This window comes from Lathyrus oleraceus, chromosome 1 (assembly GCF_024323335.1).
Source record: "Lathyrus oleraceus cultivar Zhongwan6 chromosome 1, CAAS_Psat_ZW6_1.0, whole genome shotgun sequence".
NCBI lineage: Eukaryota > Viridiplantae > Streptophyta > Magnoliopsida > Fabales > Fabaceae > Lathyrus > Lathyrus oleraceus.
The window spans coordinates 171,405,730-171,477,818 of record NC_066579.1 but is presented as its reverse complement, the minus strand read 5'-3'; the positions used below and the strand labels follow the sequence as shown (position 1 = coordinate 171,477,818).

At 36.8% G+C, this 72,089-nt stretch overlaps 2 protein-coding genes across 3 annotated transcripts; one reads left to right on the top strand and one right to left on the bottom strand.

Annotated features, from left to right (window-relative positions):
• The first annotated feature begins 48,230 nt into the window (after positions 1 to 48,230).
• Positions 48,231 to 64,604, top strand: LOC127125391 (valine--tRNA ligase, chloroplastic/mitochondrial 2). 2 transcript variants are annotated; one of them, XM_051054211.1, is made up of 27 exons: positions 48,231 to 48,600; positions 49,665 to 49,755; positions 50,299 to 50,425; positions 50,969 to 51,052; positions 51,979 to 52,073; positions 52,589 to 52,680; positions 52,936 to 52,989; positions 54,413 to 54,465; positions 54,559 to 54,626; positions 55,060 to 55,135; positions 55,825 to 55,908; positions 56,799 to 56,947; positions 57,032 to 57,149; positions 57,278 to 57,394; positions 57,898 to 58,118; positions 59,392 to 59,481; positions 60,043 to 60,154; positions 60,289 to 60,399; positions 60,506 to 60,643; positions 60,967 to 61,017; positions 61,094 to 61,206; positions 61,363 to 61,516; positions 62,521 to 62,625; positions 62,745 to 62,846; positions 63,171 to 63,243; positions 63,377 to 63,543; positions 63,912 to 64,604. In XM_051054211.1, the coding sequence occupies exons 1-27, from the start codon at positions 48,441 to 48,443 to the stop codon at positions 64,038 to 64,040; spliced, it is 2,934 nt and encodes a 977-aa protein (XP_050910168.1). In that variant the 5' UTR covers positions 48,231 to 48,440; the 3' UTR covers positions 64,041 to 64,604. The 2 variants fall into 2 exon arrangements, with proteins under 2 accessions (XP_050910168.1, XP_050910169.1); XM_051054212.1 differs by lacking the exons at positions 48,231 to 48,600; positions 49,665 to 49,755 and having other exon boundaries at positions 52,589 to 52,672.
• Positions 64,605 to 64,768: 164 nt separating this feature from the next.
• On the bottom strand, positions 64,769 to 65,983 carry LOC127125417 (uncharacterized). The gene is made up of 3 exons (XM_051054213.1): positions 65,589 to 65,983; positions 65,166 to 65,218; positions 64,769 to 65,018 (listed from the first exon to the last, which is right to left on the bottom strand). The coding sequence occupies exons 1-3, from the start codon at positions 65,860 to 65,862 to the stop codon at positions 64,851 to 64,853; spliced, it is 495 nt and encodes a 164-aa protein (XP_050910170.1). The 5' UTR covers positions 65,863 to 65,983; the 3' UTR covers positions 64,769 to 64,850.
• Between the last annotated feature and the right edge of the window lie 6,106 nt (positions 65,984 to 72,089).

Genomic DNA, 72,089 nt, shown 5'->3' with positions numbered 1-72,089 from the left:
ATGGTCAAAATTGCATTTTCTTTGTAATTTATTTGTAAATGGACATTGAATTAATGGTTAGGGTGAAATTTAGGGTTTTTGGATTTTGGGTTGACTTTGGCCAAAGTTGGCCAAAAAGTCAAATGTTGACCAAAGTCAACAATTGGTCAAAAATGCCAAGACTTGTACTTTTTGTGTAGAATCAAATGTGATGGTTTAGAATGATGTGAAATGGATTGACATGGTTTGAAAAATGATTTGAAATTGCTTTTACAAAAGATTTTTTTATGACTTGAATGCTTGACTTTGAAAAAGAACATAACTTGACTGATAATATATGTTAATAAGGCCATGAAATGAGGGTATAAGATTAGGGTTTGAATGGGATATCCATGAATCAAATGGCATGATTAGCATTTGGCTTGTGACACAAGAAGACTGGTTGTTTGGATGACCAAGGCCATAGGTGTATCAACAATCACCTGAGCAATGCCATGACTTTAGGCCAAGACTCATGCCGAAAGAAGACCAAAGTAGGGTTAGGCCAAACATATTGGTAAAGGGTGAAGATTGAGGGGTCATGGATGCACAGTTAGGCCACCAGGTTTATCTGATTCACCATCTCCCAGATTAGAGTTTCCCTGAGGCTTACCCCTCAAACAAGTCTTTTGAATCAAGCCATAAGCCCCAACCATCAGTCCTCTAGTGTGTTAACTTGCATTAGGGTTTTGAAGACCAAGACAAGGCCTAGGGAAGCTTCATGAGATCATGCCTTGAGGAATTAGGGTTTTGAAGACCCTAGAGGATTGCCTCGTGAAGCTCCATGAAGTCATGCCTTGAGGAATTAGGGCTCTGAAGACCCTAGGCTGACTGGCCACACCTTTGTTGAAATCACCTTTACCACTATCATTAGGGTTTCACATCCCCTATGTTGATGATGTGATCAAACCATGCCTTTGGACTTTGATATCTGTGTGAACTCTAGCTTTATGGGCCCAAGTTTCTTCTGAATCCATGAGGAATGATGCATGTGGATGAATTATGAATGTATGCAAGTCATCTCCTGATCCAGTGATTGGATGCATAGGTGAGAAATGGGAGGGCAAATTTAGGGGTACAACAATAGGGTCTAAGGAACCCCAGTTTTGACTAGTTGACTTTCTCTGGTCAACCTTTTTGAACCAACTTGCAAACTTGAAGTTATCTTGATCTTTGGGACTCATGGAGGATCATATATGCATAAGATGATGTATATTAAAGTATCCTTTGAAATATTTTACCAATTGTTAAAGAAACTTGTTGAGGAAGTCACACAAGATAACCAGATGAATAAGGGCTTCTAGGGAAAACAAGCTTCAAACTCTGTATGAATTCTTGATCAAAATGACAAATGAAGAATATGGGGATCCATATATGATGTCTAGAACCAATGTGAACCTTTCCTTGATTGATCTCCTTACACTCAGAGTCTTAAACCCTAGTTGTGAGCTTGATGAGGCATAGGTGGATGCACACACTTTCTGTAGCGTTAAATTCATGACCATCAAGCTATGGATAAGATTAATATCAATAAAACCAGAGTCGCCACCGCACCTTTATTGTTTCCAAAGGAAATGGGAAAAGTACAAACAAAACCCAAAGATAAGAAGTTTTCAAATCAAAACTAATAAAATGCCTGAGATTACAGGTAAGGGGGTTGGTTACACAGAGGGAATGTGTTAGCATCCAAAGTGTCCTAGGTACTCATAGGGAGCCCTTTTTTATGTGTGCATGTGTGTTTTTGGTATAAAAGATATTTGAGAAAAATAGAGTGTGGGGATGAGAAAAGAATTCATTGATTATATTTTTGTGTTTGACAAGACCTTCAGACTTGTGCCTACGTACCAACATAAAAATGAGGGATCAAAACCTCGTAGTTCGTGGTAATAATTTCAAAGTTGGTGAACTGATTTTAACAAAATGTTAAATGAAAAGGGCCCAAAGGGAAAAAAATTTGAATGAAGTTATTAGTTCTTTTTATCTTTTGGAATTTAAAGTCAATATGATTAAGTTTATTTACAAATTTGATTTAAGAAAAAGTTTGAAAATTCAATGGCATAAGGCCAAAGTTTCTAAGTATCAAAACAAAGTCTAAGTTTGAAATCACAAGCAAAGAAGGTTTTCTGAAAAGGGGGAGAGATTTTGAAATTTAAGAAGTGGGAGAAGATGAAGAGGCCACCCTAAGCATAAAATTTAAAGTTAAGAGTTGAAAAGATCTGACCAATGGGATGCAATCCAACAGACAAGAATGTCATATAGAAAACCCAATTTCCCTTTGGACTTTGAATAAAGCAATAATCAAGGAGCAATTAGCAATAATCATATATTATGAAGATCAGGGCATCAAATAAAGATAGCCACACCCAAGCAAGTAATCCCCATAACTAACAGTCTTCTTTGTCTTCTCATGTATCAGATGAAATATGCCTTGATCAACTTAGAGCAAAGCATTAGACATAAGATCAAAATAACAATTAGCACCAAGATAAAGTAGTAGATGAATTTAGATAGAGTTCAATACTTGCACCAGATGAAGGCTTTAGTTCATAATAACTTGGTGTGATACGGTGAACTGACTTTGTGTTTTTGCTTTAAAAAGCAATGTTGCGGATAGCAAGAGTCGCCACCGACTTTTCTTTTGTCCAATAAGGAAAGGCGAAAAAGAACAGGAAAGGCCTTGATTAGATTTTGAGTTCGGGAGGTACATTATACAAAGGGAAGGTGTTAGCACCCTTTGTATCCATGGTTATCCATGGGCTCTTAATTGCTTAACTCACTTATGTTCTCCTTGTTTGAGAAAGTGTTTGAGAAATGTGGTGTGTTTAGAAAATATTTTGAAAGGAGAGTTTAACTTTGTAATGATTCTTGTACGAATGTATACAAAGTGTTTATCTCGTTTGATTTTGAAAGATGTTTAGAAAAATATAACTCGGCGATGATTCTGGTGCGAATGTATACCAAGTGGTGATTTTCTAAAAGATGTTTTGAAAAGTGTGAGGTGTGAAAAGTATTTTAAGCTGTGAGCAAGCATTTAAGAGTTATACCTAACCAAGGTCTTTATGGGTATTTCCTATCCTTAGGAGGGTAAAACTGTCCTTACTATTGAGAAGTAAGTAGTCTTATCCTTTGGATGTAAAGGGACATCGTGGGGTCGTCGATTGGCCATTGAAGGCAACATTTGTAAGGATACCTTAGCATTCGAAGGGACGATCATCATTTAATCGTAGGCTACAACGAAGGGTCATCGAGGGACAAAGTCATATATTCGAAGGCAACGTTCGAGGGACAAGGTCATATATTCGAAGGCAACGTTCGAGGGACTATGATTTATCTTGTAGGAACATTGACCTTTTGATCGAAGTGACTATGACTTATCTGTTTAGGGATGATAATGATTTAATTGAAAGGGTCTTTGCTAAGGGTATCCCCACATTCGCGGGACATGACCGTAATATCGTAAGGCAACAAAGAGAGGGTTACCCTAGAGGTGCAAGTGTGGAAATGATTGGATTCAGATATATTATCTTGAATTAATTTATCTAAGTTCGATTATTTATCTTTCCATGCAATCCTATTAGCATACATCTAGACAGTTATATTCACAGTACGGAAAAATTAAAGTGCGAAAAATAAGACTACGCTATTACATGGCTTCGGGATGGGGGTACATAATTTAAAAGGGGATATAAAATATCTAAATCTTAATTAACGAGTACAAAATAAAAAGGGCATACAAAATAATAAAACCTAATTAAACTAAAAAGAAAGAAATAAAAAAAAATTAAGAATGAATTAAGAATATTTTTAGTCTATAATAATAGAAACTTTTTTTTTAATGAATTTATGGGAAAACTTAGACTAAATTGATAGAAATTTTAAAAGAAAAGAGAAAAAATATATAATTAGATTTTTATTATTCAAAATAGCCCATTTTAATTAATTAAGTGATATATGAAAATTTAATTAATAAACTAGAATAAATTATATCCTAGTTTAAATAACTAATATAATATATTAATTAGAAAATTAATTAATGGGTTTTATTTTAATAATAGAAAAATAGTGGTGAATTAATTATAGTGGAAAGGGAGTAAACATAGTAACAGGACCTCTACGTTGCAGTGAGGGGGAGCTACCAACGAGCCATGTTGGTCCATTCGTTATTTATTCGCCTTCATTAAAATATATATTAATTCTACATGGATTTTTCCATTTTGACACAACACCACCATGCATGTTACAACTTTCTCTCTTACGGCAAGCTACTTTATTTTTTCTCATGCTGTTTCTTTCATGTGAATACAACAAACCTGTAACTTCATCTTATATCAAACCACACACATAAAATAAGATCATATGTAATCATCATGCAATAATAAAAATAGCCATGCACAAATCAAGAAGCTTATATTATTTTACTCATGTATTAGTTCTTTTTGCTGCAAGTGATAATGATAAAACAAACCTTACACATACATGTTAAAGACAACCAACGATTTATATTATCACCATTATATCATCATCATCATTATTATGTAATAACAGCATGTGAAATAAACATAATCATGCTAGAAACAACACTCATATAATAATAATTAAATTGCAGATATAATTCTTTAATCATGCAAACATAATTTCTCCAACATGCTATGACATATCAAGAACAAATGCATACTTGAATAAAGCAATATCAACATCCACCAAACCATGAATACATCATCTCAATATATATATATTAAACCAATATTATTCATGCATGAATTAAGGAGTATTGCAAGGTAATCATGCTGGATGCAAATTCCATAATGAACACTTACTGGGGATTTGATTCTTCTAGCTTGCTCACTATATGTGTTGTTCTTACTCAGGCTATGAGTGTTTTATGGTTGCTTCTCTTTTCCCTGCCCGTGAATCTTCTTGCTTCTACCTTGCCTTGTGTATCTTCTTCTCCTGTATCTCTCCTCTTTTTTCTCTTTTTCCTTTGCTGCAGCCATATGAAGTATTTATAATGGTGTGGATTAGGGTTTAACCTTGCTAAATATTTGGATCCCTTCCTATACTTTAGGAGAGTTAGGGTTTAACCTTGCTAAATATTTATTAAATACAAATATTATTATAAATAATGAATAAATGGAAATTAGTCACTAAATTATAAAAAATAGTTATTATAATTTAATGAGCTTTAACAAATAAAATTAATTTAAAATTTTAATTATACAATTAAAATTCAAATCTATTTTCATTTATCATTAAATTAAAACTATTTTATTTATATATATAAAATTTATTTATATCATACAGATAACCAAAATCATTATTATTTTTTATATCTGTATCACATAATAAATAAATTAAAATTTATAATTTATATGAGAATGTATGCTAATGAATGAATGCAAATGTGAAATGAATGTCATGCATGAATCAATTTATCATAAAAATTAACAGGCAAATTTTGGGGTATGACACTTGGTTTCAAAATGTTGGCATTGACCAAGTCCTTTTGCATAGGGAATGTTTCATAATCCTAAGTCCAATAGTTCAGATCAAGATCAATAGTCCACCAGACATTTTTTTAGGGTTTTTGTTACTATTAGTATTTTAAGGTCCTAAGACCACAAACAAAAATCAAAATGTACAAACAAATGTATACAATCACAAGAAATGGCTCAAATGAGCAAAGTGAAAATGGCATAAACATAAACAAGTTAAATGAAATGTAAATGGCAATGAATGATAAATGACTGAAATTTTAATTGCATAAAGTAAATGACTTGAAAGTAAAACAATATTAATAAGAGTTAGTCAAATGTTAGTCAATGGTTAGTGGTATTAGAGGTGATTTTTAATTGATTAAGTCATTCTTTGGAGAACATTCAACCATCCATTCACAAGTATGAATCCTTAAACCAAGACATCTTCCATGAGAAGGGCTCCAACTTCGATAATTCAACAAGTATGCCACTATCTCTCATGAAAGGAAAAAAGGTCAAGTCTCCATACAATACCATGAAGAATGGGAGAATTACAATCTCACTTACTAGAATGGTATGCCATTAGGGTCAAATTTAGCTCCACGTTAAGCAATCGTAATTGGAATTATGTAGAAGTCACAACTATCTGAGGTCGGGCAATAAAAATTTAGGTGTTAATGCATGTTAGAGATTTGGTATGATGAACCAACCTTCTAAAACATACCACACACTAAAAGCAAAGATCAAGAGGGGTGGACCTATCTCAGTCATACTTGTATTGGTTCATCTGACACAAGGTCATTGATAGACCGATTAGCCTTAAGACATTATAGATTTCATTGGTCAAATGAGGGAATGAGAAAGAATAGGGATGAAGATGAAGAGGGGGGGGGAAGATAGAAACACAAATTGGTCATGGGAGGATTTTATCACATCAAAACCATTCATTCAATTTGGGAGATGAAATGTCCATTTTATCAATCCCCTAAATCCAATGGTTTTGATCCAACAAAAGTCAAATCAACCTTGACCAAGGCCCAAACAAATAGTCAAACATCACAAGACCATAAAAGTGGCTCAATATAATTTTTACACATTTAATCAATTAAAAATTAATTTAAAATGAATTAAAATACAGTTTAATTTGGTCAAAACCTAAAATCTCTTCAAAACACCAAATAAATGACCAAGAGATTTATCCTAGGTCAAACAAGGTCAAAGGACCTTAGACAAAAAATTTCATGATTTTTGAAAAGTCAGAAGTATGTTTAAACAATAAAAAATATGCAAAAAAACAATTAATTCATGAAAAATATCAAAATTAATCCAAAAAATAATTTTAATTCAGAATATGAAAGAGAAAAATATTTAAAGATTTTTGGTGAAAGTTCCATATTTTTTGGATAAAAAATGAAATTAATATGAACTAAACAAAATAAAGGGATTAAACATAAAATCAGAAATTAAAAGAAAAATAGAAAAAACAAGGGCCATCAGATCTCCCTCATTAATTGAGGTGGCAGATCTGATGGCTACACGTACGCGTTCCATGGTGGACTTGAGTCAAACAAATGTACACGTGGTAATCAAATGCAACGGTATAGATTATAATATCCAATCATGATCAGATGGCCAGGAGGTGTGCCAACACACCACCAGAGCTAGGGCTCCGGTCATCTTCTCCGGTGACATCCATCGGACTGGTCTAACTTCATCTCAATGGAAAATAAAAAACAAGGATACTATTTCAAAGAGAAAATGCCCAGGATCACAAATCTAGCCTCAATTTTCTCCAATTCCAAGTATATAGAAAGATACAGGGATTTGAATTTTGAGGATCATGAACTGAGTTGCTTCGATTTGACCTCAAAGTAACTCAATCTTGTTGCCTACATTGGTAGGACTTCATCCAACCAAAAATCACAAAGAATAGTGAAGAATTAAGAGGGAATTGAAGAGATGAAAATTCTGGAAAATCACCTTTGAGTGAGCTTCAAACTTGCTCGATCTTGCTTCCAATTGGCCTTGGCTTGACTTCAGAAGCTTGTAGAAGTTGAATCGGATCAATGAAAGGCCTGAACTCTTGGAGTTTCAATCTCAAAATAGAAGGAGAATTGAAACTCGATTTTCAAAAGAAAACCTTCAAGATTATCCTCTAATGGTGAGGGTTTGGTTTGCAGGTTCAAAGCTTGGGTCGGGTGTCCTTAATTCTGAGCCATGAGGGTCTTATTTATAGGCTATGCATTTGATTTCCACACACTTCCAAAATTGGCCAAAAGTAACAATTCTCTTGCACGCTTGCATGGGCGCGTGATGGGCCCATGAAATGATGTTATCAGGTCCAAAATTCTTTATGTGCAATGCTGAAATCATGTCATATGATCATTCAATGGAGTTTGAAATGTGAATGTGAATTTCATCCAAATGAATCCTTGAAAAGAACCCATGCGCAAATCCTTAAATTCCTGACCAAATGAGATAATCTTGGGCTTTTTGGAAAGGTGAGATCAAGGGGAACGGATTTCATGTTGAACACTTTTCCATTTGAAGCTTGGATCATGATGAAGTTTGAGGTGGAAGTTAGGAAAATCAAACATATTTGAAAATTTTCTAAGTATCAAGTCAAATGTTCACTTCTTCCACCTTGAATAATTTTTGCTATGGGTTTCAAATGGAAAAAGTCCCTTCATAAAAGTTGTAGCTATATTAAACCTTTTCAATTTAGTCACAAATTTGAACTAATTTGGATTTGGCATAAAGTAGTTATGCATTTTAGAAGTTGAGGAAAATCACTTGTCCAATGGTAGTGGCCCAAAATGACCTATAATGTTTCCTCTTGGAATATGCCCTTGCAAGTTGAATTTGAACTTATTTCAAGAATAAAAGTTGGAGAGGACATCTTGAATTTGATCATGAAACTTTAATGGCTTTAATCTCATAAAAATTAAGCAAGTCATGGTCCTTGTAAGTTCACCACCTAACAAGGGTTCAGACAAAATGACATATAATCTTTCACCATAAAAAATGACTTTCCAAGCAAAAATGGATCTTGACTTCAACATGAAAGTTGTTTGGAATGTAATAAATAGTAACTTTTAACTTGTAATAATTTTCATATGACAAGCATTGTAGGATATAGGGTCTAGGGAACCCCAGTTTTGACCAGTTGACTTTCTCTGGTCAATCACCATGAACCAACTTGCAAACTTGAAATTCTCTTGACCTTTGGGATTCATAGAGGATAATATATTCATAATATGATGTAATATGAAGTATCCCTTGAAATATTTGATCAAATGATGAAGAAACTTGTTGAGGAAGCCACACAAGATACCAAGGTGTGATCCCAAAGCCAATGCATATGATGAGGACGCATGAGGGATATTAGGGTCAAAATTGGGGTCTTACAACTGCCCCTATTTAAGGACATTCTAACTGAGGATGTGAAGGTTAAAATCTTCGTATCAACTCAGTAGAATGGACTTAAATAACAACATATATAAACAAATTTTAGTCTCTAAGAGACCTCATGATGCATATGATATGAAATGTTAAAAACAATCTTCGTGGGGAATATATATTGCCACAAAGGAAAAGAATCCGGAGAAACTAAAAGTCCACAGGAGCATAATGCATTCCATAAGGAAAACTCGCTGGGGATACAGAGACTCTAGGGGGATAAGAGTTGTCTGTAGGCCAGGCTACGACTTGAAAACTGTTGGAGACACGAGGGGAATTTCCATGAAAATAAATCAATGGAAGGACTCAGTTGGGGATAAGGAGAAAAATCTGCAGAGAAAACGGGTAAATCAGAACAAAGTTGAAATACCTGAATCAGACTCAACTGGGGAAAAATGAACTTCAACACAAGAGTACCAGAAATATATTATCTATTACAGGTTACTGGGTAGGAAGATAATATACTCTAACAGAGGGACACCCGTTACCGATTAGGGTAAACATATCAAGGATGACTCGCTGAGGAAAAAGAGGTGTATTCGTTACCGGTTACTGGGTAAGAATAGTCTGATGGGGAAAAATGATCAAATAGGATTTATAACTACTAGTTACTGGGCAGAAGATCAAAGAGAGAATATTCGTCATTGGTTAGGATGAACATATCAAGGATAGACTCAGAGGAAGAATATATGTCATCGGTTAGGATGAACATATCAAGGATAGACTTCCGGGGAAAAATAGGAATTATATCTATCAGTTACTGGATAGAATACCAAAGAGAGAATATTCGTCATCGGTTAGGATAAACATATCAAGGAGAGACTTATAGGGGAAAGTAGGATTTACAACTACAGGTTACTGGGCAGAAGACCGCAAAGAGGAGAAAATCTGTCATCGGCTAAGATGAACATATCAAGGATTAACTCTTTGGGGAATGAAATAGGGATTATAACTACCTCTTTACTGGGTAGAAAACCTCAAAGGAAGAATATCCGTCATTGGTTAGGATGAACATATCAAGGACAGACTGCTTGGGGAAACGTGAAAACGAATCCGCTGGGGAAAGCAAAGGAAGTAGATTACTTTTACCGGGTATTGGGTAAAAGTAAAGTACTCAAAAATCGAGAAGAACATTACCAGTTACTGGGTAATAGACTCTCAGGGGACCAAAAATATATATTTAGGTAGTGTAGCAGTAAATTCATGACCATTAAGCTATGGATAAACTTAACGTCAATAAAACCAGAGTCACCGTCGCGCTTTTATTGTTTCCAAGAGAAAAGGGAAAAGTACGAACAAAACCCAAAGATAATAAGTTTTCAAATCAAACTAATAAAATTCCAGAGATTACAGGTAAGGGGGTTGGTTACACAGAGGGAAGGTGTTAGCACCCAAAGTGTCCTAGGTACTCTTAGGAAGCCCTTTTTTGTATGTACATGTGTTTTGGTATGAAAGTATGTTTGCAATAAATAGAATGTGGGGATGATAAAAGAATTCATTAATGATATTTTTGTGTTTGAAAAGACCTTCGGACTTGTGCCTACGTACCAACATAAAAATGAGGGATCAAAACCCTGTAGTTCGTGGTAACAATTTCAAAGTGAGTGAGTTGCTTTTAACAAAATTTTAAGTTTAAAAGAGGCACCAAAGGCCTAAAAGAGTTTGAATGGGTGTTAGTTCTTTTTGTCTTTTGAAATTTTAAGTAAATATGGTTAGATTCATTTACAAATTTGATTAAGAAAAAGAGTTTAAAAATGCAATGGCATAAGGCCAAAGTTTCTAATTTGCAATAAAGATTATAAGTTTAGAAATCACAAGCAAAGAAGATTTTAAAAGGAGGGAGAGATTTGAAATTAAAGAAGTGGGAGGAGATGAAGAGACAAATCCTAAGCAAAAATTTAAAAGTTAAGAGTTGAAAAGATCTGACCAATGTGATGCAATCCAATAGACAAGAATGTCATATAGAAACCATTGCTTGAAGAAGGGCCAGAACCTGGTTCCCGTTGGGGCATGGTATTTGATGGAGCTATTAATCAATATGGAAATGGCATTGGGGAAGTGATTATTACTCCTCAAGGCACACATCTACCATTTATAGCTAGATTAACTTTCAAGTGTACAAACAATATGGCAGAATATAAAGCTTGCATTATGGGGCTTGAAGAGGCCATGAATCTCAGAATCAAGTATTTGGATGTCTTCGATGATTCAGCTTTGGTTGTGAATCAAATCAAAGGAGAATGGGAGACAAATCAACCCAGTTTGGTGCCATATAGAGATTATGCGAGGAGGATTTCAACTTTCTTTATAAAGGTTGAGTTTCATCATATCCCTCAAGATGAAAACCGGATGGCAGATGCTCTTGCAACGTTGGCATCAATGATTATAGTGAAGTATTGGAATGAGGTTCCCAATTTGTCTGTGATGTGTCTTGATAGGCCAGCTCATGTGTTTGCTGTGGAAGAGATTAAAGACGAGAAGCCATGGTATTACGACATCAAATGTTTCCTCCAAAGTCAGATTTACCCGCCTGGGGCATCTTTGAAAGATAAGAAGACTTTGAGAAGATTAACTGGTAATTTCTACTTGAATGGTGATGTACTATACAAGAGAAACTTCAACATGGTTTTGCTCAGATGCGTGGATAGACACGAAACAGACTTGTTGATTACTGAAGTGCATGAAGGTTCCTTTGGTACCCATTCCAATGGATATGCAATGGCGAAGAAGATGTTGCGAGCAGGTTACTATTGGCTGACAATGGAATCTGACTGTTGCAAATTTGTGAAGAAGTGCCACAAGTGTCAAATTTATGCTGATAAGATTCATGTTCCTCTGACACTATTAAATGTTATCTCTTCCCCATGGCTCTTCTCCATGTGGGTAATTGATATGATTGAGATAATTGAACCCAAAGCTTCGAATGGACATCGTTTCATTTTGGTGGCAATTGACTACTTCACAAAATGGGTTGAAGCGGCATCGTATACAAATGTAACCAAGCAAGTTGTTGTAAGGTTTATCAAGAATCAAATCATATGTCGTTATGGTGTGCCAAGCAAGATCATTACTGACAATGGATCGAACTGGAATAACAATATGGTGGAAGCTCTTTGTAAAGACTTCAAGATTGCACATCATAATTCCTCTCCCTACAGACCCAAGATGAATGGGGTTGTTGAAGCTGCAAACAAGAACATTAAGAAGATTATCCAGAAGATGGTTGTCACATACAAGGATTGGCATGAGATGCTCCCGTTTGCTTTGCATGGGTATCGTACATTCATCCACACTTCAACAGGGGAAACCCTTTTTTCTCTTGTGTATGGTATGGAAGCAGTACTCCCCGTAGAGGTTGAGATTCCTTCATTGCGTGTGCTCATGGAAGCCAAGTTGACTAAGGCTGAATGGTGTCAGACCAGGTATGATCAGCTGAATTTGATTGAAGAGAAGAGATTAACTGCCATGTGTCATGGTCAGTTGTATCAGCAAAGGATGAAGAAAGTTTTTGATAAGAAGGCCAAACCTCGTGTGTTTAGAGAAGGTGACCTTGTGCTCAAGAAGATTTTATCGTTCAAGCCATATTCTAGAGGAAAATGGACTCCTAATTATGAATGCCCATATATTGTTAAGAGAGCCTTTTCAGGCGGTGCATTGATACTTACAACTATGGATGGTGAAGAGTTCACCCGTCCTGTGAATGCAGATGCAGTCAAGAAATACTTCGTCTAAAAAGAAAAGAACAGCTCGCTAAGTTGAAAACCCGAAAGGGCGGCTTAGGCAAAAATGAGCGTCTCGGTGGATTGAAAACCCGAAAGGGCGATCCAGGCAAAAATTAGAGACATAAAACATAAATAATTTCCTGATAAGTTGAGTACCCCGCCCTGGGGCAACTTATACAAAAAGTTAGGGATTATGGCAAGTAACTGCATTCTGCTGATCTTCAGTGTTTTGAAAATTTGATTGAGCACAAGGGCTGACATCAATTCGTCACCCCGGTAGCGGTCTAGAGCACAATGGATATCAAGAGTTGGTAGAAGGATTAAGGATCATTTGTATTCAATGTAACCCTTTTCCATGTAAATTACCATTTTAAACTTTGTAAAAATCTATGGAGTCTTGTCATTTACAGACTACCATTCTATCAAATAAAGTTGAGCTTTTATCCAATTGTTTTTACTCTTATTTATTTCAGCCAATAGTTTAAATTTTATTATGATCATTTTTTGAAAATTTAAATTTTTTAAAGCTCTTTTTCTTAAAACATATAAAAAGCAAGAATTTTCCAAAGCAATTGAAAGAAATATCAACAACATTCCGATGGATAACAAGTCCTTGAGTGCGAAACATCAGAGGTTCCCCAAGCAGTTAAACCTTCGGGTATCCCTGGACATTTGTGTCGATTCAGTTCCGCGGCGGAGTTTTGGATTCCCCAGTGGAGCTCCGTTCCTGTTCCCTAGCTGAGTTGGTTGATTCAAGTACCCCACGGCTTGTCTCCCCCGACAGAGTTTCTGCCCTCCCCAACGGAGTTTGGTTTCCTTCAGCAGAAGTGGTTGATCTCCCCATTAGATCGCATTGGTTTCCCCGCTAATCACCATTCGACTTGCTCCCCAGTCAGAGTTTCCTCCTGGTTTCTGAGCAGTTTGTTTTCCCTGTAGGGTTGTCTCCCATGTTTATGGTGTTGACCTAAAATTCCCCACAGGTTCGATGATATTTCTCTTTCCTCAGCAGATCTCCTCCTTCCCCAGTTAGGGTTGAACCTTTTTGGATTGTTGATCTCTCTGTTCTCCAGTAGCTGTCTCCATATTTTGTGGATTGACCGAGGATTGTATCGATGATTCAATTTCTTTGTGACACCTTCGTATCCTTTATGATCATTCTTGTCAGCATAATCATCATATTATCGCGGTGAAGAATCGGAGACCAAGCTATTGATTAGACTTTACTCATGAATTAAAATATCACCACCAAACTTTAATTTATCCAAGGGAAGGGGAAAAGATTCAAAAATAAACCCAATATGTATATGCAAAGCTAGAAGATTAAACTTAAGCTAAGCAAAAGAGGGGGAGATTCTAAAGGTACGGGGGTGTGTTATGAAAAGGGAAGGTATTAGCATCCTAATAATTTGTAGTACTCTACAGGAACCTTTTAAATATATGTGTGTCATACCCCAAAATTTGCCCACTAATCTTGCAAAACATTTCTCGAAGCACTCCAACCTGTTCTGCAAGACACTGACCTTAAAGGAACAAAAGCCCAGCTCACAACAGGCCCAATCCAGAAAATGGCCCAAACTGGCCTGCTCGCTACACGCTCGCCTAGCGAACCTTCGCTACACGCTCGCCTAGCGAAGCCTGCGAACATCAGAATTTTTGGGCTTCATTCTGAGCCCATTAGGTCACAACAAGAGCATTATAAATAGCCAAGCTTCAGTCAGAAAGAGGGAGGGGGAAAAACGAAAACGGAGAGAGGAGAGCCCTGGCAAGCAAACCCTGATACTCACTGGAGACAAACCCTGAAGGAACTCGGCGGCGCCAAGGTCTACCTCTGCCCATTCAATCCGATTTGCCGATTCGAAGTCACAATTCAGCTGCCAACAGGTTTACACTGCTATTACTGCATTATGTTCTTAATTTGCATATGAAATTATGATCAAATTTATGAAAATATCTTAAGTTTGGCATGTGAACTTTAGTATGTATCTGAATACCTTAAATGATTAACCATATAATTGCTGTAATGAAAGCCATAAGGCATAAAATTGGTTGAAATTGTACTGATATCAAAACCAGAATCCGCAGCAGCTCGCTAGCACATCGCTAAGCGAGCATGCAACGAGTATTCGCTAAGCCTTCGCTAGGCGAGGCAGGAGCGAACGTGACAGCAGCTGACTTTTCTGTTCTGATTTTTTTTTCACTCATGTTTTACCATGCATCATTTATCCGACCTTATTTACTGTTGTGATCTCTTTCCTTGTGGTGCAATCCTCGATTATACCCTGATTTGGTGTTCTGACATGTTTTGTTGAGTTTTGTAAAGGTTCACATCCCCCAGGAAAGGATTGCTTGTTAGGTATCCCACTTTATTTGTGGGGGTACCCTTGTGGAGATTCACCCAGAATTACTCAATTGGTTTTAATGTATTAATTTCATGGCGAAGATCCACCCTAATGGCTTAATCGATCTTAATGTATTAATTTTAATGTGGACCTAATTACCTACTTGATTACGGTTACCCAATTAATTGTAAAACTTTGTCTTTAAATAAGTGATCTTGGACCTCTCTTTGTTACCCTCCGATTACGGTATTATGGTCGTGCCCCGCGAATATGGGGATACAATTAGCAAAGACCCTTCGGTTAAATCATCATAGTCCCTCGAATGTTGCCTTTGTCCCTCGATGACCCTTCGGTATAGCCTACGATTAAATGATGATAGTCCCTTCGAATGCTAAGGTATCCTCACAACTGTTGCCTTCAATGACCAATTGATGACCCTACGATGACCCTTTTACATCCAAAGGATAAAACTACTTACTTCTCAATAGTAAGGACAGTTTTACCCTCATAAGGATAGGAAATGTCTGTAAAGGCCTCGGATAGGTATAACCCTTAATTGCTCATTCATAACCTAAAATACTCTTCACACCTCACACATTTCCAAACATCTTTCTTAGAAAATCACCACTTGGCATACATTCGTACTAGAATCATTGCCGAGTTATATTTTTCTAAACGATTTTCAAAACTAAATGAGATAACCACTTTGTATACATTCATGCAAGAATCATTACAAAGTTAAATTCTCCTTTTTCAAAACATTTCCTACACATTTCTCAACCACTTTTTCAAACTAGAAAAACATAAATGATTGAGCAATTAAGAGCCCATGGATAACCATGGATACAAAGGGTGCTAACACCTTCCCTTTGTATAATGTACCTCCCGAACCTAAGAATCTAAATTAAGGTCTTTCCTGTTCTTTTCCACCTTTCCTTATGGGATAAAAGAAAAGTCAGTGGCGACTCTTGCTAACCGCGATATTGCGATTAAAAAACACATTAAAGTCAGTTCACCGTATGACAGAACTGGCGACTCTGCTGGGGAATACAAAGAGAGGTCACCTTAAAAAATTGTTTATGTTTTAAACTGTTCCTTCTTTTAAGGGTATTTTTGAGTGAAAGATCCTACACCCGGATCTAGTGTACCTTAGGTAAGTAGCAATAGATCATCGCGACTATCCGGCGTATACTGGAATGGTTAAAATGATGGCTACGGTTAATGTGACACTTTGGATGTCCTGATGTTCCTCATGTTTACTTGAGGAAAAATTTGGCATTCGCGTGGTGTCATCAAAGCATTAACCAGACCTTTAGAACCCTAATTGACTCATCCTAGCCATTAGAAAGTAGTGAGATAACTGACTTCGGTTCCGACTGGGGTTGGTTGATACTCGATACTACACTCTTTGAGATTGGACTTTAGGGAAGCTTTGGTCAACCACTTGGTGTTGCACTGAAGTGGACTTAAAGAAAGATCAATGATTTGAGATCCTTCTAGAACCCGTTTACTATTCTAGGACAGGTTAAACCAACCAAACTTCAGTGGGGAGGGTACTTACCTATGGAACTCGTGCAAGCCTTAAAACCTAGGAATGATTGTTGCGTGACTTGCTTGTGCTTGTTATTTACATAACATCATAACATCATAACATCATGGCATTATACTAACCATTTCAAGGACTTAGGGATTTAGCTTTGCTCTGTTAAACAGGTTATGGCTTCCAGGAAGACCATCCGGATCAATTTTGTAGCAATCTCTCCTCAGCTGAAGGATTTAGTGTCAGAACTTCCCGATCATGCTCAGTTCATCAAGAAACATGGTTCTCTCCTCAATTTGATTACCACCGGTTTCAAGGAAGATATGATGAGAGTTTTATTCCAGTTCTTCGACCCTAAACATCATTGCTTCACCTTCACAGATTATCAATTGGTGCCCACGTTAGAAGAATTCTCCAGGCTGTTGGGGATACCTATCCTTGATCAAACACCTTTCAGTGGTTTAGAAAGGATTCCGAAGTCTGAAGAAGTTGCCAGGGCTTTACACTTGACAAAATCCGACATTGAAACTAATTGGGTAACAAGAAGTGGAGTTAAGGGTTTACTTGCCAAATTTCTGATGAATAAAGCCCGAGAATTCTTAAAGGTTGTGAATGTCCGTGCTTTCGAGGATGTTCTAGCATTACTAATCTATGGTCTGGTGTTATTCCCTAATCCGGACCAATTCATAGACATGAATGCTATTAAGATATTTCTCACTCATAACCCTGTGCCTACCTTGCTTGGAGACGTTCTGCATTCCCTTCACACTCGTACTATGAAAAGGCAAGGGACTCTCATGTGCTGCATACCTCTATTGTCTAGGTGGTTTATTTCGCACCTTCCTCAATCAGCCTTGAAGAATGAGCAAAATCTGAAATGGTCTCAAAGGATAATGTCGCTCTCCCATTCAGACATCCGTTGGTGTCCTCATCTCAAAGAAAATGTTATCATCATTGACCGTTGTGGAGAATTCCCTAACGTACCACTCCTGGGGATAAGAGGAGGTATTACTTATAACCCAGCTTTAGCCCTACGCCAGTTTGGTTATGCTCGAAGAGATGGTCCACATGAAGTAATTATTCAAGGCACTGTGTTTGACTATGACAACGACTCTCAAGGTCTCCGTCAAAGGTTTGTACGAGCTTGGGGCATGGTGAAAAGAAGCACTTTAGGACAGAAAAATTCTATTCCTATGGAGCCTTATCTCAGATGGGTACGCGCCAGAGCTCGTGAACTCGTCATGCCATATCTTGCAGTCGGGCCATTGATTGTTGAACCAGGGGTCGAGGGAGGTACTGCTCAGATCATTCCTTATCCAGATATGCCTACCGATGTTGAGGAATTGAAGAGATCCTGGACCCAGTTGAGAGAGGAAAGGGATACTTTCGAGGCTCAGTTCAATGCAGAAAAGAAGAAAGTACTAGAGCTCACCAGCCAACTTAATGAGGAACGAAGACTCAATGCGTATCTTCGCCCAAAAAGAAGCCGTCCTTGGGAGACTTGAGCTTTCATTGTATTTTTATTATTATTTCTTGTAATGAACAATGATTAAAGAAACTAGTAATAAAAATTTCTCTCTTTTCGGTGGTTTGCGCAAAGTTAAATTCCAAAAGTCCTTGAAAACATTTCATGCATTGCCTAGCATAACATAACATTGCATAACAGGTATTCTAAAGGACCATATTCTCACGGTCTGCCTCTTAAACAGAAAAATGGCTCTTGAACAAACTGTCAAAGATCTCCAGGCTCAGAATGCTCAGTTCCAGGAGATGATGCTGAGTTTGTCCAAGGGGCAGGAAGAACTGAAGGCTCTCTTGCTCGAAAAGAAGAAAGACAAGAAAGCTGTGAGTTACATCAACACGGGAAGAAGGCTTAAAAGACAGGCCGCGGGAGTCAAGTTTGGAATTCCAAATGGTCCAGAAGAGGAGACGGAGAATGATTCAGAGGAGGAGAATGTTGATTTCTCCAACCCTGAGGACGACGATAAAGATTATGAAGGTGAACAGTACTCTCCAAGAGATGATAAGTACAAGTTGCTGGAAGAACGTATGCTAGCCATGGAGGGTCAGAAGGCGCCCGGTCTGGATTTCGAAAGTTTGGGTCTGGTCTCCGATGTGACCATTCCTCGCAAATTCAAGATCCCCACTTTCACTAAGTACGATGGTGCGTCCTGTCCTCAGATGCATCTGAGAGCTTATGTGAGAAAGATTCAGCCGCATACCACTGATAGGAAGCTATGGATCCATTTCTTCCAAGAGAGTCTGTCTGGCACACAGTTGGAATGGTATTATCAGCTCGAGACCTCTGACATCCGCACCTGGACTGATTTAGCAACAGCTTTCTATAAACAGTACCAGTATAACTCTGAACTAGCGCCTACTCGGCTACAGTTGCAGAATATGACTATGGGATCCAAAGAAAGCTTCAAAGAATATGCTCAGAAATGGAGAGATTTGGCTGGCAGAGTCAAACCCCCTATGACTGACCGAGAATTAGTAGACACATTCATGGGCACACTGACTGGCCCATTCTACAGCCATCTACTGGGAAGTTCTTCATCAGGTTTCACTGAACTTATATTGACAGGTGAGCGTGTTGAAAGCGGCATACGAAGTGGAAAGATACAGGCGACTACTTCTGCAAGTACCAAAAGGTCCTATCAGGGGAGGAACGAATCAAATGCTGTGTACGGTCAAAAGGGTCGTAGCAAGAAAAATCGTGACCATACCATTGGAGCGGTTACGATTGTAGCACCGCCAGCTCAAAACTTCCAGCACAGACAAGACAGGCCAAGAAGGCAGTTTACCAAGATCAATATGACTTTAGCACAGGCACTGCAGGGTATGCTAAAGGCAAATCTGATCACCCTCAGAGATCCTCCTACGAAACCCAACACTGCTTCTTCTCATTATAATCCCAATGCCAGGTGTGCATATCACTCCGATAGCCCCGGGCATGATACAAATGATTGCTGGTCATTGAAGAATAAGGTTCAGGATATGATCGAAGCTGGAGAAATTGAATTTGAGCCTCCGGAGACTCCTAACGTCATCACTGCACCTATGCCTAATCATGACAAGGCTGTTAATGCTATGGATGACAATTCTCACATTTCTAATGTAGCTGATTTAACATCTCCTCTCCTGATCATCAAGAAGAATTTATTGCAAGCTGGTTTATTTCCAGGTTGTGCTGAAAATTGCGATCGCTGTATACTCCGACCCAATGAGTGCTTGAAGTTGAGGAATGGTATTCAACGGCTGATGGATGATTGCACAATTCTCTTCGAAAAGGTTCCTAAGGTGGAAAACCCTACTGAAGAAATATCTGTGATTGCTAGGTCCAAAGTTCCAGTGAAGATTACCGCTACTAGAGCGCCTGTGAAGATTACTGCTGAGCCCAAGGTGGCTCCCCTAATCATTACTGCACCTGGCCCAGTACCGTATTCCTCCAGCAAAGCCATTCTGTGGAATTATGGAGGTGATGTTTACATCCATGGCGTAAAGCAAGTTGGTAATTCTGTTAATCCTAATGACATTGTTAGGACTAGTAAAGTTACTCGAAGTGGAAGGATCTTCTCTCCAGAAATCTCACCTCCCGTCCCTGAAACTCGAGGCGAGGAACCAGTCAACCCTTCTCAGTCGAAGACACCGGTCGAAGTTACTACTGAAGATGTTGCCAAGCAGGAAGTGGAAGAAATGCTGAAAATCATCCGTAAAAGTGATTTTGATGTGGTAGAACAGCTGGGGCATACTCCGTCTAAGATCTCGATGTTATCCTTGTTGTTATCTTCTGAATCTCACGCTAATGCCTTGATAAAATTCTTGAAGACCGCTCATGTACCTCAGGAGACATCTGTCGATCAGTTCGAAAACTATGTTGCTAACCTGACTGTTGACAATGGCCTAGGCTTTTCCGATGCTGATCTGACACCAGCAGGAAAGAGTCATAACAAAGCTCTGCACATCTCCATTGAGTGTAAGGGGATCACCTTGGCTCATGTGTTGATCGATAATGGCTCTTCTTTGAATGTGCTACCGAAAGCTGTACTCGATAAGCTTGATTGTCGGAGCATCGAATTGAAACCTAGTGATACTGTGGTGCGTGCGTACGACGGTGCAAAAAGCGTCGTTCACGGTGAAGTGGTTCTCCCTATCAAGATAGGACCTCAAATCTTCAGCACTACCTTTCACGTGATGAACATCCGTCCTGCCTATTCCTGCTTGTTGGGACGCCCTTGGATTCATAGGGCAAGTGCTGTAGCTTCATCTCTCCATCAAAAGCTGAGATATCCAATAGAGGGTAAGATTGTCACCGTGTGTGGAGAAGAAGAGTACATTGTCAGTAGTGTGCAGGCCTTCAGATACGTTGAGATGGATGGCGAATTCTTGGAGACTCCTTCTCAGTCATTTGAAGTAGTTCCTCCGACCAGTCCTGTCCTTAAGCCGACTTCCTGTGTGCCCAAGGTTATCCGTACTCCTCCTGCCATGATTTCTCTGAAAGACGCTCAAGCCGTGGTTGAAAATGGTGGTCGTACTGGTTGGGGTCAACTGATCAACGTACCATACAAGTCTGACAAGTCTGGTCTGGGATTTAACTCTGAAAGGATGGTTAAAGGTCAAATTAATGCTGTAGAAGATGCTGATAGCGATTGCGATCTGGATAGCTGGATTTTCCCAACAATTGGTGACGGACTCAATAATTGGAAGGCTGAAGACACTATCCCGATTTCCTTTAGTCAGGAGTAATTGCTATTGTCTGTTTTAGTGTTGCAATTTTTAAACTTTATAGTTGAACTTCTTAAAGCATTGTGTCTATGCCTGGGGCACAATAGCTAATTTGTTAAGGGTTTTGTCATTTTCATAAGCATATTCATATTCAATAAATCAATGGACTTTTTGCATTCAAATATTGCGCTCTTTATCTTTCCCGTCATTTTCCAAAAAAAAGCTATGTTTTCTTACACCCACTCACGTAACGAATTGCAGATCCATACCCCCTCTGGATCCTGTTGATAATAGTTCTACTACTGTTCATTATGACTTTGAAAATCCGATCTACCAAGCCGAGGATGGAAGTGAGGAAGATTGTGAAGTACCTGGAGAACTTGCCAGACTGGTACTGCAAGAAGAGAAGGCTATACAGCCGCATGAAGAGTCAATCGAAATTGTAAACCTGGGTACTGAAGTGGACAAGAAAGAAGTCAAAATAGGAGCAGGCTTGGAAAGCAGTATTAAAGAAAGATTGATTCAGATGTTACATGACTATGTAGAGATTTTTGCTTGGTCTTATGAAGACATGCCAGGATTGGATACTGATATAGTAGTGCATCGTTTGCCAACGAAGGAAGGTTGTCGTCCTGTTAAGCAAAAGGTTCGCCGCATGCGTCCTGAAATGTCTGAGAAAATCAAAGCCGAAGTTATGAAACAGTTCAATGCCGGTTTTCTAGCTGTTACTTCGTACCCCCAATGGGTTGCTAATGTGGTACCGGTACCGAAGAAGGATGGTAAGGTGCGAATGTGCATCGATTACAGAGATCTGAATAAAGCGAGTCCCAAAGATGACTTTCCACTTCCGCACATTGATGTTCTGGTGGACAATACCGCTCAACACAAAGTATTATCCTTCATGGATGGATTCTCGGGTTATAACCAGATCAAGATGGCACCTGAAGACATGGAGAAAACTACGTTTGTGACGCAATGGGGCACTTTCTGTTACAAAGTAATGCCATTCGGTTTAAAGAACGCCGGGGCAACATACCAGCGTGCTATGGTGGTTTTGTTCCATGATATGATTCATCATGAAATAGAAGTATATGTGGATGACATGATAGCCAGATCTCATACTGAAGAAGAACATCTCGATCATTTGTACAAATTGTTTGAGAGGTTGAAGAAATACAAGTTGAGATTGAACCCGAACAAATGCATATTTGGGGTAAGATCCGGTAAACTCTTGGGATTTATTGTCAGTGGTAAAGGAATTGAGGTTGACCCGGCTAAGGTGGGAGCTATCCAAGAAATGCCAGTGCCCCGTACAGATAAGGAAGTCAGAGGTTTCTTGGGACGTTTGAATTACATTGCCCGGTTTATCTCCCATTTAACTGCTACCTGCAAACCCATCTTCAAACTACTAAGGAAGAATCAAGAGATGATATGGAATGACAAATGTCAAGAAGCTTTCGACAAAATCAAGAAGTATCTCCAGGAACCTCCGATCCTGATACCACCAGTTGAAGGAAGACCTCTAATCATGTATTTGACCGTGTTAGAAAATTCAATGGGATGTGTGTTGGGGCAACATGACGAGTCTGGTCGAAAAGAGCATGCCATATACTACCTTAGCAAAAAGTTTACCGACTGTGAAACAAGATACTCACTGCTCGAGAGAACTTGCTGTGCTTTGGCTTGGGCTGCTCGCCGACTAAGACAGTATATGTTGAATCATACCACTTTGTTGATTTCTAAGATGGATCCCATCAAATACATATTTGAGAAACCTGCCATCTCCGGAAGAATAGCGAGATGGCAGATGAGTTTAACAGAGTATGATATCCAGTATACTACCCAAAAAGCAATCAAAGGAAGCGTGCTAGCTGATCATTTGGCTCATCAAGCGGTGGACGATTACCAATCTATGAATTTTGAGTTCCCGGATGAGGATGTCATGCTTGTTACTGATTATGAAGAACCTGGACCGGATGAAGGACCCAAACTGGGATCCCGATGGACTATGGTTTTTGATGGATCTTCTAATGCATTGGGTAATGGTGTTGGTGTTGTAATCATTTCCCCCGAGGGGGGCCATACTCCTTTCACTGCTAGACTATGTTTTCAGTGTACCAATAATATGGCTGAGTATGAAGCATGCATTTTGGGACTCAAGGCTGCTATAGACCTGCGAATCAAGTTTTTGAGAGTGTACGGAGACTCAGCGTTAGTAATCAGTCAGATCAAAGGAGAATGGGACACTAAACATCCGAATCTCATCCCTTATCGAGAGCGGGTGTTGACATTAATCACATACTTTGAAGGGATTACATTCGAACATATCCCACGAGAAGAGAATCAGTTGGCAGACGCCTTGGCCACCATGTCATCTATGTTCAGAGTCAGATGGGACAATGAAGCTCCCAGGATCACCATTGAACGACTAGATGAACCAGCATATTGTTATGAACTTAACGCTGATGAAGTAGAAGAGAAACCGTGGTTCCACGAAGTAAAAAGGTATTTAGAAGCTCGGGAATACCCTGAAGGGGCGTCCATCAATGACAGAAAATTCCTGAGGAGGTTCTCCGCTAAATTCTTTTTGAGTAATGGAGTATTATACAAACGTAATCATGATTCGACTTTGCTTCGCTGTGTGGATAAAAAGGAAGCAGAAAAGATCATGGAAGACATGCATGACGGTATTTTTGGGACTCACTCTAGTGGACATACAATGGCCAAGAAGATTCTGAGATCAGGGTATTATTGGTCTACCATGGAAGCTGATTGCCACCATCATGCCAGAACTTGTCACAAGTGCCAGATCTATGCGGATAAAATACATGTACCTCCTGCTCCATTAAACGTGTTGACGGCCCCTTGGCCCTTTGCAATGTGGGGCATTGATATGATTGGAGAGATTAAACCTACTGCTTCTAATGGACATCGTTTCATTCTTGTTGCTATTGATTATTTTACGAAGTGGGTAGAGGCAGCCTCATTTGCTTCTGTTACCAAGAATGTGGTGGCCCGGTTCATCAGGAATAATCTTATTTGTCGATATGGCATCCCTGAAAAAGTTATCACTGATAATGGCACTAATTTGAACAACAAGATGATTACTGAACTTTGCACACAGTTCAAGATAAAACACCATAACTCTTCTCCGTACCGGCCAAAGATGAACGGCGCCGTGGAGGCTGCTAATAAGAATATCAAGAAGATCATACAAAAGATGACAATAACGTACAAAGACTGGCATGAGATGTTACCGTTTGCTCTTCATGGTTATCGCACTTCAGTACGCACTTCGACCGGGGCAACTCCTTTCTCTTTAGTCTACGGAATGGAAGCCGTCTTACCGGTGGAAGTTCAGATTCCCTCTCTAAGAATCATGAAAGAGACAAGCTTAGATGAGGATGAATGGATTCAGACTCGACTCGATCAGATAAATTTGATTGATGAAAAAAGACTCGCGGCTGTTTGTCATGGGCAGATATATCAGAAGCGCATGACCCAGGCATTCAACAAAAAGGTCAAGAGACGAGTGTACCAAATCGGCGACTTAGTTATCAAGCGTATCATTCTATCACAAGGTGATCCCAGGGGCAAATGGACTCCCACATACGAAGGGCCATTTGTAGTTAAGAAGGTATTCTCCGGTGGAGCCATGATACTGGCTACGATGGATGGTGAAGATTTCCCGCATCCTGTGAACGCGGACATAGTCAAAAAATACTACGCATAAAAGAGACCCGCTAGGTCGACGTACCTAGGCAAAAGTAAGGGCATCCCGGCGAACCAAAAGGGTTCGGGCAGAAATTAGGGATAAACATATAAAAATGTACACCCGGCAAGTCGAAAACCTGAAAAGGCGGCTTGGGCAAAAATGGGTATCCTGGTGGACTGAAAACCTGAAAAGGCGGTCCAGGCAAAAATTAGGGGATTAAAGCGTAAAACTATGTCCCGTTCTCAGTCAGCTTCAACCCAGTTCAAAGGGCCGAACAAGCTAATCACTTCCGTCCGACAGCAAGGGATGAGATACTTGAAGACATAATGACAGTAGCAGAATTAAAATCAACAGGGCTTTTCCTTCATAGTTTTCTCTTTGTTTTCTTGACAATTTCCTCTTACTAGGATTTTTGTCTCCGTGTATTCAAAGTGCCTGTGTATAGGCCCTCTTTCAAAATCAATACAATTTTATTTCCTAAAAGATGATTTTGTTTTTACTTTGTCTGCTTTGTTTGCGTAAACGTCCATTGATTTAATTTGAATTAATATATGCATTTGAATATGATCAATGTTTACCAAAAAAACATACATAAAATAGCAATAGCAATTACTAAAAGACTTCCGGATCGAGAAAAAGGTCTAACCATGCTTTCCAACAAGTCCGATTGCTAATTCTATTCCCCAACAAAAACCAGCTATTTCCCAGAAGAGGTCGACATCACCAGACAGACAGATCATCTCTTCCATCCCCAGTAGATATTCCCAGCATCAGACAAGAATCAAGTATCCCCAGCTAAGAAAGGATCACCGATACCAGTATCTTCAACCAGAAGACTGAGATTTATTTCCCCAGTGGAGTCCTCGGGAAGAACTTTTCAGATGCATAATTCATTCATTACATCATTTCACAGCATACGCATGCATACATTGTTCGCATTTATTGTCAAAAGCATAAAACATCTCATGCATCATGACACGGCATAAAGCTAACTTTATTTTTCAGGTTAATTATCCTCCTGATGCAGTCAAAGTAAAGATCCATTCAGACGGATATCTTCATCGATTACATTCGAGATTCAGAGACATCTTTCAGATATAATCCATGTGAAAATCCAGTCTGGCTAGCTCTGACATCCTCCTGACGAGGGCATCTTTAAACTCATCCCAGACATTTACTGCAAACACAACAAATATCATCGGATATAACCTAGCTTACGGTTCACTCTGATTCAGCCCAACATATGATTCCTTCAACTATTTCAAGACGGTCTAGCGTACGGCCCATTCGAATGTTCATTCCCTCAGATACTACCTAGCGTACGGTACATTTCTGAAGTGTAGTCTAGCGTATGACTACCCCCTTTTCGTAATCAGATTCAGCCTAACGGACAACTCATTCTGCAACTCCAACACGGTTTGACGTACGACCCATTTGAATCTTCAACTCAGATACGATCTAGCATACGATCCATTCTGACTCTACCTTCGTCAGATACAGCCTAACGAACGGCTCATTCCGCAACTTAGATACGATCTAGCGTACGATCCATTCTGATCTTTCCACCCCAGCGAAGTCATCCGCCTGATGAACAACTCACTCTGGTATTCAGATACGGTCTAGCGTATGATCCATTCTGATCCCTTATCCCTAGCAGCGTATAACACACTCTGACTCCCCAGCGAAGTCGACAGCATAATGGAGGACTCACTATGCGGTCTAGCGTATGACCCGGTATGACACCCATGTCTTCAGATATCGTCTAACGTACGACACAATCTAAAGCTCTCATCATCAAACTTCCCGGATGGCATCTTTAAGCCCATCTCCATCAAGACTAATTGACAAGTGTAAATTTTTGGGGCATTCTAGTGTTCAATAATCTTCCACCTCCAGAACACGAATGGCATACATGCCATCCTAACTCTCTTGGTTCAAGAATATTGAACAGGGGCAGCTGTCATACCCCAAAATTTGCCCACTAATCTTGCAAAACATTTCTCGAAGCACTCCAACCTGTTCTACAAGACACTGACCTTAAAGGAACAAAAGCCCAACTCACAACAGGCCCAATCCAGAAAATGGCCCAAACTGGCCTGCTCGCTACACGCTCGCCTAGCGAACCTTCGCTACACGCTCGCCTAGCGAAACTTCGCTACACGCTCGCCTAGCGAACCTTCGCTACACGCTCGCCTAGCGAAGCCTGCGAACATCAGAATTTTTGGGCTTCATTTTGAGCCCATTAGGTCACAACAAGAGCATTATAAATAGCCAAGCTTCAGTCAAAAAGAGGGAGGGGGAAAAAACGAAAACGGAGAGAGGAGAGCCCTGGCAAGCAAACCCTGATACTCACTGGAGACAAACCCTGAAGGAACTCGGCGGTGCCAAGGTCTACCTCTGCCCATTCAATCCGATTTGCCGATTCGAAGTCGCAATTCAGCTGCCAACAGGTTTACATTGCTATTACTGCATTATGTTCTTAATTTGCATATGAAATTATGATCAAATTTATGAAAATATCTTAAGTTTGGCATGTGAACTTTAGTATGTATCTGAATACCTTAAATGATTAACCATATAATTGCTGTAATGAAAGCCATAAGGCATAAAATTGGTTGAAATTGTACTGATATCAAAACCAGAATCCGCAGCAGCTCGCTAGCACATCGCTAAGCGAGCATGCAACGAGTATTCGCTAAGCCTTCGCTAGGCGAGGCAGGAGCGAACGTGACAGCAGCTGACTTTTCTGTTCTGATTTTTTTTTCACTCATGTTTTACCATGCATCATTTATCCGACCTTATTTACTGTTGTGATCTCTTTCCTTGTGGTGCAATCCTCGATTATACCCTGATTTGGTGTTCTGACATGTTTTGTTGAGTTTTGTAAAGGTTCACATCCCCCAGGAAAGGATTGCTTGTTAGGTATCCCACTTTATTTGTGGGGGTACCCTTGTGGAGATTCACCCAGAATTACTCAATTGGTTTTAATGTATTAATTTCATGGCGAAGATCCACCCTAATGGCTTAATCGATCTTAATGTATTAATTTTAATGTGGACCTAATTACCTACTTGATTACGGTTACCCAATTAATTGTAAAACTTTGTCTTTAAATAAGTGATCTTGGACCTCTCTTTGTTACCCTCCGATTACGGTATTATGGTCGTGCCCCGCGAATATGGGGATACAATTAGCAAAGACCCTTCGGTTAAATCATCATAGTCCCTCGAATGTTGCCTTTGTCCCTCGATGACCCTTCGGTATAGCCTACGATTAAATGATGATAGTCCCTTCGAATGCTAAGGTATCCTCACAACTGTTGCCTTCAATGACCAATTGATGACCCTACGATGACCCTTTTACATCCAAAGGATAAAACTACTTACTTCTCAATAGTAAGGACAGTTTTACCCTCATAAGGATAGGAAATGTCTGTAAAGGCCTCGGATAGGTATAACCCTTAATTGCTCATTCATAACCTAAAATACTCTTCATACCTCACACATTTCCAAACATCTTTCTTAGAAAATCACCACTTGGCATACATTCGTACTAGAATCATTGCCGAGTTATATTTTTCTAAACGATTTTCAAAACTAAATGAGATAACCACTTTGTATACATTCATGCAAGAATCATTACAAAGTTAAATTCTCCTTTTTCAAAACATTTCCTACACATTTCTCAACCACTTTTTCAAACTAGAAAAACATAAATGATTGAGCAATTAAGAGCCCATGGATAACCATGGATACAAAGGGTGTTAACACCTTCCCTTTGTATAATGTACCTCTCGAACCTAAGAATCTAAATTAAGGTCTTTCCTGTTCTTTTCCACCTTTCCTTATGGGATAAAAGAAAAGTCGGTGGCGACTCTTGCTAACCGCGACATTGCGATTAAAAAACACATTAAAGTTAGTTCACCGTATGACAATGTGTTTGGTTTAAAATTGTTTTCTATTTGATTGGGGAGATGAGAAAAAGAACATTTTTTATTGTTTGATGATTTGGAAAGACATTGAGTCTTATGCCTACGTACCCGTGAAGGATCAAAACCTCGTAGTTCGGGTTCAAAAGTAAGAAGGGATTTGTTGGGGTTGATTTTGTGAGAAAGAGACAAATTGTCATCTTAAAGAGAAAACTTCCATTTAAACCACCACAAACATGTGGAAGATAGGTTTTTGCATCAAATTGAAAGAAGGGCTCTCACTTGGATATATAATCAACAAGTATGCCACATACCTCTTCCAAATGGAAAAGAATCAATATCAATCTCAAAAATGTTATGGGGTAGGAGATTTAAATCTCAACTAGGGACAACTCATGTCTAATCCTTTTATGAAAAGGTTTTAAACATGGAAAAAGTCAAAGTGGCAAAAGTGTTTGAATTAAGTTTATGTTTTTTAGGTCTTATGAAAAGATCTTTGAATATGCTTAAGTGTTTTGAAGCATTTGATTAAGAAATAAAAGGAGAAACAATGACCTAAGTCAAAGTTTATTATGAAAGTGGTTATAAGAAGGAGAGAGAGAGATAGAATCCTAAGGTTTAAATTGAGAGGAACCTAAGATTGTATCTAGAAGTTTTTGGATTAAAGGGAAGCAAAGTTGTATAGAATACAGATGAACACACACATGCAAAATGACAATAATGTCATGATTATTTTCCCTTGGATATAAACAATAACAAGATTTAACATGCATTAACATTATGGCACAAAATATGGCTAAGTACAATGGCAATCACAAGGTATGAATGACAATGTTAAACATGGTTTTTTAGGCATTGAGATAAGCATAAACAAGACATGACGAAGTTTCACATGACATCACAAGACACAACATATTGATGGTGAAGACAAAATCATACTTGACATGGTAAAAGAATTCATTGGTACATGGTAAACACAACATGAATCAATTTAGGTCAAACATGCATCACATTATAAGTCTTCACAAAATAAACATTAGACTTGAATCAAAGTTCATGATAAGACCAAACTTAAGTGGAAACCTAATCATCTCCTAACCATTCATTCAAACATGTTTTCAAGGTGAATCAATTGATACATTGTATGAAAATAATCAAGTTCAAACATGTTAAGGATAACAACCAACATTTAAAAGAGTGTGCTTTAATCATACAAACGTTCAACATCGAGAACAAATAAGACATAAGCCGAAAGAATCGATTAGGAGCCTTAAAAAACACTTAAAACACATGTTTTTCATCCAATCAAAAGTGGTGAAATAAATAATATTTTTGGGATTTTTTTGGTGTCATCATAAAATAGACATTCTTATGGACACATGGCAAAAAGAATGGGCCAAAAAGGTTAAGGGATCATGAAGTTATGGGTTTTTGAAGTTATGAATAAAAATGAACATTTAACAAATGAGAAAAAATAAACACTACGCTGGCCAGGTTCGAACCCACGTCCTTGGGGTTCCATGGACTTTTTCCAATGCCAACTCAGCATCATCTTCAACCTCTCTCTCTCATTTGCGTTTTCTTTTTCCCACTATTTTTCCAATCTTTCATCAATCATATCTCTCTCATTTCTCAACCATTTTTCATGAAATAAAGATCAAAATCGCATAGAAAAATGCAAGGAACACAATGGTACCATAGGTTTTGGCTAATACTCAAAGATGGAGATGCACGAAGGCAAAAACCATAACTGAAACTTTAGGTTTCATGCGACATAATTTCACATAAACAACAATATAAATGACATGTAAGCTAATGATCCTTCTTAACATAATAAATGCTACATATTTGCTTCAGAAATCAAAATGAAATGACGTATGTATGATGAGTTTCAAAGTGCAAGAATATACCTGTTGGAGCAAGGTCTAATGCCTCTTCAACACTACTTCCAGCTACTGTTTGATGCCTCTCCTAATGCTTATGAGTTCCCAGAAGATGATTGGAACCTTTGGTTTGCAGAATGCACAAGCCAAATGAGAGAATGGAGGTTAAGGTTGAAAAGCTCTCAAGAATGGAGTTTTTCTTAGAAATCTTGGTGTATGGATAGATGAGGATTTGTCCTCTATTTATAGGGATCCTTGAGGGTTCAAGAAGCCTCAAATATCATAAAATAATTAAGATTTGTACTGGTTTGCTTGGTTGGTTGGTTCTTGCGCAAAACACCAAGTAGGAAGCATGGCAAAAGCATGGGGGGCTTGGAGTGTTTTATTGAGATTTGTATAAACTGTAGGAATGGACTTGATGTTTAGAGTTGGTATGTATCAGAGCCAAAGCCATTTGGGAGCTCAATGGTACTTAATATTGGGTTAAAGCCACTTTACACAAATGGAAGTGTAACCTTTATGTGAAAAATGGAATGATTCATTGTGTAATGGCTTGGTTACTTGAATAATGGCTCAAAAGTGTGTGTGATCTTCTTATTAGAGTGAGATTTAGAAGCAAGAAGTACATGTACTTGTGGATTTGTTTGGATTTGTAGTGTACTTTGGCTTAGAATTTGACTTATGAACCATTCCATGAGGTTGTCTTCCCAAATTCGATTCTCTTAGCTCGAGCATGGGAATTTATTGATCTTGGACATTTTGGAAATATGGAATCATGATCTACAACTTTCATGTTGATCACTTTTCTTGAATCAGTTGGGATCTGGGTGAAAAACTGGCATAAAGTTGGTCACTTGACTAGGTCAGCATGCTAAAAATTTCACTAAGTGTTTTACCACTTGACAAACAAATGAATCATCCATTTCATGACCCCATATCTCCTTATTAGTGAATTTTTTGAGGTTTTATCACCTAGGACAAAGTTGAAGTATGAAGCAAGGTTTTTAATCTGATCATTGGAGCAAAGAAAATGGTGGCTTGGATCATAAGTTATGATCTTGGAAAGTTGGGTACTTGGACATGTTTTTTTAGGGACTTGGTAAAAATTTCAAATTCTCCATCTTTGCCCTTTTTACAAGTAACCTTGATTTTCTTGACTAAACTTGATCAAATGACTTTAATGATCATATTTTCATAATCCTTGACTTGAAAAGTCGATAGTTGACTAAAAAACTTAAAAGTCAAACTTTGACTTTAAGCATTTGTTGACTTTTTCATCAGTTGTGTTCAAACTTTCATCTGCTTATGAACCTAACCTCTTGAACCATATGAATTGTATGATTGGGTTATGAGTACACATTTTAATACCTTGGATCATGCCTCAAGCCATAGAATCATGCTTTGGTCAAAGAGCCAACATCAAGCTGACTTTGACCAAAACCCTAATTTTGTGTGTCAAATGAATTGTGGCTTGATGAACTTGAGATGGAATGATCTTGAAATCGATTCATATTGATGGAAGTCACTTGATTACTTGGTGAGAATGAGGAGTTTGAAATGTTAAAACTCATGCCAAGCCTTGATTGATCGATCTTTGAAAGCTCTTGGTGCAAAACCCTAGCTTAAGACAAACAAAGTAAAAAATCGTTTTGTATTTTCAATAGGTTAGTAGTGCAAAAATTCTAGATGTCATGCAAATGGTACAAATGATGGTGGTATCTTAGGGTTGAAAATTAGGGTATCACACACACACACACACACACACACACACACACACACACACACACACACACACACACACACACACACACACACACACACATATATATATATATATATATATATATATATATATATATATATATATATATATATAATTTCATATTTGCATATTCGCATATCTGATTAAATTGTTGGTTTGAGATTCTCATTCCCTGTATGGCGGTACTTTATCCCCATACAAATTTCGATATCTGTCCTCCCTCAATTGTAGAGCGTTAGCCCTTTAGGAAGAAAGACTTTAACCTTTCTCCTTTTCCCCACTGAGTTGTTTCCTCGTGGATGATTATTACTTCAGTTGCCTCCCCAGTTGTTTATCTGGATGGAACCACTCCCCTTGAGTTATGTCCTCATTGGGTTGAGTCTTAATTGACTATTTCTTTCTAGCTCCTACCTAGATAGATACTTTGATTTCCCTAAGAGTTTATTGCCCAGTAACTGGTAATATTCTTCTTAGCTTGCAGTTTGTTACTTCTTGCCCAATACCCGACAAAAGTACCCCAGTTTTCCCAGCAGTAGAGTCCCTAGTGGATCTGATTCCCTAGGAAGTATATCCTTGATATGTTCACCCTAATCGGTGACTGATATCTTTCTCTCTCCTGCTTGAGTCTATCCTTGATATGTTCATCCTAACCGATGACAGATATTCTCTTTTTTGGTATTCTACTCAGTAAAAAGGTAGTTGTAATCCCTATTCTTGTTTCCCAGAGAGTTAATCCTTGATATGTTCATCCTAACCGATGACGGGTTTCCTTCTCTTTGCGGTCTTCTACCCAGTAATCGGTAGTTGTAAAACCTGTTTTTGTTCCCCCTGCAGAGTTGATCCTTGATATGTTCACTTTAACTAGTGACAAATTCTCTCTCTTGGTATTCTATCCAGTAACTGATAGATGTAATTCCTATTTTATCTCCTCAGAGTCTATCCTTGATATGTTCATCTTAACTAGTGATGGAGTTTCTCTTTGACGGTATTCTATCTAGCATTCGATAGATGTAATTCCTACTTTTTGTTCAGTTGGTTTATCCTTGATATGTTCATCTTAACCGATGACGGGTATCCTCCTTGACATTTCCCAGGCAAGTTTATCCTTGATATGTTCATCCTAACCGATGACGGATACTCTCACCCTTGGTCTTCTTCCCAGTAACTGGTAGTTGTAAATCCTTTTTTTTTCTGCGGTTTTCCCCAGCAAGGCTATTCTTACCGAGTAACCGGTAACGAATATCCCCTTTTGATCATGTCCCAGCGAGTCATCCTTGATATGTTCACCCTAATCGGTGACGGATGTTCTCTTTGTCAGATCTTTATTATCTCCTTACCCAGTAATAGGTAGTAGATAATAGATTTCTGCTCCTCCTGTGTTGAAGTTTATTTCTCCCTAGTTGAGTTGAGTGCGCATTTCCTTAGTGAAATCGCTTTTCCCTACATGATTCAAGTATTTCAGTTTTATCCTGACCTACTCGCATCCCCTGCAGATGTTGTTGTTCCCCGGTTGAGTCTTTTCCATGTTTGCATGGAATCCCCCGTGTCCCCCAGTAGTTTGGAGTCGTAGCCTGGCCTGCGCATAACTCTTTTCTCCTCCAGAGTCTCTGTCTCCCCAGTGAGTTTTCCTTACGGAATGCATTATACTCCTGCGGACTTTCAGTCTCTCCGATTTCTTTTCCTTTGTGGCAATATTTCCCCACAAAGAATTTACTTTTGCATTCATATCATATGCATCATGAGGTCTCTTAGGGACCAAAATTTGTTTCTATATATTGTTATTTAAGTCCATTCTATTGAGTCGACATGAAGATTTTAACCTTCGCCTCCTCAGTTAGAATGTCCTTAAATATGGGCAGATGTAAGACCCCAATTTTGACTTTAAGATCCCTCATGCAATTTCATCATAAGCATTAGCATTGGGATCATACCTTGGCATCCTATTTACCCCTCATTCATTGGGTTTGTTTGGGGAGATATCACCAAGCACTTTGTGATTGTATCATACTTGTATTTTATAATTTTTACTAACCAAAATACCAAAAATATGTCTTTTGCATTTGCCTAACTCTTTTGTAGGTAGGGCATGATCTCCATTGATCTATCAAGTTCATATCTAGGGTTTGAGACCCTCATGACAAAGAGCACAACCATGAATTGATACAAGAATGGTTATAACCATCATATATGAGTCCCAATGATTACTACATGTTATATTGATCAAGTTTTCTTCAAGAGTTTGAGGGTGATTTGCCTTAGAAACCCTAGTTTGACTGGGTATCTTGAGTAACTTCTCCAACAAGCTATCTCACTATTTGATCTAATTTCTCAAGGGGCACTTCAAATTTCATCATCTTATGCATATAAGATCTACCATGAGCCTAGAAAGTCAAGAGAATTGAAGGTTAGCAAGTTGGTTGATGGTGGTTGGCCAGATGAATTCATCTGATCAAAACTAGGTCTCCCTAGACCCTATATCCTATCATTTTCACCATATGAAAATTATTCCAAGATCAAACTTACTCTAAATGAAATTCCAAACAACTTACATGTTGAGACCTAGAGCTAGTTTTGCTTGGAAAATCATTTCCTATGTTGAAACATTATAGGTCATTTTGTCTAAACCCTAATTTGAAAGTCAACTTCCCAATGCTATAACTTGCTCAATTTTTATGAGATGAAAGATTTCCAAGTTGCTTAATCAAATTCAAGATGTCTAATTCAACTTTGATGTTGGGAGTGAGAGTTAATTTAACTTTTATGAGCATGTGATATGAGGCTACATTATAGGTCACTTTTGACCTATACCATTGAACAAGTGATTTTTCCAAACTTCAAAAATGCATAACTCTATCATTTCAAATTCAAATGACATGAAATTGGTGACAATTTTGAAGGTATTTGAAAGAGATACAACTTTTATGAATACACTTTTCTCATTTGAAGCTCACATAAAAAGTTAAGCAAGGTGGAATATTGAGATATATGGCTTGACACTTAGAAAAAATTTCAACATGTTGAAATTTCCAAACTTCCACCTCAAAATGAATTATGATACAAGCTTCAAATGGAAAAGTGTTGAACATGAAAGTCGTTCCTCTTGATCTAACCTTTCCAAAAAGTCAAAGTTCATCCATTTTGGACAAGAATTGCTAGGGTTGTGCATGACATGAACATGGTATCATCATTTGGCAAAGATCAAACTTCAAATCTTCACACACACTTGCCTTGCAATCCAAGTTGATTTCAGACCCTCTCACACTCATTTGTGGACCTAAAGCAATGATCTCATGGGCCTGTACACGCCCATGCACCCATGCATCATTAATTTCCAACTTTGGAAAGTGAATTTGAAGGTGCAAATATCATGAGCTGCAACTATAAATAGAACCCCCTTATGCTCAGAATTCAACACACATTCGCGCCAGCTTTGATCCTAAACCCCTAACCCTTCCATTTGAAAGGATAAACCTGAGATTTTCATCTTGAAATTGAGTTTGAATCTCACTATTTTGAGATTCAAAACTCCAGGGGTCCAAGACCTTTTGTGCATTTCATTCTACTCCTGCAAGCATTCTGAGTGAGATCAAGCACGAGCCAAGGCAAGAGCAGTTGAATCCAAACCTACATTGAAGGTATTTTCCAGAAAATTTCATCTCTTCTATTCTCTCTCAATCTTGCTCAATTCTCTTGATTCTTTGGTTGTCTGAAGTCCTACCAATATAGGCAAGAAGATTGAGTTGCTTAGAGGTCAAATCGAAGCAACTCAGTTGACATACCTCAAATTTCAACTTCTCGTATCTTTCTATATGTGAGGAGTTAGTTAAAATTGAGGTGATATTCGTGATCTACACCATTTTTACTTTAGATCATGTCCTCCTTTTTCATTTATGATGTGGTGATGAATGGACCAGTCCGACCAAGGTCGCTTGAGAAGACGACCGACGCTTTGCTCCGGCAATGATGTAGCGTGGTCCTGAGCCATTAGATGAGTTCAATTTGTTTTAATCATGAGCGTACGTTTTAATTACCAAGCGTGTGGACGTTTAACTCAGGCACACCATGAAACGCGCGTTGGTGGCCACTTGATCTGCCACCTCAATTAATGAGGGAAATCAAGTGGTCCACGTTTTTTCTGATTATTTGAATTTCATTTTAATTGCTTTTTTTTCATTAATTCATATTAATTTTAATACTGATCCAAAAAATATGAGAGCTTCATCAAAAAAATTCAAATATTTTCCTCTTTCATATTCTGAATTAAAATTATTTTTTTATCATTATTAATATTTTTCATGATTTAATTGATTTTTCATTTGTTTTTAATTGTTTAAAAATACTTTTAAGTCTTTAAAAAATCTGAAATTTTTTCTCCAAGGTCCTTTGACCTTGTTTGACCTATGATAAATCTCATGGCCATTTATTTGGTGTTTTGATGAGGTTTTAGGAATTTGACAAACCATATTTAATTTAAATGCATTATTTTAGTATTTTTTAATTGGAATAAATGTCAAATAATTTTGTTGATCAATTGTGATGATTTGTTTATGTTTGACTCTTGTTGTTGGACCTTGATCAAGGTTGATTTGACTTTGTCAAATTAATATCATTTGATTTAGGGGATTGATGGAATGTACATTCCATCTCCCAAAATGAATGAATGATATTAATTTGGTAAAAATTCTCCTTTGATCAATTTGAGATTTCATCTATTCCCCTCCCACTTCATCTCATTCCCCTTCTTTATACATTCATCTCATTTGGCCTATGATATCTCAAAGTCCTAAAGCTAGTTGATTGAAAAATTAACATGAGTATGGATGAGATTAGGCCACACCTTTTGCATATTCTTTTTGTGTGTGGTATGTTTCATGAGCATAGTTCATAATACTATGTCTCTAACATGCATTAACACCAAAATTCTATTGTCCGACCTCAAATAGTTGTGACTTCTACATAAGTCCAATTATGATTGCTTAACATAGCGCTAAATTTGTGATATAAAAGGCATATCATTCTAGTTAGTGAGATTGTAAGTCTCCCCTCTTTCATGGTATTGTGTGAAAACTTAGCCTTTTTTCCTTCCTTTGGAAGATGTCTTGGTTCAAGGATCCATGCTTGTGATAAGTGGGTTGAGTGTTCTCCAAAGAATGTCTAAGAATGAAAAGAAAAAATAAAACAATACTAACTTCTAACCTATTAACTACTAACTTTTAATTTCAAGACCTTTACTTTAATGTCATTTAATTCTAGCTTTTATATATTTGCCATTATTCATATAATTCTAATTGTTTATGTTAATGCAATTTTCACTTTGTCCACTTGGACCATATTGTGTGATATATTTTGTTTGTGCTTGGCTTGTTTGTGTGGTCTTTGACCATTAATGTACATAATAACAACAAAATCCCTAAAAAAAATTGTGTGGACTGTTGGCTTGATCTTGGACAAATGGACTTAGAACTTAGACAATATTGCTATGCTAAAGGACTTGGCCAATGACAACTTATTGAGAAACCAAGTGCTTACAATTTGAAACTTCATCTGATACATCATTCAACATCTCTCTAAGTTCATCTGCAACATGATAATTGTGAAGCTGTTATTTTGAACCAGTGACTTATGGAATTCATTATTACATGGGCTACCTTGAAGAAGATCATGGAATGGATAAACTTGGATGTGGCAATCTTTATTTGATATCTTGCTCTTCAAGATAATATAGTTGTGCATTTGTATGTTGCTTAATTCTAAAAGTCCAAGGGAATTCTGGGTTTCTATTGACATTCTTGTCTATTGGATTGCTACCCATTTAGTCAGATCTTTTCAACTCTTAACTTTTAATTTTGTACATAGGATTAGTCTCTTCATCTTCTCCGCATTTCTTTAATTTCAAAATCTCTCCCTCTATTTTTCAAAACCTTCTTTGATTTAACTTATTTTGTTCTAAACTTTGACCACTTTTGCAAAAAGATAGAAACTTTAGCCTTATGCCATTGCATTTTCAAACTTCTTTTCTTAAATCAAACTTGTAAATAAACTTAACTATACTTGACTTAAACTTTCAAAAAGCCAAAAAGAACTAACTCATTCAAACCATTTTTAGGCCTTTGTGCCTTTCAAACTTAATTTTTGTTAAAAGCAATGCATCCACTTTGAAATTTGTATCACGAACTACGAGGTTTTGATCCCTCATTTTTATGTTGGTACGTAGGCACAAGATCTAAGGTCTTACCAAACACAAAAATAATTAATGAATTATTTTCTCATCCCCCCATTCTATTTATTTGTAAACATCACTTTATACCAAATACATATGCACACAAAAAGGGATCCCTAGGAGTACCTAAGACACTTTGGGTGCTAACACCTTCCCTCTGTGTAACCAACCCCCTTATCTGTAATCTCTGACATTTTATTAGTTTTGATTTGAAAACTTCTTACTTTTGGGTTTTGTTCGTACTTTTTCCCTTTTCCCTTGGAAACAATAAAAGCGCGGTGGCGACTCTTGTTATTTGATCTCTAGCTTATCCATAGCTTGATGATCATGAATTTACCGTTACAACGGCCATCAAGCTTTTGGCATAAGCGGTCAATATTTTCATTAGGATCAATGACTATGAGGACCTTTGTATAACATTGAACCTTCAGCCAATTAAGATTGATGGTCTCGTAGTGCGGGTTGTAACACCCTAAACTGCTTTCAGGATTATCGACTGACCCCACAAACTAACACGGGTCTTTTCAGCATATTTTGTCCTCACTCACACGCTTTCTGGGAAACTTCCCATAAAGAAACCCATCCAAATACTACTCCATGTCAAGCACGCTTAACTATGAAGTTCTTATCTGTAAGGCTACCGAAAAGAATATGCATCTTGTTGATATAGGTAGTATCAATTAATCCTTATAAGTCTTCCTTCAACCATGCAGTCCCATACCTACACAACCTCTGGATCCCTCTCATTCTGATGTGGATTCGAGTTTTTCCCTAGAAGCTGTTAGGAGTGTCTCATTGTCATGCCTCGTGCACCAACAATCACTCCCTCGCCTTCGGATGTAACATGTAACCACTCTCTGGTCTCTCTGGCGTTACATGCCCACCAGATTCTGCTTGGTTCGTCCCCGAACCATATCGTACTGGGAGAGGTTTGGCTCTGATACCATTTGGAACACCCCAAACTGCTTTCAGAATTATCGACTGACCCCACAAACCAACACGGGTCTTTTCAGCATGCTTTATCCTCACTCACACGCTTTATGGGAAACTTCCCAGAAGGTCACCCATCCAAATACTACTCCAAGTCAAACACGCTTAACTATGGAGTTCTTATCTGTAAGGCTATCGAAAATAAAATGCATCTTCTTTTCGGTAGCCTAACAAATAAGAACTTCATAGTTAAACGTGCTTAACTTGGAGTAGTATTTGGATGGGTGACCTTCTGGGAAGTTTCCCGGAAAGCGTGTGAGTGAGGAGAAAATATGCTGAAAAGACTCGTGTTGGTTTGTGGGGTCATTCGATAATCCTGAAAGCAGTTTGGGGTGTTACACGGGTCCCCGAGAAGCTTTTCTCGTGAGGGTCGGTACGAAGATCTCACTCAAACTAGATTTTCTTGATGGAGTTGTCGACCGACATGCTTTTGCCGTAAGCAGCGAACAGTCAAGGAAATCCATGACTTTGAGACCCCTGTCTAGAACCCAATGTTAATGGTCATGTAGTACGGGTCCCCGAGAAGATTTTCTCGTGAGGGCCGGTACGAAGATCTCACCCAGAATAGACTCATTTGATGGAGTTGACGACCAACATGCTTTTATTGTAAGCGGAAAACAGTCAAATGAATAAATGACTTTGGGGTTCCTATTTATAACCCTAGACTACAACCAATAATATCCTTATTATGGAAAGCAATCAATGTTATCCTCCATCCGTATCTCGAGCCTGTGATATTATGCCTGCTTGTATGTTCGACTTGCGAAAGCCATGCTTATGAACCGTATCATCCATACATTCATACATTCATGCATCATACACATAAACAATACAAAAACAAAGCTCTTAGTATCTGGTGTTTATTGCAGGAAACTACAAAGACTTTTGATAAAGCAATCATGAATTCTCTTCTCAAAAAAAGCACATTCACCTTCAGGTATAAAGAACCTCGTTTGGACAGCTTGAAAGCCTTGAGTTCCAAGATAACACCTGTCAAGTACAAATGTTACGCTGCTTATGGACACATCCTGGACCTAGTGAATGAGAATGTGGACTATGGAGCTCTTACTACTCTGGCTCAGTATTATGACATCCCATTGCATTGCTTCACCTTCCCAGACTTCTAGATAACTCCTACTTTGGAAGAGTTTGAGAGGATCCTGAACCGCTCCATCAAAGATCATAACCCGTTCCCAAATATTGAAGAAGACTTCACTATGCCCAAGTTAGCAGCAGTGTTTGGGATTGATATAGGTGAACTAGCCACAAGTTGGGCTCCTAAAGGGGTTGACAAAGGATTCACGAGGAAGTTTCTGGAAGGTCATGCCTGGAAATTTGCTAAAGAAAAGAAATGAGAGTGTTGTATTATGGTCTTGGCATTGCTGATTTATGGGATTGTCCTATTCCCAAACATCGACAATTTCATAGATCATTCAGTAGTGGAAGTTTTCTTATCTGGAAACCCAGTGACATTCCTCTTGGTAGACTTCTACCACACTCGCCACGAGAAGAAGGGTGAAACTTTCCTATGATGTGCTTCATTGTTACATATGTGGATGAAGACTCATATGCCGCAAGAGGGTCCTTTCGTATCCAAAGATCTCCCATGGTGTCAGAAGTTTGCATCACTCTCTGCCGGTACTATCCAATGGTACACGGGGGAGTGGGAAACGCAAAACATCATCCTCAGATGTGGAGGATTTCCAAATGTACCCCTAGTAGGCACACATGGGTGTATCAACTATAATCCTATGTTATGCATGAGGCAATTTGGGCATGCAATGAATGGTCCTCCTAGAGATGAAGAACTGGTTCCTTTTGTCATTGACAATGTTAATCCACTTAACCCTGCTGTGAGGAAGGTGAGAAAAGCCTGGACAAAGATTGTCAGAAGTGGTCCAGAACTTGGAAAGAAGAATGTCATCGCCAAAGAACCGTATGTGCAGTGGGCGAAAGAAAGAGCCCAGATAGTCAAGATCCCTTTCTACTTTGAATCCTCATCTCTCCCTCAAGTTCCAGAACCCGGGCCAATCTTACAAGAAGATGTTGATAAACATACTAGTAAGATTAACGAACTTGAACTAGATAACACTCTCTTGCGACTCCAACTCATCAAGGTGTAGCAATAAGAGGGCTAGGGAAGAGAGAGGTAAGAAAGAATGGGTTGGTGGTGCTCTCTTGGGAGCAAATTTAGAGCTCAGCAGCCGTAACGATGAATTGGACTGAGCCTGACGTGTTGTCCGAGACTTGGAGAAAACTCTAGAGCTGACCAACATGGACAAGAAAAGTGAAAAAGAAAATTATGAAGCTCAGGTCAGTGAGATGAGAAAGACCATCAAAGAGTATCATATCACGTTTCCCGTGAGAAACTGGAGAAAGAGAGGATACACCGAGCTTACCTTCACGAGAAGTTCCAACTGGGAAGAGCTCATGAGAAGATCCAGATTATGAAGGTTAGAATTATTGATGGAGCTTATCAAGAGACGAGGAACAACTGTTTGTACTAGGAAAACGCTTATCGGAAGACCGAAGGAGCTATAACTGAGAGAGATACCATAATGAGGAACTTGCAGGGGCTCTACATTGAATGGAGGGACAAGTATGCTAATATGGCAGTCCTTACCAACTATGCCCTCCAGGATTTCCCTGACATGATGAAAGAGGCTGATCTAATCATGTGTCTTGAGAACACTCATCACCAAGTCTACAACTTTGTGAAGTTCTGCAAGAATACTATGGCCGAGCTAATCACATATGTTAAAGCTCTCCGCAATTCGCAGGAGGTCACATGCCAAGTCAATTTGTAGTTTGTATTTGTAAAGAGGGTTATCTCTTTAATTTGCTTGTACTTGTTATGTTCAAAAAAAGATGAATGAATGAATGAGGTTTTATGATTCCACCTTGTGTGTGCTTTTATTTTTGATTGCAATGCCAATTGTCTGAATTATTTCTCGCAATAAATAACACGACAACTAAGAGCTTTGCCAAAAAGTAATAATAATAAACCAAAACATGCATCATCCTACATGACACAAAAGCAAAACAAAAAACTTACCACTTGACCTTTTCCCATCCAGAAACAACAATTTGACTTCTCAACACCGATACAATGCCCGAAGAAAGCAAAAATCACTCATGGACCAGCTCGAACAGAACCAGAGTTCCCTGAGAGAAGAAATGCTCGGTATGCATGCCCAAATGGGTCAACTGGTGGAGACCATCCAGGTTGTGGACATGGGCCAAGAAGCTATCGCTATGAGTCATGAGGAATTCCGTCTAGCCAATCATAGGGATGCTACTACTGCCAATCCTGTGCCACCACTTGGCAATTCTGCTGTTCAAATCCCCGTGGGCCCACCAGGGCGTGTGCCTCCACTTGTGGGAGGAGGTCTAGTGAATCAGAACCCGACCATTCCTCCTGGCTTTGAGATGGACGATTAGAATGTTGTTTTCTTCAATCCCATGAAGAATTGGTCTATGATGCTTTTGGTCCGACCAACACTGAAATAGAAAGGAAGTTTCGTGCCATAGAAGAAAAGATGAAGGCTATAGAGGGGTCCAATGCTTTTGTATTAGATGCTGCTGAAATATGTCTGGTGTCGGGTGTCTAGATATCTTCTAAGTTCAAAGTGCCTAGATTTGAAAAGTACAAAGGGGCCAGCTGTCCTAGAACCCACATCCGAGCATACTGCAGGAAGATGGATGTGTATTCCAATGATGAGAAACTACTCATGCACTTCTTCCAGGACAACCTAAGTGGGTCTTCCTTGGAGTGGTACATGCATTTAAAGAGCACGTCCATCTGAATCTGGAAGGACATGGCCGAAGCATTCCTAAAACACTACCAATATAATACAAATATGGCTCCAAATCGGACCCAGCTCCAAAGCTTGACACAAAAGTTGGAGGAGTCGTTTAAGGATTATGCTCAGTGTTGGAGAGAGCTCGCAGCTAGAGTTTAACCCCCTCTCCTTGAGAAGGAATTGATCGACATGTTCATGGGAACCCTTCAAGGACCCTACCTGAAGAAGCTGATAGGAAATACCTCTATTGGATTCTCAGATTTAGTAATTGCTAGAGAGAGAATCGAGAATTGTCTGAAGAGCAGAAAAACTCAGAGTGTTGCTGGCCTATCTAATGGGGCGAAGAAACCTTATATCGGTTTTTCCAAGAAGGAAGAGGGAGAAACCAACAACATATCAGTGGATAGAGGAAGAAGAAGAATGTATCAGGCACCCTATCAACAAGTGGTTGTTGTGGCACCTGGTCCTTATCGGCAGGTGGCTGCTATGGCACCTGGTCCTTATCAGCAACAACCTTTTGCCATACCTACATATCAAAATGTGGGTCAACAGTCAGCTCAGTACCGACAACCGTATGCTCATCCGCAACAACAATGTTATCAACCTGGACAACAAAGACTAAGAAAGCCAGAGAGGAAATTTGATCTCATTCTGACCACTTACACTCATATGCTGCCATACTTGCTCAAAGGGTCATTGATACAGTTAAGGGAGTTGAAGCCTCTGATTGTAATTCCGCATGGGTATGATGCCAATGCTCATTATGAATTCCATATGGGAGCACCCGACTATACAATTGAGAATTGCAGAGCTCTTAAGCACAAAGTGCAGGACTTTATTGATGCTAAATCCATTTCGTTCGCAGCAAACGGGCCTAACACCAATAACAATCTTATGTCGCCTTATGTCGGTCCTTCTGTAAGCATAATAGAAGAAGAAAGGAATATGATGTACTCGGTGGATGAAATAAGAACTCCGTTGGCTACTACCAAGGAGTAATTATTGATGAATGAAGTACACCCTGGGTGTGATGAGAAATGTGAAGATTGCTTGATGGATCCCCAAGATTGTGGGAAGTTGAAAGCTGGTATTCAAGAGCTAATAGATCAGAGGGTAATGATAGTAGAGAAAATGTATGCCGCAAATGAAGTAGCTACTCTCAAGATTCCGTATGACCCTATACGAGTCCCTGTTGAGATCCCTTATGATCCAATCCCAGTGCCTGCCATAACATACCCGATTACACCACTTGTGATTACGACTCCTTCTCCATTTTCTTTTGATAGCACGAAGGCGGTGCCATGAAATTATGACTCAAAGGTATATCTCTATGAGCAATAAGTAAAAGAAGAGCAGATGGAGTCCAAGGAAGCTAGTGTGAACATTACTGGAGCTAGAGGCATAGCCCACAGTGGTAGAGTATTTGCACCAGCACCTCCCGCGGGCAATAATAACCAAGGGGCGTAGAGCAAGAACCCGGGTAAGTAGGTGGTGAATGATGACGGCCAAGGACAGAACTCAACTTAGAAAGCAACCCCTACTGATGAAGTCGAAGAATTTCTTCGCCTCATCCAGAAAAGTGATTACAAAGTGGTTGATCGGCTCAACCAAACGCCTTTAAAGATATTTATGCTTGCACTATTGATAAGTTCAAAAGCGCACATGGAAGCTTTCATGAATTTCCTAAGGGCAGCGCATGCTCCTCAAGAAATATTCGTGAATCAGTTTGAAGCTGTGGTAGCCAATATTTCTGCAAGTAGTTGCTTGGGTTTCAACGATGATAAATTACGACCCGAAGGTAGAAACCATAACAAAGTGCTCCATATTTCGATTGAATAAGTGGACACAGTCTTATCCCGAGTATTTGTGGATACCGACTCCTCGTTGAATGTTCTGCCTGAGAAATGATTGGCCAAGTTGACTATTGAGGGATTAGTGATGAAACCGAGCTCGCTCATTGTGAGAGTGTTCGATGGATCAAGGCGAACAATGATAGGAGAGGTTGACCTTCCCATGAAGATAGGGCCTCACGTCTTCTTCATCATATTATACGTGATGTACATATACCCTGCTTATAGCTGTCTCATAGGACGCCTATGGATACATTCGGCTGACGCCATAACCTCAACCCTCCACCAGAGACTAAAGTTCATGATTGGCAGTAAACTGGTAGTGGTGGAAGGATAAGAAGACATAGTGGTGAGCCATTTGGCATCGTTCAGGTATGTCGAGGTTGGAGGAGAGATTCACGAGACTCCTTTCCAAGCCTTCGAAGTGGTGAACATGGAAATGACCTCACCAATGAAAGCTGCTCAAGGCACGAAACTTTCTATGGCTTCATGGAAGGATGCGAAGACTATAATACAAGTCGGACATCCCACAAGTTGGGGAAGAGTACTGGAGCTACCGGTGAACAAAGATAGACCTGGGCTAGGATTCCGTTCCCACCAGCCAACTCAGAAGAAGATAGCTGCAAGTGCGAATAAAGAGCCGATTCCCATGATACCCAATACTTTCACCAATGCGGGGCATCTCAGAGATAATTCAATCTGTGTGGTGGAAGGAGATAGTAGTTTGCGTGATGAAGTATGCTTCGTGTACCAGAAGGCTGAAGGACAAATACTCAATAACTGGACTGTCGTGGATATACCTGAAGTCACCTTCATTGAAAAGTAATTTTCCTTGTTTTGCTTTGAAAACTTTATGTCCTGCCCAAGGCATAGGGCGAACTTGTAAGGCCCCCCATATTTTTAAACAAAGTTTATCAATAAATGAAATAAACATTATTACATTCAATTTGCGCTCCTTGTCATTCATTTATTTTCTTTTACAAAAAAATGTATGGCAATGTTTTTCATTTATCATCTTTTCCATCCCACTATCCTAAAATCAAGCATGAATCATGCAAATCCATGTCGGGTTCCATTGATAATCAAACTACTACAGTCCAATATGACTTTGATAATCCAATTTACCAAGCCGACGAAGATGGCGAGGAAGATTGTGAACTCCCTGAAGAGTTATCTAGGATGTTACAACGAGAATCAAAAGTCATCCAACCGCATCAAGAGGCAGTGGAGATTGTAAATCTCGGGTCAGATGAGGAAAAGAAAGAAGTCAAGATAGGCGCAACCCTGAATGACGAGGTGAAGAGAAAACTGATCGAACTCTTGCAAGAATATATGGATGTATTCGCCTGGTCTTATCAAGATATGCCAGGTCTGGATACAGACATCGTGGTGCACCGACTACCTCTCAGAGAAGAATGCTCTCCTGTAAAGCAGAAGTTGAAGAGGATTCGCCCCGACATGGCCATCAAGATTAAAGAAGAAGTCCAGAAGTAATTGGATGCCGATTTTCTTACAGTCGCAAATTAACCTCAGTGGGTAGCAAACATCGTACTTATACCTAAGAAAGAGGTAATGTGCGTATGTGTGTTGATTATCAAGACTTGAATAGGGCAAGCCCTAAAGATGATTTTCCTTAACCTCACATTGATGTGTTGATAGACAATACGACCCAATTTTCGGTATTCTTCTTCATGGATGGGTTCTCTGGGTATAATCAAATAAAAATGGCGCCCAAAGACATGGAGAAAACCACGTTCATTACCCCTTGGGGAACTTTTTGCTACAAGGTGATGTTGTTTGGCTTAAAGAATGTTGGTGCGACATATCAACATGCGATGGTTACTCTCTTTCGTGATATGATTCATAAGGAGATTGAAGTATATGTTGATGATATGATTGCAAAATCTCAAACTGAGGAAGAGCATTTGGTTCATCTTGAAAAATTGTTTGCACGATTGAGGAAGTTCAGGCTGAGACTAAATCCCAATAAGTGCACCTTCGAGGTAAGATCTGGCAAGCTGCTAGGTTTTATTATGAGCCAACGGGGCATTGAAGTCGATCCTGATAAAGTCAAAGCGATATAGAATATGCCAGCGCCGAGAAATGAGAAAGAGGTTCGTGGATTCATGGGGCGATTGAACTACATATCTAGATTCATATCTCACCTCACGACCACGTGCGAGCCAATATCAAATTACTCAGTAAAGATCAAGCAATCGAGTGGAACGATAAATGCCATAAAGTCCAAAAAGGAGAATGCTTAATAACGACGTAACAAAGCATCTGAGTTATAACATGTATACACTATTCTCCTACCAAACATGTAAACTTCCCCGTGAGTGTTGCACTAACCGTCCAAAATCAATATGACGACTGGTTACATCTCACCTCTTGTCATACACGTTCAATTGTCAACCCTTCTCCTATTTAAAGTGGAAAACACATCATTTTTGTAGATATTCAAACCATCTCTCATTCAAACACGACTTTCACTTTCATACTGACTTGAATATTAGAGTGTTAGTCTTATAGATCATCTATTTGTCCACCACATCGAAAACTCTGAACCATCACAGCATTCTATAAATCTATAGTTTCCGATCAACTATAATTCCAATACAAAACACTAATAAAATGATTGAAACTATCAAACCATAAATTGTTAAAGGTAAACTTTTTTATAAATATATTAAAACATACATTATTTAATATTCAATTCATTTTGGACGAAAATCAATTTTTATTCCCATATATAACCATATATAACCAAACATTCATGATTAAAAAAAAATGATAAAATGCTTATACACATTGTGGGGATAAAATTTGATTTCCCTCCCATTACCACTGTCTTTACTTCCTTAGCCGCATCTCACTCTCTCGAAACTACACAACTTACAGAACCACCTTCTTCCTCTTCTTCTTCTTCTTCTATCTCTTCAGTTGAGATTCCCGAAAACTAAAACTCCACTGAATGAAAACGCAAACGAACTAACTAACTAACCAACTATGTCTACAACGATACTCTCTCTTTCTTCTCCTCTATCCGTCTGTAACAAACTCAATCCTCTCCTCTTCTACACGCGCCGTCGCACCACCGTTTCTCTATCCTCTCGTTATCCCCGTTCTCGCTTCAACCGCTTCGCAACTTCAATTCGTCTTCTCACAGGTTCTCTCCGCTTTCCATTTCTTTCAATTCAACTCTCGTATTGTTCAATTCTCACCGTTTAGTTTAACACACGCTTACTTGTTTTTCGCATATGCAAATTTGAGTATCGGCTTGTGAGTGAGATTTCGCTTTTCAATAACCTAGGACTTGTTTGGATAGACGTTTTTGAATTTCGATGTTTTTCTGTTCAATTGTCACCATTTCAAACACTTCACTTCTTATATCTGCATAAAATAATTGAAGTGTTACTTTAAGAGTTGTGTTATGAGTTATGACATAGATTTGATATCAAATTGAATGGTTAAAGCTGTTTAAATATGTGCTTAATTATTACATTCTTGATTCTAGAGATGGTTAGTGAATATAACAAATTATTGGAACTCATGAACTATACTGAACACAATTAATTAACTGCAATTTTTGAACTGTATATTTGAATACAAATTGTGATTGATGAATATCGTGTATATATTTAAACATCTAAAAGTCATGTGTATTTGAACATAATTTGGATGGTTAATGAATATCGGTATATTTGAACACCTGAAAATTATGGTTAAAAACATTCAAAATCATGGTTTGTTGTGTTCAGTGGATAGTTAACAAGATGTGACACATTATTGTATGCATTAACCATCTATTGAATGTGGTTAACCACATATTTGAATTGTGTTAACTATTTAACTTAGCTATTCAATTTGATGTCAAATTTTTGTGTCAAATTATCATTTTGTAGTTTAATGCGGCGAGTTATTTTTATTTCTCTTCGTTTCTAGATAAAATTAGGGCTTTTTTTGATATACTTTTTCAAATTTAGTTTTTAGTTTTCTTTAATAATTACAATAATCACAAGTTGTGTTCAGCTATGACAAAATAAGAATCTGGATACTACACTCACATAGGGGTCGGTGTGGGGTACTATTACAAGTTAGTGCTATGTATGTTTTTGGTTTGAAAAATTTGTGCATAAATGATGAGAGTAATGTTTTTAGTGATGAAGTTATGAACTCGACAATATTTTGTTTGTTTTCCAGTAACTGTATTTTTTTTCTTCAATGTTTCAGTTGCTGCTGCATCAGAGAATAATGGTGTCTTCACTTCTCCTGAGATAGCAAAAACTTTTGACTTTGCTGCAGAAGAACGCATATATAATTGGTATGTTAGTTTTAATAAAAGTTAGTGTTGGCATTTGGTATTTCTCTTGCTCGTGTATTTTTGGTTCCATGTGATATGTGCTCTGTGGAAAGTGGCATATTTTCTCTGTTTTCACACTAGAGCTTTAGTAGTTCTTGATTAAATGAAATTAACTAAAGTGAATTGTTGAAGTGGGAAAATGGGGATTAATAGCTGAATGGGTGAAGAGTCATGAAGAATAAGAGTCAGATGCGTCGACAACATTCGTGGAGCATGTCAATGGCGTCTCAAGAGAGTATTTGAATTTGTTTATTTAATATTTTTAAAGAAATGATCTTTGATACTGCCCGGACACATATCGACGGGGTAAAAGTATTAAGGAATGTCGGTGCATCATAGGTTGCTGACAAGAAGGGAAAATTGATATAGCCTGTTTCTGTTTTGTGTTGTATTGATAAGTTTTGGATCATGGATTGGATGGGAATTTTGAACTCATAATTATGCTATTTTTGTATACTTTGTGTTGTTGTAAGTAACATTTTGATTATGGCTATTGGATGCTAGGTGGGAGTCTCAAGGGTATTTTAAACCGAACTTTGACCGGGGAAGTGATCCTTTTGTGATATCAATGCCACCTCCTAATGTTACCGGTTCTCTGCATATGGGGCATGCAATGTTTGTGACCCTTGAGGTTTTTCAAGTTTTTAATTATTTTTCTATTTCATGTATGTTATTACATATATATTTATGTATCTAGATGTCTGGATGTACTGTCATGAGGTGTAAATGTTTCTGAACGGAAAGGCAAGATGTATAGTGGTAGGGATATACCATTTAATTCATCATGCAGGCTTCTATTTGTAATATTTTCTGTATTTCTATAGTGCTCTTTTTTCACTTTTATTTTTCATAATATTTCCCAAGATAATTGTACCATTGGATTTTGTTGTGGTGCCTGTTTGATGTGATTTTTCTAAAATCATGAAATTTTGAGGCTAGTTGCTTGTTATTTATGTGCATATGATGTTTGGCATTGCATTGGCAAAATAAAATAGATCTTTCTTCCTTACCTAATGTTTCTTTCTGTCTGTTTGTCTGCCTAGTGATACTGTCTGCCTTTTTATGAAGTATCAACAATGTGATTTGTTAAGTGCTATCTAGATGTTAATGTTTTTGTTGAACTTTTACATTATTAAGATATATATTTTATTTATTAGCATGCTTTTCCATCCAGGATATTATGGTTAGGTACAACCGCATGAAGGGAAGACCAACACTTTGGCTTCCTGGGACTGATCATGCTGGTATTGCAACTCAGGTTTGTTAATTTCCAAAAACCCAAGACTTATATCAACTTTCATTACTTATTGAGAGGAAGCAAATTACTGGCTATATATATTGCTGACCTTAGTCTACACTAAGTGATCTTAATCTACACTAAGTGATCTTAATCTACACTAACTGTAACTAACTTCCTGAGTTAGTTACTGCTGTATAATCAGCAACTACAACATGCAGTCTACTCAAGTAGTATTACTTTAAGAGTGTTAGAAACATTAGGGAGCTCATGCATACTGAGTTTGTCCCTAAGGTGGAGAAAAAAACTATGTTATAGAACAAACCCTCTGATCCTAAGCGGGAACGCGCTGTACAATAAATGTACATTAGCTCATGTAATGTTAAGGTAGTGGATTGTGCGAGCAGGTAGCACCGGATTCTTAGACACAATGAAACAACACTCTGATTGTTACAATACAGTCTTGGAGGGAGGAAGGACACTAAAAGTTCTAAAAGTAAGGTCTGAATCCATAGTAAATCAGCAGTGGTAGCTGCTAAGCTCCTATTCAGCTTCAGTAGACCAAGAAGATTGGGACCAAGTTAGATGACTGCTCTAGAGGTAGACTTTCTATCATTTGGATCTGCAGCCCACTTTTTGCATCACAAAATGCAGTAAGAGAAAAGGGCGGGTCCAAGACAGCAGGCTTGTGCTTTGTCAATGCTTCAAGTCTAAAGGTTTTTGCATAGTTGGTCAAGTTAGAAATATATAATATAAAAAAATTTCACATGTCTTTCCGCAAGAGCTTAAGTTTTGGGATACTCAAATCATAGCAAATGGCTTTCTAGTCCCTTATTATGCATTTTCATTTTGTTTATGAGAATTGTATGCTTCTTGCACTTTCCCAGTTTATCTTTTCAGTTGAAGCTATTAGTTATCCACTCTCAATTTTGTTCTCCTTCTACCAGTTGGTTGTTGAAAGAATGCTAGCTTCTGAAGGAATCAAAAGGGTTGAAATGGGTAGAGATGAATTCACAAAAAAAGTGTGGCAGTGGAAAGAGAAGTATGTCTTCACATCTTTGTTTATCTTCCTGCCATCTAAGTTTTTGTTTTTCCACAGCCAATGGATTGCCCTTCTAAATTAGAAGGGGTTGAAGCTCACGATTCTTATTATTTATCTTAAATTTTAAAATTACAAGAGATTAGAATCCAGAATAAAGGAAAAGCTTAAATTTATAAATCTTATAAAGAAGATAAATAATAGAGGCTAAGAGCCACTATGAAAGTGATCCTTTGGTTTCCATTTTTGGCCCAAATCTAAAATATTCTCTCCAAAGTCTTTATGATATAACCTAATGTGCAATAGCCTAATGACAAAGGAATATTGGAAATTTATTGATTTTTTTGCAAATTTGTTTACATTCTTTTTAGGCTACATGAGTCATGGCTCATCTCGCGCTCTTCATCTTCAGATCATAAATATTTTCTATAATTAAATTATTATAGAGGTGCAAATTCTTCAGTGTCATTTTCTTAACTTCTCTCCTCCTTCCCATGAATTTTCTTTTCTTTATTCAGGTATGGTGGAACTATCACAAATCAGATCAAGAGACTTGGTGCTTCGTGTGATTGGTCTAGAGAGCACTTCACCCTTGATGAACAGCTAAGTCGTAAGATAGTTTTCTAGTAATTGGAACTTTACCTTGCCTAGAGAGCTTTTGGCCACATATTTGAAATGTTACAGTGATGCAAATAAGATAGTAAATATAGTTGGTACAGTTTTATATATTTGTATATGCCTTTCTTATTATTTTCCAAACTATTCCATGTATCTTACTTTGTCTCATCAATGTATATCCAGCATGATTATGTCTTAGCATTTACTTACTTGTGTAACATATACTGATGATTTGTAATTTCTGCAGAAGCTGTAGTTGAGGCATTTGTTAGGCTTCATGAGAAAGGCTTGATTTATCAAGGTATAGGCTTAGGTTACATACGTTCACTATGGTATATATATTTTATTTTTCACTAGACTTAGTTATAGTCTTCCGTATTGCTTGAAACTTTCTAAATCTTAGATTGAGTTTGATAGCTACGCTCAGTCAATTTTGTTCAAGGAATCAAGTGGAAAGCTCTGCTTTATAATGGAGTTTATGTTGATATGATATAACATATGTTTTAACCGTAAATGGTATCTATCAATGACAAGCCATTAACTAGTGCGTGAAAATGAATGTCCTATAACCATTGATTAGCACCAAGTGTTGGCTTTGAGTTGGTATATTACCTTGGTATTGGATGTACGAAATGGGCCTGCCCATGAGTCAGTGCCTTTATACATTTATTTAATGCAGTCCTATTGCTGAGTTGTGAGAAAGGTGGAGAAAATCTTTGGCATTATAGAAAGTATTCGCTATTGCATGGAAGAATTTATGGTGAGTGCAATTTTCCCAAGCATGCTGCTGCACAAAAATCCAGAGAAGTTTTATTAGAGGATGATATGTTACAGTGCAGTAGCACACCGTGTTAAAAGGTGTCCAAATTGCATGGCACATCTATGTTTCCTTTCTACAAACCCATTTTGATTATGGGTATAGAGAGATACTACGTGATGAAGACAACCAGTATCAGGGAGCAATTTATAGAACATGTGAATCTGCCTCCCCAAACTGTTTGAAGAGGTTTAGGCCGAGTGTTGTACTGACATTTTACCAGTATTAAATTGCAGTGCTATATTGCTACTGTGTAGTGTATTTTCCTGAGCTCAATATGAAAACTGCTACGCATTGCAAGTTTTCCTACAAGGAGTTAAGAGCAATATTAACGACTGCTATAGTGTTTGTTTGCAGTTATATCAGATGTCATGGCCATAATGAGAAACATGTAATTTTTAGATTTAAAAAATAAAGGAGAACGTATATATTTTTGGATTGTATCTTTTTGTTTTTTCTTTTACTATTACTAAAAACATATCAATAACAATAAACTAAAAATGTACTGCAATAAATAAAACTCATGAAAGATATGATAATTCATAAACTTGAAGACAGTGCCAAAAGCTTCATGGCATAGTTTCACTTGTACTTAAGTTGCCGTTAAGTTCAAGTAACTGCAAATTAATAAAACTAACAAACATAAATTAAACAATGTACTTGTGCTCTTGCTTTTATCTGAGAGGAGTCGATGAACTGAGGAAAATCACTGCTTGAACTAGGAGGAAAAATATGGGAGAATAACATGCCGTAGACAAAAGATGGGCACAAGAGGGAATGAGTGAAAATAAAATAATAACCCAAAATGGAGGAGATAAATGTTGAATTTTGCAGAGACACGCATGTTATATTCATACTTCATATATTATATAGTGGTGTATGTAACACTGTCTTCCGTGTGCTTTAGGTTCTTATATGGTAAACTGGTCACCAACTCTACAGACTGCTGTTTCTGACTTGGTAAGCAGATTTTCATTTTGATTGTACTCTTGTTACTCTACTTAATTCATATATTCTTGGATGTTTTCATTGAACCTTTTCTTTTATGCTTAGGAAGTCGAGTATTCAGAAGAATCTGGATATCTGTATCATATTAGATATCGCGTTGCTGGAGGTTCAAGGTACATGGTGGATGTGTTCTAAATTATTCAGTGTTTCTATATATTTTTTCTCAGAAGCATATCATCTGAAGCAACCTTTAAGCTCATGTTTTGATTATATTTTTATGTTATAAATTTAATTTAATTTGACCAACATTTGAATTGAACTTTCTGTTATTTTGTTTGGAGGGACAGATTTTGCCTTTACCTAAAAGTACATCTGAAATAACTTAACTTGGAATAGAAAGTTGTGATCTATGTTGTCTGACCTTTTTAGTGTTATCATCTTTCATTTTGAATTTGATTCTTTATGTTGATTTTCCACACTTTCTTACTTTAGAATGAGTTTTTCTTCTTTCTAAGGCCGTGCCTTTTGTTTTTCAATTAATATTTTTTGAATCAAGGTTTTCAATTTCTATTAGCATTTAAATTTTTATGATTACTCATTTTATAGGAATGACTGGCTGACCGTAGCTACGACACGTCCAGAGACTCTATTTGGTGATGTGGCACTGGCAGTTAATCCAGAGGTAGGATAGAATCCCCGTCTTTGTAAAGTCTCTGGATAGAATTGAATACACATTAAGTGGAAATTATACTGTGTTGCCAATTGGTTATTGAAATCCATTTACTTGGCCTGCTTCCACAGCATGTGGAACATAATTGAACATTTATATTGCTCAGCCCTCTGTAAGAAAATAAACATCAAACAAACTATTTTCAACCATCTTTTTTATTTATGTACTTAAATTTTATTTTTTACAATACTGGGTAGCATAATATTTCCTGTTATTGTTATCTTTGTTTTTTTTTTCAGTATCAAGTTTTAGTATATTAACTTATTCCACAAATGGTTGGGATTAACCAAACCAAAAAATGTATTATCATGAGTTTCTCATATAGCCAGAACACTTGCGAATGCTAATTTCCTTGGAATTAATTGTATTGAAGTTCTAGCATTAGCCATTGCATGATTTATGCATAACTAGTTGGAAACATATACAACTAGTTGGCTTGACTTCAGTACCTTTATATATATATATATATATATATATATATATATATATATATATATATATATATATATATATATATATATATATATATATATATATATATATATATATATGCTGAGATTATGTTATTGAGTTCCAAGAGAGCTCAGAAAAATATCGTTGAAAACGATGACCAATATTTTTTATTATTTGCTGAATTGTAGGATGATCGTTATTCCAAGTATATTGGTCAGATGGCAATTGTGCCTCAGACATTTGGCCGTCATGTTCCTATAATTTCTGACAAGGTATACAAGTTTCAATTCATTCAACTGGTTTATATTTGAGTTATTATTGTAGTGCTTGAATACATATTATTTACATGGATTTCATGATCTCTTGTAGTATCATCATAATAAAAGTATCTATATGAAAATTTGAAGTGGATAATATATTCATTTGTTTGAGTTATTTTCTATGTCTTGTTGTGATGTTTTACCCCATGGGCATTTTTATGGAATCCTAGGTGTTCGAAGGATTTATTGTGTTGTATTCTGTATATTCGTTTTGCCCTTTTCACACGTATTAAGAAATGTAATCATTATTGTATGAAAAAGAGAAATTATGAATGATTTTACAAAACTGTCCTTCACCAATGGTATTGAAAAGATAAATTTAAAAAATTGAAAGAGAGAATGATAAATGCTTGAAGGTACAATTGATAAAATGTCATTAATGATTCATTGGTATTGTAAAACAACTTATAATTTGATAGTACAATTTTTTCCCAAAATAAAAAACGGAGGGAGTAATTTTTTAATATTTTGAGGGAGGGTCACTTATCCTCCTATTTTTGTAATATTACTTTCTTCCTAAGAAATAAATTCAACAACCAATAACATTTTCCCCACCAAGCTGGCCAGTTATATGAATGGAATGATGTCAAGTACAAACAACATTTCTAGACTTGTGAATCAAGTCAAATACAAATTAAAACAAGTACGGTGCCAGATAGCACTGATCTTTTTATGTGCTCCTTTCTAGCTTCTTCTGTTTGTAGCAATAATATTTCCTTGTTACCAGTTTTCATACATTCTTGGTGTCTCATCTTTTTAATCTAATAATTTTGCCAAATTTACTTGACAATGCTAATGTTGGAGATTGATTGGTTAATATTGATTGGTGTTGTGTGTCACAGCATGTTGATAAAGAGTTTGGAACTGGAGTTTTAAAAATTAGTCCAGGACACGATCATAATGACTATCTACTTGCTCGAAAGCTAGGTCTTCCAATACTCAATGTGATGAATAAGGATGGCACACTAAATGAAGTTGCTGGCTTGTACAGGTATTCGTAGGAATTTTTTATTTAGTTGTTGAAGATTTAATATATATTGTTAGGCTAATACATGAAGCTAATATCCAATATCAGTGGCCTTGATCGATTTGAAGCCAGAAAGAAACTGTGGGCAGAACTTGAGGAGACAGGGTTAGCTGTGAAAAAGGAACCACACACTTTACGAGTTCCCAGATCTCAGCGTGGTGGAGAAGTGAGACAGCATTTTCTTAGTTAAATTTAAAAATTATGACTCGGGCATTACATTCTGTCTGACTTTTGAATTATGAGTTGGCATCACTTTAATCTCACTTGGATGTTTTCTTCATTTTACTATCATAGATAATAGAGCCACTTGTTAGTAAACAGTGGTTTGTAAGTATGGAGCCTCTTGCTGAGAAAGCCCTTCAAGCAGTTGAAAAAGGAGAGTTGAAAATAATTCCGGAAAGGTTTGAGAAGGTTTGTCCTCTCTTCTATACTTTTCCCATTCCCACTTCTTCTCTTTAGCTTTCCCTACCAAGTTTTCATTGCGATGTGACAGATCTAAAACTAGAAAAGGAATTATAGGTTATGGATTTGATACAAACTACCCAACCATGCCTGTCGGGGATCTATTCTCTTGACAATCTTTTTTGTTTATATTTCTCCAACTTCTGTTCTTCTCTCTATACTTTCCACTTGCCTGCCTTTATTATCAATGATGGTCCTACTTAACACTTATTATTCTGTTTCCTTGCACAAATCTTTTCCTCTTTAATTTCCTTTATTAGGACAGATTCGTGGTGTAGCTATCATAGGAAAGTAGTAATAAGGATTAGTCTATTTATATGTAAATTCTTATTCTACATTTATGCTTCAGAAAATAATGTTCAGTAAAATTACTTTTCTGGCATTATTTTTTCATGGTACGAAGTCTTAGGTTATGCTTTACCCTTACCTTATATACTTTATGCTCACGGCAGATTTACAACCATTGGCTATCAAACATTAAGGATTGGTGTATTAGCAGACAACTATGGTGGGGACACCGGATACCTGTTTGGTACATTGTTGGAAAAGACAAAGAAGAGGACTATATAGTTGCTAGGAATGCTGATGAAGCACTTGGAAAAGCCCACAAAAAATATGGAAAGGATGTAGAAATATATCAGGATCCGGATGTTCTTGACACTTGGTTTTCAAGGTATTTTATATTTGATATATCTCTTTATTTGGAATGTATTATATGAGCATAGCATCTTGTAAAATAGTAGAAATGAAAATGATGTCATAAGACCAAATAGTATTCTTTAACATGCATCTTTTCTAGCTGATGCTGGTCATTTACTATTTGTGCAAGAAAGGGCACTCAGCAGATAGTTTAGGCATACATTAAGCAGTATGTATATATAGTGTGCGAGTATGGACTGAATGTAAAACATGAAATAGTAAATATATATACTACTAGAGCTGCTGTGTCTTATGCTGGCTATATTAACACACTGTTTTTCTTTTCCTCATTGTTCTAGTTATCTTTTTACCTTCTAAATACATGGAATTGTATACCTAACCCATCTAATGAGTAATGACACAAGTTAGGTAATTAAGTCAACAAAGCCATCTCTTTTAAATTCGTGTTCTTTACCTGTTGGTTGTCTCTTTACTAGCTCTACCTTAGCTTGTTATTTCATATGCAAAGATTGTTAATCTTTTAAAAAATGTTTTAGATTGGGTTTCTAAACAAATGTTAATGGTGCCTTCTGTCCATCGGTTTCCTCTTTTATCTTTGTTATTTTGTATCTCTATCTTGTAGAGGATTATTATCCTCCAATTTTATTCATCTCAACTAATTTATCCCTTTGTAAAAATAAAAAAAAAAGAAATGTGTTTGAGAAATGCCTTTGAACTATGTATCCAAGTGATCTGTCCATAACTTGACTTCGACATATTTTTTTAAATGAGAATATAGATGAAAAAAAAACTAATTGTTTTGAATTTTTATACTTTATCGTTTTGGATCTGTCAAGATATTTAGGAAGCATGCTGTTTGAGATAGTGGCATTTCTAACTCTAATAAACAAATATGTAAACTTAATATTTTGGTGTTTGAAATTTTGCGCTTATAATAATTTTCATATAACTAGCGTTTTCAAATGCCCATGGATGATTTGCTCATTGTGTTTTGTAATGAGGTTATATTTTCTAACCAAGTAATCTTGCACGTCATTACATAGGTAGATCAGTTATAATTAAGCTGCTCAAATATTTTGTTAAAATATTATGTATAAATTTTTTTGGCAAATGTTAAAATTGTTAAAGTAATTTATCTTTTTTCAAACATTTATGCGTAATAAACAGATTCAGAAGCCTGATGTTGGTATTTTCATTTCTGAAACCTGATCTACGCTGCATGTTTAATTTTCTTTTACTCCTGTTAATTTTATGGACTAACTATAGACTCCTACATTTTTTATCAGTGCACTTTGGCCTTTTAGTACGCTTGGATGGCCAGATTTGTCTGCTGAGGATTTTAAGAGGTTCTATCCAACTACAATGCTTGAAACTGGGTATGTGGTTACTTGCATGTTTTTTTTTTTCATTGTAGTTAATAATTTTTCATTATGATTACAAAATATGAATTTGTTTTAATTTTGGTTTTTGTTTCCAAAAGTTTTTTCTCTCTGAAGAGCTTATATATAAAGTATTGCTCATATATAAAGTGTAGTTTATATATTTTATTTAGGAAAATGCTAATGAGTGTCTTTAGGGCATTGGTTAAGAAAACAAATATAGCAATGTTGTGTTGGAAAATGTTGTATTCAACTTTTTAAAAGTTTCAAAATTGTCGTTTCCAATACAAAGCTTCTATTTTTGGCTTCCTTAACCAGTGCCTCTAAGGCACTTGCACTTGTTAGCGTGACTTTTATTTATATGAGAAGGCTTTCTTAACTATTTCTACCATTTGTTCCATGTGAGTAGTGAATGTGATTGCTTATGTAAGATATGCTTGTATTTTATCTATTGTAGCCTTGTGTTAGTATTGGTTTCATTCATATTTATTTCATATTCTAATCCATTTTCTTTTGTGAACATTCTCCCAATTTATGTTGCGTTATATCTTTTGACAGGCATGACATATTGTTCTTTTGGGTGGCAAGAATGGTGATGATGGGGATTGAATTCACAGGGAAAGCTCCATTTTCTTATATTTATTTGCATGGACTCATCAGGGATTCACAGGTGACTTCACTTTTGATATGCATTTTAAAATTATCACGGTGTTAGCTTGATTGTTTTCCTCTCTTTTATGAGTGTGGTAGATAAATTTATGCCATGTTTGTAGGCTGACTATGTAACCACTCTATTATTTTCAGGGGAGAAAAATGTCCAAAACATTAGGAAATGTAATCGATCCCCTTGATACTATCAAAGAATTTGGGACAGATGCTTTACGGTTCACAGTAGCTTTAGGAACAGCTGGCCAGGTTTCTCTTACTGTGTTCAAAAAATGGATTCTTTTTTATCCAATGAGGAAGTTGATTATGTTATTAAAGATAGTGGTGTGATTTTTAATAATTTTTTTAATTTCAGGACCTTAATTTGTCCACTGAGCGGTTGACCTCCAACAAGGCCTTCACAAACAAATTGTGGAATGCTGGCAAATTTGTATTGCAGAACTTGCCTAAGGAGGGTGATATATTGGCTTGGGAGAATATACTCTCTTATAAGGTCAGATGCAACTAGCTTTCAAGAGCTAGAATGGTAAATTTTTCTCTGTTTTTTGAATAACACATGTTTGCAAATTGCAATGATGACAGGTTAACTCTTTGTGAAAAAAAAAAAGTTTTATTCTTTTCTTTTGATAAAAGACAAGATTCATTAAGATAAAAGAAAAACAAAATTACAGAGAACAGAGGATAAGGAATACTTTTCTCAGCTAAAACACAAACTTAGTTGATACTGCTCCTTCTGTTCATTTTAGTTCAGCATATGTTTAGCTCATACTAGTCTAACTTTTTCTCTAAACTAATACTTTTAATTTACTGTCTCAGTTTGACACTGGAGACTCTGTACTTAATCTTCCTTTACCAGAGCGTTGGGTGGTAAGGAAATTTGTTTTAACATTTTCTTGTGTCACTATTTGGACATGTGTGTGATAATCTTACTTCCACTTTTCAGATTTCAAAACTTCACTTGCTTATTGAATCTGTCAGTGCAAGCTATGATAAATTTTTCTTTGGAGAAGTGGGAAGAGAAACATATGATTTCTTTTGGGCTGATTTTGCTGATTGGTATGTTGTTTTACACTGGTGCTATTTTATTCTATCTCCCAATTTGATAGTTATTTTTAACACATCCGCAAGCATTTCCATATGATTTGACTGTAGGTTTTTCTTTGCCTTCATTGTGAGTAATAGTCTGCATCTTTTCATTTCCTTGCTCTTAAGGTACATTGAGGCTAGTAAAGGGCGGCTTTACAACTCTGGAAATGATGGAAACTCCGTTACTTTTATGGCACAAGCTGTTTTATTGTATACTTTTGAGAACATACTCAAAGTGCTGCATCCTTTCATGCCATTTGTAACAGAGGAGCTATGGCAGGTAAATATGACACGGTCTATTTAGTACAGTACTAACAAATCTATTGGAATTCTATAAAACTGATGGGAAGACAACTAAGGTAAGGGTATCATGGGCAAATCCAAGATGTGGAGGGTTTGTAAAAGGGAGGCTAAGAAAACTGGCAAAATTTCCAGTGAGGTGTTTAAGTAATTAGTAAGGTGTCTAAGTTGTAGGAATACTTTATCAGTGATATATAATAAAATATTTTCTGAATAATATCTTCTTAGTTAAGATATTCTCGTAATAATATCTCCTTAGTATTATATAAGAATAAATTTTAGAGTCTGAAAGGCTATGATGAAATTATTTCTATTAGAGCTAGAGAATATATATTTCCTCTTCTACTGTCATCCTTACTCAATCAATAATACATATTTTCTATCAAATTCTCTTCATCTATACTTCTCGCCGTGCATTCTCTGTTTGTGATCCCCCAGCTACATTGGTTTCTATCAAAAACCATCTATATCTTCACTAGGATAGAAAACCCTGATTTTTCTCTTTCAACACATCCTCTGGCAGTGTTTTTCTCAGTGGTCACACAATGCAATTGTGTGTCCTCTTGTCTGTGCTTTGTAAATGCGATTTTTTTTTGGGTTTGTGAATGCGTTATATATAAAACCCTTCTCGTGCTTTCACTTAATACATTGAGTTTTAGGATTGGTTGTTCATGAATCATTATATAGTATCAAGGCTTGATGACCATATGGTCTAGAGGTTGAACCTTGTTACCCCCATTATTATAAATGAAAGACGTTAAATTTCAGTGCAAACTATGGGAGTTTGAACCTTGTTTCTCCCATACCGAAGCCTTCCTTTTTGAAGGTATGGATAGGAGATAAAACCATTTATGTACCTAAAGCAGTGCCAGCTGAAAAATGCAAAACCCTAATTTCTCAAATATTCCTTTTCTAAAATCATACATAACTTGAACAATATAATGCAGGTTTGTTAAAGTTTCAATTTCTTTGTTTTGTCAACAGGCACTCCCTAACCGGAAGCATGCCCTTATTGTAACACCTTGGCCAGAAACCCAACTTCCAAGATGTACCAGCTCTATAAAAAAGTTTGAAAATTTGCAAACTTTGGTGTGTTTATCCCCTAGTACTTTTCTCTCGTCCCATTTACACAACTTCTTAACATGATTTATTTACAGGAACTGTACTGATGTAATGGTACCATGACATCTTATTTTTTAATGTCTTAGGTTAGAGCTATCAGAAATACTCGGGCAGAATATTCAGTTGAGCCTGCAAAGCGAATATCAGCATCCGTGGTTGCAAGCAATGAAGTTATTGAATATATTGCTGTAAGTGTGGTTTACTCCTCATTTCTCAGGGCCCTGATCATCAGGAGAAAGGAATTTCCGCCTTTCTTTGTATTGCAATTTTTTAAACCCTATCTTAAGTCTGATTTTTGCTTTTTCAAGTATAACCTCTACGGAGTATTCTTTTTTTTTTTTACCTTGCTGCTCAGAACATAACTTGCCTGGTTATTAGATGAGTGAGGAGTCAATTGATTTCTAAGCAATAAAGGAACTGTGAGCCTTATGATGGAAGTCTTACACTTCCTCTTATGCTTTTACTCTTGGGTTATAGTAAGTAATGTTATGCTGCATCATGTGCTTCTTCAGGAAGAAAAAGAGGTTTTGGCACTTCTCTCTCGGCTGGATTTACAAAATCTGCATTTCATGAATTCTTCCCCAGGTATGCTTTCTGCTACACTCTGTACTCCCTGGGTTAAGACTGAAATTATGTTTCTGTTTTATGTGTTTCTCATGTAAGTTGTTAACTGGTCACCGAATCATTTATTTGGTGGATGTCATGTAATATCCTTCAGGAAATGCTGATCAATCAGTTCATCTTGTGGCTGGTGAAGGACTAGAGGCATATCTCCCTTTGGCCGATATGGTTGATATTTCTGCAGAAGTTCAACGTCTATCAAAGCGCCTTGTGAAGATGCAGAAGGAGTATGATGGAATGCTAGCTAAACTCAATTCTCCAAAAGTATGGAATAGTATATCTTACCTTCTACACTTTATAGATGTGAACAATATTTTCCTTGTTTCATGGTCCGTATATGCTGTTTAGCTATCAATATCAGTTTGTGAAGCCATTTCAATGGATAAATGGTTAAATCTAGATGCAAGCCACTTGTTTGCATTTCGAGGGAATCTAGACGTCCCAAAGCCCCGGGATACCACTTTTGTCACCTTTTTTCACACTCTGATTCATGATTGTAATAGTTAGAAAGATGTTAGTTACTGCATGTTGCCTGTCTATATTTTGGCATTGTAATAGTCTTATGGAGATTATGTCTTGAATTATGCACCAGAGTAGTCTGTGCCCATAACATTGGCTAAAACTTTCTGCAGTTTGTAGAAAAAGCCCCAGAAGAGGTGGTCCGTGCAGTGCGAGAAAAAGCAACAGAAGCCGAAGAAAAGATCACTTTAACCAAAAACCGCCTTGAATTTCTGAACTCTAATGTTTTAGTTTCAAAATAGGTCCATCCAGAGTTGCTATTTAACTACCCATTCCAGCTACATCAAATGTTGTGACCGGCTGTGGTTAATAACATAATAGCATCTGTTGCAGTAAATGCCCATTGCGGATCTGCAAAATTAATCGCAACTCTTCTGCTGTGTATCATCATCACAAGAAGAATACCTACAGATTTGTCAAAATGCCGGTTGCTCCAGGCCATTGTATCTACCATACCATCTTACTTGTGTTACAAAATAACAAGAGACATAATGTTGTTAAGAGGGACAAACGGGAAGTCTTCACAGGGAGCTGTACCTCTCAGATGGACTGTTTATCAATGTGTATTAGATTACTTGAGTTAGGTATTTCTAATTTTATTCTGCCGATTTTTATGGATGTAAAGTTGGGTATTGCTAACTTTATTCTGCAGAAGTTTTCCCAATAATATCCCCTTTGCCTAAATTATTTTTCTTGTGACGAACCGACACTGTAATGGACCATAATATTTGATTAAAATCAGGTGCTCGAAAGCACCAAGGCAATCACTGATGACTATGTATCTGAAGTGAGCTATTTTTCCTTCAGTTAACTTTTTACTTGAATTAAATTTACTGAAACAATTCAGTTAAAATTAATTTTTGTTACCACAAATAAACCACTGAATGTTAAGTGCAGCTTAAATTGGAAAAAAATCTTCAATTGGTTTTTTATTATTTACCACATGGTTCTATGATTGAGTTACGGTTCATTAACAAAAGCAAAAGGCTATAAAATTAAGTCATTTATTCAATTCATACATTTAAGTTACAAACATAAAAGTGAAAAATGAATTATATAAATGACTGAACAAACAATATCAATGCAGGAAGATTATCAAGAAACAAAGTAAAAATTGCACCAAGAACAAAAATCAAAATAAAAGCAAATATTATTTTAACGATATATACTGAGCCTATTGGGTTAGGTTCTCTGCTTTCACCACCTGGGACATTTGAAACCTGAAGAAAAAGAAAGTCAACAAATAAAGTTTTAGTTAATTATTCCTAAGTCAAAACAACATATAAAAAACGTCTACAAAATAAATAGTTGAAGTGAAAAAGGGTGCAAAGTCATGATTTTTACTTTTAATCTAAAAATAAACTTACATGTTCTAATGTTTGCTTTGCCACTCCTTGAATAGGTCCTTTTCTTTGTTCTTCTGCATTCAACAATGGAGAAATTCTCAATTATTAATACATTTTTTTAAATTGGTAATTTTAAATATCAATAATTTATTTAAACGAATCGTGGACCAACAATTTACCCTAGCTGACGACCTGAATATAGTTTTTAAAATACCGTTTTATTTAAAATATTTATGAATTTTTATTATTAAAAGGATCATTCATGAACTATTTAAGAATCATATTAAAAAAAAAAAATCTATTAATTAAAGTATATTTAGGAATATCATTTTTAATAGAGTTAAAGTAATTTTAATGATATTTTTTATGCTTTTCTCATGTAAAAAAAAAAGTAAAAGTAATTTAAAAAATGAAAGAAAAAAATTGAATGAGGGAGAGAATTACCCGAAGAAAGAACGGTTTGAAGCTTCCAATCTTCACCAAAATTGGAAAGAATTGCGTTTGGTCCAAAAGCAACTGCTTCTTCTTCTTCGCCATCTTTCACAGCTTCTATGTGCGTTACCAATGGAACTGTTCCTTTCAGTTTCCGATTTATCAGCGCCACCGCGAATCCTGCATCGGTGCCCGGAGCGAACCGTAGGATCTTGCCGGAGGTTATGCAGTTAACCTCTAGGTACTGCGGTGGCGGAGGCGGCGGTGGTGAATCTACTTCAGCCATCGCGATTTGACTTTGATTGGATGTAGTTTGCGTGCAGCAAGAGAAAATTTTGTCTTGTTGTCAGAGTCCAAAGATTTAGGATCCTCAAATAATTCTGTTTCTCTCTCTCTTTTAAATCTTTTATAATTTACACTTATTTAAAAAATATTCTACTTAATTATAAAAATCTCTAACAAAAATCATACTATATTAAGAAAATTACTGAAATCACAAATTTATCAGAATGTGTTAGTTTTATATAATTATGTCTATACTTATTAATATTGTAAGAGAGAAAATATACTCCCTCCGCCCTTATAAGTAAAATTCTTCTAATTTTCTTTTGTCTTAAATATAAGCAAATATATAAGTAAATGTCAACAAATCTAGATATATTTAATATCTTTATTTCAAAAATATCCTTGCATTAATTACTTTATTGTTACTAAAAGATAATTTAATTGAGGGTATACTAGTAATTATGTTGTCTCTCTTGTATAAAATCAAAAAATTTAAATGCACTTAAATATATTCTTTAATAAATTTAAAACTTGTCTTTTTTATTTATAAATCATACCGAAATAATACTTATATTTTTAATAATAAATGAAGTTCGAATATTTTTGTTAAAAAACATGTGTGATTATAGAACCAATTTTGAGGGTCTGCAAAGTGGTATATAGCACAGAGTTTCAAATCCTTTCATGATTAATTTATAGTTAAATAGAATCTTTTAAAAAAATTCACAACTAAAATGATATTAACTTCAACTTCTAAATGCAGGATCCTGCAGACTTGACTTCATATTAGTGGTGTTGCTCAATATTAATCTATCAATCACTTTTTTTTTCAACAAACTTTAGTTCGACATATGTAATGATTTAGCTAACACATTTGCTTAATTATCTTTTGAAGCAACTTTTCCGATCATTGTTATTAGATTTTAATACATCTCTAATAAAATTTAATTAAATATTAGATGTGATTTATCTTTTTATGATACATTTAATGATTTGTTAAACAAATTGTATTTTGGATATAACTGCACTTTCACATTTATTTAAAAATAATTCTAACACTCCGATTATATCTTTCAACTATATGGTTTTTTCGCTCTCTTTAACAAGGATTGGGTACTTTGCTTGAAACATAGATGATGCTACAATTTGAAGTCACATGTCTCTTATCTATTGAGGGGGATATTCTCATATAGTTTTTGTTGCTTGTCTTTTAATCTTTATTTTCAATTTAGTTTATATTTGAATCTTCTCTTCAATTGCATATCTTTTATGATCAAGTTTCGAATTCATATATTTGCATGTATAATTCAAAGTACTTGTGTTTGAGCTTGAACATTATGTTTTAGGTAAATTAGTCGAGTTTTATTGAATAAGAACCATAATTGAGATTGATTAAAGTCATGCTAAAGATAGAATCTCAAAATATAGCCGAAAATTTTGGTTTTTGAGATTTTAGATGTGTGATTCGAATCACACACATCCCTGAGTCGAATCAAACAAGGCAGAGAGGAACAAGAATTTGTTGGAGTTTGTGAATCGAATCACAACTAGCTCCTGATTTGAATCATGTAGTTATGAGTCGAATCACAGTATATGTTTTACTCGAATCACAAGTCCTTCTCCAGCTACTGTCAAGTTTGAGTCGAATCATGATAAAGGACTGACTCGAATCATGGCCCTTGTGAGATGAATCATGACTTAGTATTGAGTCAAATCATAGAAAAATGGGTATCTCTTTAAGTGTTGATCTTGTTCCACATCACTTTGCTAACTTGACTCAAATCACTAAATGGTATTTACTCGAATCAAACATGAAATTTTCACTCCTTTTTGTGTTTCATCTCCAACACTTATAAATCATTTTCATCTCTTAATCTTTCATAACGTCAGAAATCACATTCTTTCTTTGATGATTTAAAAACTTACAAATCATTTGTTCTTAAATTTTCAAAAGGGTTTTGAATCTTTCATGCACACTTGCAAACGATTTCTTTCACCTTCTACCTCATTCTTTTTCATTGTTGCATGGAACCAAATCTCATCTTGATAGATTCGTGATTAATTTAGGAGATTTGTTTTTGGATTTAACGTTTCTTTGAAGATTTGTTTAGAATTTTATAAGTTTGCTAGATTGTGTAGTGTTGTGATTGGTTGTGACATTTCCAGTGGAAAAGAAGAAGATTTTTCTCTTCAGGATAACATTGGTAGTGATGTGTGGAAGCCTACTAACAAGGTAAGATTTCTTTTGATCTTTGAACATATCAACACTCAAGATATCGGCAAAGTTGTGTGGAAATTTCTGTATACGAAGACTTAGGAACAAGTTGTTGGGGCAGGAAGGTTCAAGAAGCGGTCTCGAGTAAAGTTTTCGCATAAATTTCAGTTCGTGGAGTTGTGTATAAGTTAAGATCCATAAGAGAGAAAATTGTATTTCATCATTCTATTTATGGACTAGTGATTGTACGAACTCTTGTAATATTGTTGCAAATCATAATGGAAGACCAAAAAAATTTCAATGGGCAACCATTAGAAAATAGATTAAGCACAAAGTGATGACGAACGTGTCAAACCACTATAAATACTAGTGTACACTTCTCTCTCTCTCTCTCTCTCTCTCTCTCTCACACACACACACACACACACACACACACACACACAAACATACACACGCACATACGCACACTCACTCTCACACACTCTCTCATTTAATTTCGTAGTTGATTGCACGATTAGGTTGTTGTTATTGCTTTCTAGAATCACATATTGATAGGTTTTTCCATCGGTAGCGATTTGTTGTATTAGGTATAGGTTTTTTTTAGAGTTGGAAACTAAACTTTGTCTGATTGTGGATTAAGTCTGAAAAACATTGATAGTGGAGTCTTATTTGTATTGAAAGTTTTTCAATATCACATCTTGTGAAATTGAGTGATTGTGTAATACATTTCGTTTGTAATTTTTGGTGTAACTCAATTGTTCAACTTGACTATTGTGAAATGTTCAAGGACACTCACATAACTTTCAATCAGTAAGCATAATCTCTTTTTACGCAAAACATATTGTTTTTGAAAATATAATAAAAATCTTTTTTCAGACAAAATTTTATTTTGGCAGATCTATTCACCCTCTATAGATCGTTATTTGTCCATATTCTCACCCAAAAATTGCCTCGGATTTGGTCTTTTGATAAGGTTTAAGCAAATCAAAATTTTAGGAATATGGGTAACGATGATCCGAAGAGAGCGTACAATAGAGTCTCACTTTTTAAAGGTAAAAATTATGCTTATTAGAAGAATAATATATGTAGACTTAATGTCAGTTGACAAGAATCTATGGGTAGCAATCACTGACGAGCCTTTTATCCCTAAAATGAAGTCGATGATTCTATTAAAAACCCAAAAGATTGGACATATGATGAAACCAAAAAGACTTCATATGATTTGAAGGTGAAGAATATACTTATATACGTCAGCCTTAAGTGCTAAAGTATATTACTCTATCTCGCATCATAAAAGTGCACAAACTATGTGGAACTCTCTTCAAACCCTTTATGAAGGTACCGAAGACGTCAAAGATTCCAAAATTAATATGTTGACAGATGAGTATGAACTTTTCCGCATGGAACCCGGAGAATTTGTGGAATTCGTACAGACTCGTTTTCTCTATTTAATCAACAAACTATACAACTTGAGAAAGACCATTTCTAACCAATATCGTGCTAACAAGATTCTGCTTGTGAAGAAGAAAATGATAGTTGCTCTTCATCTTTAGGTTCAAGTTCTAATGATGAATGTGCTAACATATGCTTGATGGCACACAAGAAAAATGAAGACTCTGAGATATACACTTTTGATCTTATAGTTAAACCATCTTATAATCTATTGTTGAAAGCTTTTAGTGCAACGCAGATACTCTAGATGCTTTTAAGAAAATTTATTTGTAAAGAAAACTTATTTCAAAACTTGAAAAGAAAATAAATGATCTTAATAGTGCTCTAGATTCCTTGAAGGAAGAACATGCATCTCACATAGATGAGCGTTTTAATACTTCTAATATTTTAGTTGAAAAGATAGTAAAGATATATTATGTTACTTGTCCAATTTTAAAACTTGAAAATGAAAATCTCAAAGGACAATTGGCACAAGCTATTTCTCTATCTACTACTAGTTCTATGTCTTTAAGTGAAAGAGGGGTCGGTTTTGAGAAAAACCCTAGACTTGCTAGAAGAAATAGAAAGATTTCATCTGAAGCTATATGTCACTGTTGTGGTAATAAGGGTCAGGTTAGGCCTTTTTTCCATGTTAGGAATGTTAAAGTTCCTAATGGTACCATGGCTTGAATACCTAAGTATTCCTTAACTAATCCTAAAGGACCCACTTGTTAGTTATCTCAATTGCATATTTGATTGTCTGTAGGAACATCTTGCCTCCGCGAAAAGTTTATGGTTCCTAAATAGCAGATCTTCAAGACACGTGACAGAAAATACTTCAATGTTTATAAAGTTCAACCACAAAGAAAAAGGTCACATCATGTATGGGGATAACACAAGAGGTAATGTTTTAGGAGAAGGTATTATGGGAAATCCCCCCATAATAACCATTGAAGGTGTTTTATTAGTTAAAAGTCTTAAACACAATTTACTTAGCGTTAGTTAATTATGTGACAAGGGGTATTCTATTGTTTTCAATACCTTAGGTTGCTTTATTGAACATAAGGCACGTAAAATTTTAGTGTTTAAAGGTTCTAGGGTTGATAACATTTATCTGCATGTAAATGTTTATAATTTAGAATGAAGATTCTAGGTTATGGCATAGATGTTTATGTCATATTGTCATACAGTGAACTGACTTTATGTGTTTTGCTTTGGAAAGCAAATGTCGCGGTTAGCAAGAGTCGCCACCGACTTTTCTTTTATCCAATAAGGAAAGGAGGAAAAGAACAGGAAAGACCTTAATTTAAATTTTGGGTTCGGGAGGTACATTATACAAAGGGAAGGTGTTAGCACCCTTTGTATCCATGGTTATCCATGGGCTCTTAATTGCTTAATCACTTATGTTTTTCTGGTTTGAAAAAGTGTTTGAGAAATGTTTAGAAAATGTTTTGAAAGGAGAATTTAACTTTGTAATGATTCTTGTATGAATGTATACAAAGTGGTTATCTCGTTTAGTTTTGAAAGTTGTTTAGAAAAATATAACTCGGTAATGATTCTAGTATGAATGTATACCAAGTGGTGATTTTCTAAAAGATGTTTTGAAAGGTGTGAGGTGTGAAAAGTATTTCAATTTATGAGTAAGCAATTAAGGGTTATACCTACCCAAGGTCTTTATGGGCATTTCCCATCCTTACGAGGATAAAACTGTCCTTACTATTGAGAAGTAAGTAGTTTTATCCTTTGGATGTAAAAGGGTCATCGTAGGGTCATCGATTGGTCTTTGAAGGCAACATTGTAAGGATACCTTAGCATTCGAAGGGACGATCATCATTTAACCGTAGGCTATATCGAAGGGTCATCAAGGGACAAAGGCAACATTCGAGGGACTATGATGATTTAACCGAAGGGTCTTTGCTAAGTGTATCCCCACATTCGCGGGACATGACCATAATACCGTAAATCGTAGGGAAACAAAGAGAGGTCCAAGATCACCAAAAACAGCGACAATATTTTACAATCAATTAGGTAGTTATAATCAATTAAGAAATTAGGTCCACATTAAAATCGATTAGGTAATTAGGAGGGATCTCCACATTAAAACAATTAGGTAATTAGGATGGATCTCCACATTAAAAACAATTAGGTAATTAGGATGGATCTCCACATTAAAAACAATTAGGTAATTAGGATGGATCTCCGCAAGGGTATCCCACAAATAAAGTGGAATACCTAGCAAGCTACTTGTTCCTGGGAATATGTGAACCTTTACAACATTCAGCACACAGGTCAGGATACCAAATCAGGGTGCAATCGAGGATTACACCGCAAAAAGGAACACAGCAATAAGAATGTCAGGCAAAATAACGCATGATTAACATAGAACAGATCAGATAAGCATAGAACAGAACAATCAAAATATTAGCGACTGTCACGTTCGCCTCTGCCTCGCCTAGCGAAGACCTAGCGAATACTCGCTACCTGCTCGATTAGCGATGTGCTAGCGAGCGGCTGCGGGTTTTGAATTTCAGAACAGTACGACTTCAACCTGCTGCATGCCTTAAGGCCTCCGATACATAAAT

Coding starts and splice junctions, on each gene's coding strand:
- LOC127125391 (XM_051054211.1), top strand. CDS start 48,441: ATGTCTACAACGATACTCTCTCTTTCTTCTCCTCTATCCGTCTGTAAC. Junction 52,681..52,935: donor CCTTGATGAACAGCTAAGTC/GTAAGATAGTTT, acceptor TAATTTCTGCAG/AAGCTGTAGTTGAGGCATTT. Junction 63,244..63,376: donor TTTCATGAATTCTTCCCCAG/GTATGCTTTCTG, acceptor AATATCCTTCAG/GAAATGCTGATCAATCAGTT.
- LOC127125417 (XM_051054213.1), bottom strand. CDS start 65,862: ATGGCTGAAGTAGATTCACCACCGCCGCCTCCGCCACCGCAGTACCTA. Junction 65,219..65,588: donor TCAAACCGTTCTTTCTTCGG/GTAATTCTCTCC, acceptor TGTTGAATGCAG/AAGAACAAAGAAAAGGACCT. Junction 65,019..65,165: donor CAAAGCAAACATTAGAACAT/GTAAGTTTATTT, acceptor CTTTTTCTTCAG/GTTTCAAATGTCCCAGGTGG.